Genomic DNA, 69,297 nt, shown 5'->3' with positions numbered 1-69,297 from the left:
CCAGCGAGTGCCCTCTCGGGAAAAGCCTTCACCTATGGTGCCCCCTCGCAAGGATTGGGGCAATAGGGTTGTTACACCGGCTGAACAACGCCAACGAAAAAGGTTGAACCTGAGTTCGACGGCCAATGCCTCTCGTTCTCGGGCACCGAACAGCAGCTCCTGATTTTTTCGCTGCCTGCCAGGGACTGTGCCCTCCGCTAGAGAGCGCTGTTGGACCGCTTTCGCGCATCCAACACTCTCATTGCAGTCCCCACGCTCAAACCCTGACTGTTTCGCCGCAAACAGCGCCTCGAACAGCATTGGAGCGAACTGTAACACCAATCGCTTCCTCAGACACTCTGCACGATCCAGTTTTCAGAGCTCGAGGAGCGCTTCAAAGGGTCGTCATCAAACGGCCCGTAATGACGGCTCGCACAGCCGCCGCTATTTCGCTAGCGGCAGAGCCCGATGCTCAATCTGTTGGCCTAATTCCTGCCGTGGACACGTTTCAGGATTACGTACAACGAGATGCAACGGCTGCTATGCATATACTTCCCCTGTGCACGAACACCGTGAGTCTTTCGTGCCCGGACATCTCTATGTGTGCAACAGCGTTGCAGGAAACTAACATTTTGAAACCGCTAATATTGTTTCGGGCCGCGTGGGAACGCTTGCCCGGCATTTCTCAACGGGTGTTACGCACAATTTGTCACGGATACACCATTCAGTTTTGGAAAGGCCTGCCCCCTTTCCGCGGAATTCTCTCCACGGTGATGAAACCGATGGACATGGCGGTGCTGAGACAGGAAATGTTAGCTCTACTGAGCAAAGGGGCTATAGAAGAAGTACACCCCTCTCAGATGGAGTCAGGGTTTTACAGTCGTTATTTTGTGGTACCAAAAAAGGACGGCGGATTACGACCCATTCTGGATTTATGCCGTCTGAATCTTGCACTCAGGTCGATCAAATTCAAGATGTTGACGGTAAAGTCTATTTTGTCTCAGATTCAACCAAACGACTGGTTTGTCATGATCGATCTGAAGGATACTTATTTTCATATTCAGATCATTGAGAGACACCGGAAGTTCCTCAGATTCGCTTTAGAGGGCAAAGCGTATCAGTACCGCGTTCTTCCCTTTGGCTTAGCGCTAGCTCCCCGTACGTTCTCAAAATGCATGGACGCAGCTCTGGCCCCGTTGCAGCTCCGGGGCATCCGTGTGTTGAACTATCTGGACGATTGGCTGGTGTTAGCGCAATCTCAGACTCAAGCACACTCTCATCGGGATATTGTGCTGAATCATTTACACAGCCTGGGCTTACGCACGAACTTCCAGAAAAGTGTGTTAGTCCCCTCTCAACGGATTACTTTTCTGGGAATAGAATTGGACTCTCGCGCGATGACAGCAAAGCTTTCTCTCCCGCGCGCTCAGTCGATTACGTCATGCGTTCAGCACTTCAGGGCGGGTCACACAGTGACGGTGAGACTGTGCCTCAGACTGTTAGGTCTAATGGCGGCGGCGCTTCCCGTGATTCATCTGGGTTTGCTTTACATGCGCCCGTTTCAGTGGTGGACGAAACGACAGAATATTTCACCCCATTGTCCTCCGCATCGAACGATCTCGGTGACGCGGAGCTGTGTGATGTCGTTAAAACAATGGACGTCAGCCGAATTTCTCCTCACCGGGGTTCGGCTGGGAATTTGTGCTTCCCGAGAGACTGTCACGACAGATGCGTCTTTGACCGGGTGGGGAGCTGTTTGTCATGGGCGCCCAGCCCACGGAGTGTGGACAGCGGCACAACGCAGCTGGCACATAAACAAATTGGAATTACTGGCGGTTTTTCTGGCTCTCCAGTATTTTTCGAGTCTACTGATCAGCCGTCATGTGCTTCTCAGAACGGACAACACTGCGGTCGTGGCTTATCTGAACCATCAGGGAGGATTGCGTTCTCGCCCCCTGTGCAGGCTGGCGAGATGTATTCTTCTTTGGTCTCACGACAGATTTCTGTCGATCCGGGCTGTTCACATCCCCGGACGACTGAACTTCGGAGCGGATTTACTATCCAGACAGGCTCTGGAACAAGGGGAATGGAGATTACACCCCCAAACGGTGTATCACCTATGGCAGATTTTCGGGGAAGCGAAAGTGGATTTATTCGCGTCGAGCACGACTACGCATTGCCCGCTATGCTTCTCCCTATGCCCTCCATCACCCCTGGGTCTGGATACGCTAGCTCACAGCTGGCCCAGGACCAGTTTGTATGCGTTTCCTCCGATTCGTCTGATCCCAGCGGTATTATGCAGAATACGGCGGGACAGAGTGGGACAGCTGCTGCTGGTGGCTACGCGATGACACACACAGCCGTGGTTTGCGGATCTCATCAATCTGTTAGCGGGCTCTCTGTGGGAGATTCCCCTCAGAGAGGATTTATTATCGCAAGCACAGGGACGGATCTGGCATCCGAGGCCAGATCTGTGGAATCTGTGGGCGTGGCCTCTGAGCGGAGTGAGTTGATATGTCCCGGTCTTTCTGCTGAAACTACCGAGACTATACTGAACTCTAGAGCAGTTTCTACGAGACGCTTATATGCTTTCAAGTGGAAACTGTTTATGACATGGTGTGAAACGCATGATGTGGATCCTGTTTACTGCCCTGTGGCTTCAGTACTGGAGTTTCTTCAGGACCGTTTTTCGGATGGATTGACACCAGCCACCCTGAAGGTTTATGTGGCAGCTATCTCAGCTCACCATGCATATCAGCATATAGGTGGTGTTTCAGTGGGTTGTCATCCACTGGTTTCTCGCTTTATACAGGGTAAGCGACGGTTGAGACCTTTCCGCCCTGTGCGAGTTCCTTCATGGGATTTATCCATTGTGTTACTGGGTTTGTCAGGGCATCCGTTTGAGCCCCTGGAAACTGTATCGGATAAGCTCCTGACTCTGAAAACACTTCTTCTCATGGCTTTATCCTCCCTTAAGAGAGTTGGGGATTTACAGGCTCTCTCTGTCTCACCCTCGTGCATGGAGTTTGCACCAGGCTCTGTGAAAGTGTTGTTGCGACCTAGGCCTAATTATGTTCCTAAGGTCGCGTCTAATCCTTTTCATTTTCAGCAGGTGGTCCTGGAGGCTTTTTCTCCTGCTGCGGCAGAGTCTGGAGATCTAAGTCTTTGCCCTGTGAGAGCGTTAAAGACTTATGTGGATTGTACTGCCCCATGGCGTGAGTCTGACCAGCTGTTTGTCTGTTTTGGACATAAGAATAAAGGCCATGCAGTTACGAAACAGCGCATGTCCCATTGGCTGGTGGAGGCTATTTCCTTGGCCTATGAGGCGCGCGGGCTCGCTTCGCCCTTAGGAGTAAAAGGTCATTCCACGAGAGCAGTGGCTTCTTCTCAAGCCTTTCTCAGTGGATCTTCTATGGATGATATCTCTGCTGCGGCAGGCTGGTCCTCACCGAGCACTTTTATCAGGTCTTACAGTCTGGATGTGAGGATGGCTCCTGGCTCCCGGGTTCTCTCCGCTTGAGCAGATGCTTCCTTGGATCCAAGCTATCAGGTACGTCAGGCGTGATGGTATAGCGTTCCCATACGTTGTGACGTCACCGCAGCATCGAAGTGACCTATGAAAGGGAACATCTCGGTTACGTATGTAACCTTGGTTCCCTGAATAGGGAACGAGATGCTGCGGTTCTGGCCGTGCCATACCTTGATAGCTTTCTTCTCTTCTTCGTCATGAAATCTGAGGTAAATGGCGCGCGGCACCAGGTATATATATGCTTACGCATGCTGGGCGGTGCCACGCGCTATTTGGCCAATAGGATTGGCGGGATGGTATAGGGCTTCAGACATTCGTCACACCGAAGGTGTTCCCATACGTGGTGACGTCACCACAGCATCTCGTTCCCTATTCAGGGAACCAAGGTTACATACGTAACCGAGATGTATCTGACCCACACTCCGGAACAGAAGAGGGCGGTATTGCACCAATAAACTGGATGCCAACCGCCGTTAAACTGGAAAGAAGACGAATATGACAGCTTGCTGTGAGAGAAAACGGTGAGAATCTTATTTTTTCTGAAATAATTATTTAAATTGAAGTGTATAAGTCATTTTCATACAGTGGTATTGTTTTTGGAGTTAATAATTTATTAAAACTAAGGCGTAAAGTTAGCAACATATAAGCAAAAGGTCTAAAGACACTATCCCCAGGTATCACAGGCAGTGTTGGGGAGTAACTAGTTACATGTAACGGCGTTACGTAATTTAATTACAAAATTATTGTAACTGTAATTAGTTACAGTTACTAAGAAAAAATGAGTAATTAAATTACAGTTACTTATGAAATTTTTAACGATTACAAAGGGGATTACATTTGAATATTTACACACATCCACATACAGATTTAACTGATTTCTTTCCCATATTGCACTGACTATTCTGAGACATACCGCCCTAATAATTTCCGGGATGCGGAAACACAGTCTGGTTTGTAGAATCCAGTCATAAAAACGGAATGCCTAACGCGGACGGAATATGCCACATTTTGGATGACTAAATCAAAAGTAGGTCAGTACACTTGAATCAAAACATGACATGGACTAGTGTCTGTGAATATTAAGCCCCAAAAATGCACTATATGACTTGCACATTCTGCGTGTCTGTGGAAATCAGGCGCGGACTGGACACCGGGAGAACCGGGACAATTCCCGGTGGCCTGACAGCTGATTTTGCCCCACTATTTAATATCATTGTTGTATACTAAAGCGATCATTTGCGAATCCGCCATTTGATAATTAAATCTCTAAGTCATGAAGTGTTAATCATGACTCGCGCGCTCTCCGCGCCTCCGCCAAACGGTTTGGATCAGACTCAGAGTAATCAATGCGAGAGAGAGAGAGAGAGAGAGAGAGAGAGAGAGAGAGAAAAGAGTGGACTGTGGAAGCGCACAGCTGGAGCAGAGAAGCAGAACTACTGTTCAGGGTTTCAGGTCAGTTTCATCTGTAAAGATGCTTTTTTGTCTTTGTTTTTTTATTTATTTAATCAAGCAGCAGCACGTTGCTCATCAGTCATCACTCAAAATACTATATAAAGGACATAATTATTATCTGTTGTACAGTAGTAATTTAGCTGAAAAAAATTCCGATTTTTTTTTTATAGGTTTAGGGGGAGCCACGACAGACAACAACACAACCCTTACGAAAATTAACATTTTAATATTTAACTATAAATCCAGAGAAAATGGTTACTATTGTTTAACTGTGGTAACCAAAAATTTAAAATTATTTACAAATGTATTTATTTAAAAATAAATACAAATCCATTTGCAAAAAAACAAAAACAAAACAAGGTTACTTTACTTTTAAATAGGCTAATAAAAGCATGGTTAATTTTTGTAAGGGAAAAACATGACTCGTGTACAGTATTAGGATTTTTCTATAAAGATATTGTAGTATTGTAGAGTATTGTATTGTAAAGTATAGTTTTGTTCAATCTTGAGAATTAAAGTCATGAGAGAGATGGATAACAGGGCAAAATAAAGAGACTGAAGAGAAAAATAGAAGTGAAGGTGCAGTTCAGAAGAGAAGTTTAAATTATTTTGCATGTCCCCAAATTAAAGATTTAAACCTTTTTTTTATGTTAGGTCCATACAAAAAAATAGTTTTGTCCATGAATTTGTTTGTATGAGTTTGAATTTTCCCATCTGAATTTTTTTCCCAGTCTGCCCCTCCTGTAAATTAATGGCAAAGACATGGTTTCATTTACTACACATAGGCCTACTGAAGCTCACAGTGTTTTCAACCTCTGCCCCCTCAGTATAGGAGTACACGAGCACATAAACATAATTTCTAGAACTGCTCTGTGTCACTTCATGTGCATTTTACTTATTTTGAGAAAACTATCATCATATACAAAGAGACAGCAGTTTAAAAAAAAACACCAATGTTTAGGAGTTTATTACACAGAATACGTCACATGCTTATTAGATAAATGTATTTAAGTTTAAGTATATGCTTTCATTTATTATTCTTTAATTTTCACAAATTTAGAAAAGTAATCAAAAAGTACTCAAAAGTAATTAGTTACATTACTTTAATAAAGTAATTGAAAAAGTTACACTACCATTACATTTTAAACAGGGTAACTTGTAATCTGTAACCTATTACATTTCCAAAGTAACCTTCCCAACACTGATCACAGGCTCAATCTGTCAATCTGTCTGTGACCTATATAATATAGCATATTTGTGATTTTGCAGTAAACATGTTTTATAATGCATAACTAACAGGGGAGCTCCATTTTCAAGTACACGACTCAATAGTGGATTTACATAAACCATATATACTTCTTGGAGACTATTGCTAAAATGTATATTTATCATCTGACTGGATAATGTTTGATATGAATTGTAGATGAGCACATCTAACAGACATGAAACAGGTGTCTTGAGTGATGTGTGTGTGATATTGTGTAGAATTCACTTTTGTCAACTGTTTTAGATGAGTGTAAGTCATGTAAACAAACAAATCGACGTAAATTAACTAAACATAAGTTATCTATTTTATTTGTCCATTTGCAATATTGATAATTTAAGGAACATTTGTGTTGGATAAAAAGTAAGTTACATCAGTTATTAACTCAACATGTAAATGCAGTATATCACAGATATATGACAGAGGAGACTGACTCTTGTCTGGATGTTACAGGGACAGATGAGACACATGTGTGTGTCTATCTGCTGTAGAGTAACTGATGAAGGCATCCTGCCATCAAAGGATTTGTGTAAGTACACTACTAAAAAAAAAATGAAACATTTGAAATCTTAAGTTGTATTTTATTTTAATTAATGTAATTTTAAACAACTATTACACCTCCTTTCTTATTCTTGATTTCTGTGCATTTGCTGCAGATCTTTTGTGGTGAAGCAGGACCTGCAAGGAAAGGTGAAAAAGAGGGAAAACCTGAAACAAAAGAATAATGTAATGACTTTTTGTATTGTGTATGTGTATTTTTGTAGGACATGAAAATGTCTGTAGACTGGTGTGTGCACTGAGGATGGAGAAGACCACAGCATCATCCTGGAAATGATCGAGAGTCACAGATGAGACGCTCCCTCACTCCACCTGCCCTTTACTGTCTCATCAGGACCAGATGCTGCTGTGGTGTCTTCATCCTCAGTGACCCCAGAGCCAGTCAGAGCATCTAGAGAAAGACCACAAGACACTGAGGATGTGATTTTGGTAAAGTTTGTTCAGCTGGTTACTGATTAAACAATGAAGGCTGACTTTCAGAAGCTTGAAAAGCATCATCATAAAATGTGATGGAGCTTTTATCTAAAGTGATTGACAGTGCTCTTATTACAGGGGCCTACAATCCCCTGATCAACCTAGAGAACAGAGCCTTGCCCAAGGACACACTGGTGTTCCTGTGGCTCAAGTGGTAGAGCATTGCGTTAGCAGTGCAAGGTTGTGGGTTCGAATACCAGGGAACACATGTTAGGTAAAAACTGTTAGTCTCGATGCACTGTAAGTCACTTTGGATAAATGTATAATTTATTTATAAATTTGAACCACTTCAGTGGTTTAGCCCACTACTAAAGTAATAAATCAATGCATGTACTTGTAAACTCTGTGTAAATGTTTTTCAGGTAGTCGTGCTCATGGGGTGCAGGCACACGAAAGTTTGGAGCAGACTGAGCAGTCAGATTGTCCTGCACGTGTTCTTCTGCTCTCGCTTTAAGGTTGTGTGGTTCAGAGAGCCGTCATCAAGGTCTTCCTCATCCTGTTGCTCAACGACATCCCCGTTGAGAAGAGTGAGATTGTGAAGTGCAGCAGCAGAACTGTATCAGCTGTGTTCAGATGGCAGGAGGATGTTGGGTTCACCATCTGTAAATACTTGATTGTTAGAACAATAAGTTTGAATGAAGCTTTGTTTCATGTGTTGTTGACTTGTACATGTATGCATTTATTGTGATGCTAACTTTTATACATTATTTTAATCATTTAGACATGTTTTTTGTTGTCAGTAAATAAAATATAAATATTTTATCCATTCATGTATTAATTGCTTGACTGAAAATGGATGTATTCACATCGACTGCACTTATTTAACTAGTATATATTCATGTATAGCTGTGTCACAAAAGAAAATACATTTGACTTCTTTTACTAAAATGTCATTTTAAGAAAAAAAATATATAATTATTGGTTGGCATTTATTGTTGTTATTATTGCATGTAAGTGTTGGGGTGGGCAAAAGGTGCAATTCATTATGGGGTAATGTTAATTTTCGAGTAGTAATACTTACATTTTTAGAGTGTCAAATCAACAGTCTTCTCCAAAGATGAGATCTTTGAGCAGCTGATCGAAGTAACCTCTGTGCAGATATTGCAGAGTCACTGTGAGGAGTTAGTGCACCTGACCATCTTTTTTATTATTATTGCCTAATTATTTCATAAAAGATCATGGTAAGACGGTTGTATCTAACAATAAACAATCATGCCATAAAACAGTAAATAAAAAATCATGTTTTCATCATAGTATGAGATACTATACAAGAAAAACATTTTTCACGTAAAATAATTGAAAAAATATTCAAGAGATAATGATTTTGGGTTTTCAAATTATAAAAAAAAAATGCTTTAAGGATAACACTTGATCACATTAGTGGAGTAAAAAATATAAAAAAAATAAAATCAACAGTATTGGCTATACTACAATCACAAAATAAAAAGGCAGCCATTTCTGCAACATGTTCTTCATTATCAAGATAATTACAAATACATTAATTAAACCTGTCACTTATGTCTTTTACGTTTTTGTGCTTGTTTTAAATTTGTAGGTCACATGATCAACATAGCGGATGATGATATACAATTTGCATTCATACTTCATACATACGCATTTAGGCTGTAGAGGATATACTCTATTAGCGCTCGTTAAGTTAGTACTTATTGAAGTTAAGTGCCTAATTAAAGGGAATGCGGTTTCGAACACATCCCGACAAAGTCTCGTTTTGACATCTCGCGTGGTTCTGTGTGATTTGAACAACTTCGAGTTACGCCTCCTATTTCAAGTTACGCCCACTTCAAGTTACGCCCCCGTCTTGCAGTCTGCAGACAGACCCTTCTCTGTCAGGCGCAGCAGCACAGTCATTCACTCAGCGATCAAATAAGGCTTTGACAGCCGCCAAAAAAAAAAGCAGAAAAGATCAATGCAGAAAAACCCCTGGATTGGTTATATAACGTTGGACAGAATGTTGATCCGGCCATCACGTATATTCAGCGCACATAAGGTAAACGTTTTGCAAACGTTTTTTAGAGAAATAAAAACAGGTCGACGAATCGATGCGCATATTTTGCGTCGACGTATTTTTTGCGTCGACATCATCGATGACCTCGACGCGTTGTCCCAGCCCTATCTCCCACCCATCCCCCCATCCCCGAACAAAAACAACAACAACAAAACAAATTCAATTAAAATTAAATAACATTTTTAAAGACACCTAAATCAAGTAAAGAGTGTTTCCCAAGTCTAAAAAGAAGATCATGATAATACACTACTCCCTCAGAGCTTGTTGTAGCAGGATAAAGCAATTCTTCTTAAAGAGGCAAACAGACACAGGAAGTGCTCGTAAAACTACGTTTCAGGCATTGTTCAAATAAGTACAAGCAAGAAAGGGAAGTAATAAAGATGTTTGATTTTGTATAGCATATAATTGAATGGTAAGACCCAAAATGAGCAGCCGTGTGGGGAATTTACAACCATATTTAAGTGAAAACCTTGATAGCTTTCACCTGTTTTTCCTTTTCTGACTTTGCCAGGATCGAACCCTGTCCTTCCAAGTCTGATCTTAGGTCCATTAGTTTTGAGCACTTCAAGCATTGGCAACATTCTTCTCCTTCTCAAACGGCTCTTTCATATCCTGGATATCCATTCTTTCATGCTGATTCTCTGCTTGATCAGCTGGTTACAGCACTTCTCAGCATCTGCAACCGTATTTTGTTTCTGAGATTGTAAAAATTCAGTTCATTTTCATTAAGAATGAAAACCACATTCAGACACACAATCATTTAAATACTTGCTGAGGTCAGGGCTGAATCACCCTTTTCTTTGAAAACAGTAATACATTTTTCATCAAGTTCTTTCATCTTCTCTACCATTTTTCTTGATTCCTCCAGAGCAGCTCATGGCTCCTTTATTTTAGGCTTCATCTTGCTCAGTTTGTAAGCCACGTGGAGTGAAAGTTTAACCTGAAAATAAAACACAGCAGGATAGAAAGGAATAGAAAATATATGAATAATTTGTTTGTTTGTTTGTTTTTATTTTTAATAATAGAAATTAAAATAAGTATATTTTCCACTTTATTTGTGCTGCAGGAATTTTCTAACATTTCACTGAATGGCAGTGAAGGCATTTCTGACAAGGGTTTAGTTTAAACCTTTAAGTGTAAGTATATATGCAGTGGATTTTCTTGTAATTTTTGCATGTTTTATATGAAAAAGATCTACTGTTTTACAAGGACAGCTTCCGCTTAAACTACTTAGTCTATAGGAAAGCCTTTCGGCAAATGCACATTCCCTCTAGGATGCCTTTACATACCAGTTGCAGGTGCAGGATTAAGAATATGTCACAAACACCTGGTAAACACAAGAGCGTATATTGAAATAATAACAATCTGCTTGATGGATCTGCATTGATTAACATATTATATCAATTATATCAGTCATTGCCTTATGCTGCCCAAGGAGCTGTTACGACGCCGTCTTAAAGTTGCAGCGACCTTTTTTGGCCTTTCTGACTTGGACGGGGGACATGGTGACGACGTTGCGCTACCGGGGGACTCCCGGGGCGCCGCCTCACTTATTTGGGCTGACCAGCCCAATCCCGCATTCCCCGAAGAGGACATCTTCGCGGGCAACCTCATGCTCTTCGACGAACCGGCCGGTTCCGGCGATGAGGATGATGTGGCCCTACTTGGGACCTCAGAGGACGAGAAGTCCATCCCGCCCTCTGGCGTTCCCCAGGCTAGCGTCCATGCAGCCCTGCCTCAGTCCATCCTCCTGGAGGTTTGTGAGCGAGCGGCCACTCGCCTCAACATTGAGTGGCCCACCCATGGCCCAGAGTGCTGCTGTATGCTTTTCCTCCCCTGTGCCTGATAATTCCCACACTGGCCAGGGTGAGAGAGCAGTGCCTGTCTCTCATTCCCATAGCACCCAGGTGGCCCAAAGCACCATGGCTGGCGGAGATAATCCCTCTGTAATTGTCACAAACCCTTGGTCGTGATCCTGGCTCTGGCTGATTTGAGATTGCTGGTGGGCATGTTCTCCAGTGATCCTGTCTTCTCACCTGCAGTTCATCACGTCAATCAAGCACACATGTTCCATATCAAGCAATATACTCTCTTATAAAAGCCAGACCAACTTTCCAGTCCCCGCCAGATCGTTGAACCATTCAGTACGAGTACACGTCAGCCGACCAATATTTTGAGTTTTCTGTATTTTGTCTTTTGTTGGGGAATTGAGAGCTAACTAAGTTTTTCCTATTTTTTGATTGCAGTGTTCCAGCCTGAACCTTGGTATCAAATCTCTCACCAGAACCTCAGGACACATATCACTGGAACTGGATCACCAACCGTCTGTTCTGCGAGAACATACCCTGCTCAGCATACATCTCTGTTTAAACTTGTGGTTAATAAATTTACCTTTAATTGAACTGACACTCTGGTCTGCATTTGAGTTCTGGTTCCCGGTCCTGACAGTTATATGCCGAGCCGTTGCGCCTCCCCCCCCCGCAGGGACCTTTTGTCTCAAGCGAACGGGGAGATTTATCACCCGCACCTGGACAGGGTGGCTCTTTGGGCCTGGCCCATGAGAGGACAAACCTAAGCGCACTGGGGCTTTCGCCGCGTGTGATTGCTACTATACAGAATGCCAGGGCCGTTTCTACGCGGTCCCTGTATGGCTGTAAGTGGCAAGTGTTTGAAGGGTGGTGCGGTGGGCGTGGTCTCACATCTTATCAGTGCTCAGTTCCTGATATTTTGTGTTTCCTGCAAGACCACAATCAAGGTCTACTTGGCTGTGATTTCAGCCTGTCATGTGGGTTTTGAGGGCTCAACAGTCGGGCAGCATCCTCTAATCCGCAGATTTATGAAGGGTGCCCGCCGCTCCTTGCCAGTCATCAGGAGAACTGTCCCTGAGTGGGACCTCTCCATGGTGCTGGAGGCTCTGTCTCAATACCCTTTTGAGCCTCTGGGATGTATTTCCTTAAAGCTTCTGTCTTTCAAGACAGCTTTGCTCTTGGCCTTGGCATCAGCTAAACGTGTCAGTGAGCTACATGCACTTTCGGTTCATCCCTCGTGCACTAAATTCTCTCTTGGTGGAGATAAGGTTTCCCTTAAGCCTAATCCGGCCTTCATGCCGAAGTGCTTCCCTGCGTTCACTTCGGAAGTGTTGGAGCTGTCCGCTTTTCACCCTCCACCTTTTTCCTCCCCGTAGGATGAGAGGCTAAATGCTCTGTGTCCCGTCCGTGCTTTACAGACTTATATGACCAGGACCAGTGCTTTCCGGAAGAGCAACCAGCTCTTTATTTCATGGGCACACCCTCATGGAGGGAATCCCATATCTAAGCAACAGCTCTCACATTGGCTTGTGAACGCTATAGCTTTGGCTTATGAATCCAAGAGAGTGCAGCCCCCAGGGGACATCAGAGCTCATTCCACGAGGGGCATAGCCGCCTCTTGGGCTTTGTTTAGGGGAGTGTCACTGCAGGACATCTGCTCCGCTGCCAGTTGAGCTTCTCCTCATACTTTTGTGCGTTATTACCGGCTGGATGTCACCAGCATCTCGGTAGCACATTCGGTTTTAGGGGTGGGGTCTTCTTAGCCCTTCCCTGCAACCACGTTGTAAGTAACGAATAGGAGGGAATGGGCCGGCAGGTCACGTACATTCCTGTCACCAAGCATGCATTTCCATTCCTTTCTGGATGTATTTATATGCACTTTGGTGTTGCTAGAGTTACTATCGTGTGTGTACTACATACAAGTTTCATGTGCTGCATGTGCACAGCAGTCATGTGTTTGCATCAGTATTGCAGTTCCATGATTATGGGACGTGTCAGGCACCACCTCCCTGGGGCGACCGTCCTTCTCTGGCTTTCAGAACCTCACTGTGAGTGTATTGGGCAATTGGGGAGCTGTCCATGTCTCTCCAATAGGTGGATCTCGAACACGAGATGATGAAAGAGAACAATAGGTTACTGTGGTAACCCCGGTTCTCTGAAACATCGAGTGGAGAGATCCACCAGCTTTGCCCCTCTTGCCGCACGAGAAGCGAATATACTTACTGGAGAATAGCAGCGTCGTAGCCATTATATGCCCTTAGGTAAAGGGGTGGGGCCTCACCTGGCATTGGCTGCGCGCTTCTGTCTGTCTAGCCAGACTTGGTGCAATTGGATGCTTCTGCAGAGGTCAGGTACGGATGCCCTTCCCATAGGTGGATCTCTCCACTCGATGTTTCAGAGAACCGGGGTTATGACAGTAACCTATTGTTTTTGCATTTCCCTTTATGATAGAGGTAAAATAATTAAATGATTCAGTACAAGAACCTTGGCTTATTGAACAGGGCATGATGTTCCAGAGAGGACATCAAAACCATTTGCTTCCCTTGAAATCTGAAGCTGGCCTTTCTACAGTGGCTCCCACTAAAATACTGAATGACATTTTTGGTGTTCTCAGTCTTGCTGGCACCTGTCTCTCCACTAGGAAAATGTGATATGTTAAAGCTCATTGCTGTTCTCAACAAAGAGCAGTGGTATTATTTATAACACACAATGCATAAATGGCTGTTTTAGAGCTGGTTTCACAATTGGTGTATAATATTAATTAATATGAATCAATTTTTTTATTAATTTGCAAGTCAGAGCTGGATGAAAGAAACACAGCATGACCAACACCTAGAAATCTCATGTGGGTGGTTACAAAAATATGGTACCATCCTTAAAATGTTTACTTAATTTTACATAATTTACTTTAGAAATAAAATTGCATAAGATTAAATTTATTTTTCTGACCCCATTTGCAAACTGTGATTAATTGTTTTGTGTATAAATGGAACAATATTAGATGATGTTTATGCTTAAAAAAACAAAACATTTTATATTAGGTTAATGATTCAATATTGTAAATAATGTGGGTGTTTTTTATTCATTTTAAACATTACAAATAATTAAATCTAGACTCTATCTAACAATCAAAAATGTCCACTTGATTTAAAAAAAACAGACAAGTTGCCCAAAAATTTGTAAAAAAATACATTATATATATAAGTAATTAAAATAGTAAAAAAGTAATTGAATAGTAGAAAATGTTAAATAAACAGTATTTCCTCTCTTTTATAAGTGAATGGATATGTTATGTTAATGAAAACTATATATATACACACACATACATATATATACACACACATACACATACACACACACACACACATATATAATATATATATTAACAGCAAAACCTTTCTTATAGATGTGGTTTTCCCATCTGTAGACAAAACTCTGAGTTTTCATTAACATAACATATCCATTCACATATAAAATATAGGAAATACTGTTTATTTAACATTTTCTACTATTTAATTACTACCCATTTATAGATCACAACAAAGAGAATATGGACAGAAACAGACAATTTGTTTTTATATTGTTCCACACTATCACATTTTCCCTTGATGTTTATGTATACTGATATCCCAAGATATAAATCTTTATCAGCATATTTTAATAGAGCTTAAATGCATTCTTTGTTTCTTTTACAGAATGTTAAAAATGTTATTTTAATACTTTATATATATATTTTAAATTCATAAAATGACTCACAACTAATGGATTTTTAAATGAATGAAATCTAATTAAATTAAATCATTAATTCACACACTATCTTTCAATTCCTTTTCTACTTCATCAATTCAGTCAGTTAACAGATCTTTCTAAGGCTCTGTCTGTTTCAGCTGGCAAACAATCAAATCCTTCACTTATCAGAGACATGACCAAGAGGCGGCAAAAGTGAGCTACATCAACTCGATTGAGTAAATCATGTCAATAAGATGTCTTTCCATATTTTGTTTGCCTTCTTTCATATTTAAGGTATAGTTTACATTAATCACATTCTAAATCATTCTGAAATATATCATTTGTTGTCAAGTTAAACGTCCTCAAAGACTGATTTTGTTCTCGGCTCATGTCTGGCATTTAATTATAAGCCCTAGTGTTGCAATCACTTTCTAAAATCCCAAGCACAAAAATACTGCCAGAGCTAATAACTAAAGCTTGTAATTTAACTAAAATGTTTTTTTCTGTTACTTCATAACATTATTATTGTGAAGCCTCTTTTGTTTCAATATATTAGTTTTAATTGGTCTGCAGTCAAATTGACAACATTTTATTATCAATATCTACATATCCTCTGAGGTGTCAAGACATTGCATAATTACATGATGTTCTCAATAATCAACAAATATATTAGAATGCTATTCATTTTTGAGTTGTACATCATTAAACCCAATTGCATCCCACACAGTGAACTGATTTAATTAAGTGCATTATTAATATGTATTTGTTTCCATTTTAATGAGTCTTCAGATCAAATACATTTCATTGTAATGCCAAAAGCACAATGCCTCTCTGCTCATTAAAGTGGTGACAGACTGAAAAAGGCCATGTGTGGCCTGCCTCCCTCATTAGCCTGCTGTTTATGTGGATTGGCTTTTCTTCTGCACGACTCTATTGAATGGATCTATTGTTTCCAGTTGCTAAAGTCCTCAAATCCAATCCCTTCCCCTATTGTTCATTTGATTCTAGCCTATGACAGTTATCGAGCCACAATTAATGTAATCAGACTATTGTAAATTTTATGTAAATCATCTGCACTCATCATCTGGTAATTTATTACAAATCAAAACAATCTCAACCAAATGCTGATCTATTCATGTAAAATATTACAATAATCTATCTATCTATCTATCTATCTATCTATCTATCTATCTATCTATCTATCTATCTATCTATCTATCTATCTATCTATCTATCTATCTATCTGTCTGTCTGTCTGTCTGTCCGTCTGTCTAATAATATATTAATTAAAATGTAAAATATTAATTAAAATAGTCTTGATGACATCGCTCCAAAACAGCCAACATAGTCAAATTTTTCATGTAATTTTTCAAGTAATTCAGCATCTTAACGTATGATTAATGTCCTTCTAGATCATACATACACAAATGCACTGGCAGAAAAGAATAGATGAGGAAATCAAATTAAAGTTAAATTAAAGTATAATCACAACCTAGATTGGGTATCCAAAATAAGATTTCTTGGAAGATAGTGGACTCACATGGAAAGGGCGTAGAGAGAAGATGGAAGAGAAAAGTAAAAGAGTGTTGAATATAAGGAGATGTGTGTTTGGGCAAGGCTGGGGGGCAGAGGCTGGCATTAAAAACTTTTTACATAACATTATTCAGTTTGGAAGCATAGTATATGGATCAGCAGCAAAAACTCATTGAGATAAATTGGAGTGAATTCAAGCAAAAGCATTACGGATCTGTTGTGGGGCTTATCTGTCATCACCTGTTTCTACATAACAGGTAGAAGTAGGGGACAGGCATCTCAAATTAAGAAGACAAAGGTTAATTGCAGTATATTGGGCACATTTTATGGGACAGGACAAATCACATACCACTTTAAGGGTACTAGAGCAGTGTTGGGAGTATGGAAATAGGGAATGTAATAATTTTGGATGAGTGGTTGGAGATTAGTAAAAAAGTTGGCTATTGAAGATTAAGTATTACTCCAAGAGTGGCTTTACAGCAGTCCTTTTGTGGATTTTGCAACAGCCTTCAGTTGATTTAGGAATGCTGGAACATAGAAAAAAGAAGGCCAGAGTCAACTAAAGGAAATCCAGGTAAGGGAATATGTGGTTAAAGTTTGGACAAAAAATACAAATCATATACGGATGCATCAAAAAAATCCAGATAAGTAGGAGTAGCAGTTGTCATTCCTTATATGCAAATAACCAGAAAGTGGGGGTTCTCAAATGAATTATCAGAATTTTGAGGGGAATTAACAGCAATAATAATAAGCAAGGCAGGATTAAAGGACATGGTAGTATGTTCAGACTCCAGTTCTGCTCTTATGTGCATTGAAGCACAACAGTCAGACACTAGACAGGATTTAGTAGTGTAGATTCTGCAAGAATTATATTACAGGAGAAAAGAGTGAATGTAATATTCATGTGGGTTCCACCTCACATGGGGTGAAAGGGAATAAAGAAGCAGACAAATTGGTGAAACAAGCTCTGAGGGCCACTAGAATGGAAATGGAAATACCATAGATATTAAATTAAAGCTATAATTAAAAAGCAAATAAATCAAATATGGCAACAACTGTGGGAGAAAAGAAATACAGGTAGACATTATGTATGAAATACAGTCAAGTGGGAAAAAGTGGGTACTCAGGTGGAAGTAGATGAGAGGAAAACATTTTATCCAGACTTTGAATAGGTCATACAGGACTTAATAAAACAATGCAATTCATGTCCAAGCATCCGACAGGATGTTGTGAACGGTGTGGAAAAAAACAAACAAGTGTCATCATGTATTTAGATAAGTTGATAGAAAAAAGTTATTAGAAGAGGTTCATAGAAAATATGGCATTGAAATTTATTTGAGATACCTGTTAAACCCAGAACAGAGAAGTAATAACAGAGCAGCTTTAATTAAATATTTGTAGAACACAGGTTTAATCAATAGGATTTGAATTCTGTATATAATTTATACAGAATAATTTATATAATCGGCTTAATTTATAAATATATATATATATATATATATATATATACAGTACAGACCAAAAGTTTGGAAACATTACTATTTTTAATGTTTTTGAAAGATGTTTCTTCTGCTCATCAAGCCTGCATTTATTTGATCAAAAATACAGAAAAAACAGTAATATTGTGAAATGTTATTACAACTTAAAAAAATAGTTTTCTATTTGAATATACTTTTAAAAAAAAAATTATTCCTGTGATGCAAAGCTGAATTTTCAGCGTCATTACTCCAGCCTTCAGTGTCACATCATATGTAACATCCCATGATCATTTAGAAATCATTCTAATATTCTTATTTTTTATTATGAGTGTTGGAAACAGTTCTGTTGTCTAATATATTTGATGAATAAAAGGTTAACAAGAACTGCATTTATTCAAAATAAAAAATAAAATTCTGGCCCCAAATTACTGACCAGTAGTGTATATTGTTATTACAAAATATTTATATATATATATAGTTTAGGGGGGGCGCTAGGTACTAGTCCCTATCAATATTTTGAGATGACAAATTTGTCCCCACCAATATTTAGCAAGCTCCTTTGAACTGCTATTTGGATCTTTGCACTGCTATTTGGATCGATTCTAATGGCCAGGACGACGACAGTACAAGAAACGCCGCAATTTGATTGGCGGCGGGGTATCTGACAGGCTACACGCGCGGGCCGGGACTACTTTTGTGCTTGCACTAGCAGCGCGCGCATGTTGACGACGCCGACGGTAATTTACAAGGGCTGTCTCTCTGCTACATACAAAGGCCAGAGTAAAAACATGTTAATATTCCGTTTTTTTTTTTTGCCCCTTTTTGTACTATGTAGATGCCACCCAAGAAGAAGAAAGGGGACATAAGAAGCTTTTTCATAAAGCAGAGTCAGAGTGTAAGTAGGCAAAATAACTAGCTAGCCACAAAAATAAACGAGCAGTAGTGACCGACCAGGCTTTCAAATGCATATTCTGTGGAAAATAGTATTAACTGGTGATAGTATTACCCAGGATGATAGAATGCTACGTTAGCAAGTAACTGAATGTCAATTAGCCTGTAAGTTACCTTAACTTAGAATCTTGCAGTCAACATAAACGTGAGTGTACTGGAGGGTAAATAGTGTTTATAATAGAAAAAGGTTATTATATTTATTTATTTTGATTTGATTCCTTGTGGCAGAGTATTTTTTGTTAGTGTAAATACTAATGTACATAATAATTTATCTTGATAAAACGTTTGGTTGTTCAGCATTACACAGTCTCAGATTTTTATTTTTTGAGAGTGCATTTTTGAGATTATACAGTTATACTAAATCACCATTAAATCACTGGTATCTTACAACAAAATAATTCCGGGGGGGGGGGGGGGGGGATTTATGGGGGTGTCCCCACTAAAGCTGAGACCAAACCTACGCCCATTTTATATATATATATATATGTATCCCTGCCTCTGCTTAATTATTTTGAAAAATTATCCCCCCCTCAAAGTGATCAGTGCTACTACACTAGTGGCGAGACGGATCACAAAACTTATCACGGATCCGTGGTTTGATTAAAGTCAATTTTATTTTAAAATGCGCTACTTTGGCTGCCGCGCAGCATGTCTGTATTCACCACTCTGCAGACTTGCTCAATGTCACGCCCACGGCGCTATCTGATTGGTTACACCTCACGAGTAATAGCCTATCAACACTTGCGAGACGGTTGAAGCCGGGTCCGCTGGGCAGTGGAGTTGCCAACTTGAACTTGGCCACTTTGTCGCTAGATTTAACGACTTTTTTTTAAGCGACTAGCGACAAATCTAGCGGCTATTTGGACAATCATTTTTTAGTCTCTGAGACTCTCTGGTGCTGCCGCACGAGTGCAAGGTCTCTCTTTCCCAGCACGAGCCTCCCTCTCTGCATCTGCCGTGTTCAGCGAGCGCAGAGAGGAGAACCACTTTCAGGGGAAAAAATATATATATTCTGTTGTTTCTAACTCTATTTTACAAGCAAGTTTAGCCGACATCAGTCACAGCACAACCACTGACTTTATCGTATGTGTATTTGATTTCATTAGTGCAGATTAAATGTTTGAGAGCTGGTGTAGTCTGGACCGTGTTTCAGTCATTATAATATTCATTCCGTTGTCTGAAAACAGAAACATTAAAATATAGTAATAAGAACAGTTTTATTGAGAATTAAATTAAATGGCTAAATTAAATTGCAGCATGTGAGCATAGGGAGGCAATACAATACAATGCAACGCACTTACGTCATAAATATGCTAATCAGCGCATGACGTCATCTAGTTCATGGTCTCATTATTTATTTTTATGAATTAAAATGTTTCAAAACATCCCCCCCTCTGTTTTTTTTCCACAAATCGCACCCTGTATATATATATATATATATATATATATATATATATATATATATATATATATATATATATATATATATATATATATATATATATATATATTAACACAGCATTAAACCAGAGGAGCTGAACACGCAGCGCTGGCGGTAGCATACATAGATTGTCATGTAGGTGGCGGTAATGCGCGAAATTGGTGCGATCCGCCAAAAAAGGGAAGAATAAGCGCTAGGCGAAAGAGCGCGCTCGTGCCCGGCCGCGAGTACGTGCACGTACAGCTGTACGAACGTGATGTCAGAACGCTTTTGAGCTAAAAAAAAAAATGTTAGCCTGTGTTGTTAAGTCTGAAAGCTACAGGGGATTTGCCAGACGGAAATAATACCGTTCTATCGCCTAGAAACACATGCACATCCCACATATTAGCATAGCGCGTTTTTATACGTTTTTCTCTCCGCTTGAAGCGAGCGTCTTGGGTTTATCCTGGAGAAAGTTCGTTGGTTATTTTGTGGGAGTGATGTCGAATCCTGGGACTCGAAGGAACGGGTCAAGCATTAAAATCCGACTGACAGGTAAAACACCAACAAATATCTCCCGTATCGTTTTAACTCTATAATTACTGGGTTAATTGACATTTTCTACTTTTAGTCCGTTACCATCGATGTGTATTTGTCGGTAATGTGTATATGGAAGGCTAAGCGACTCTGCTAGCTTCTGCCGCTGGGGCGAATTGCAGCAGCCTGGCTCTTCATGCTAAACACATGCTAACATGAAAAGCAGTCTTTCATTTCATCAGCATCTACATAAACAGTACAGTAGTCAGTGGACTTGCTTTATTTTCACTCATGTGAACGTTATCAGCCGAAAGCAGCTCCCTCTGTATGGTTTATGTTGGATTAGTCATAAATCAGCTGAGCATTAACTGGATGAAGCAAAGGCAGCTGTTTTCTCGGTTCCTCTCATCTGGATGGCTGTGTCTCTGTTGTATAACTTATTAAGATATCAAGACTACCGTGTGTGGCAGACTATTCATTAAAAGCTTTGTGTTGTGCACTTATTAGATTTGATCACTGAAGCAAGTCAACAAAGGGTTACAATGCCTGGTCTTTATATGCTAATATACTCTTTCACAATCCGCTGTTGGGGTTTTCTTGAGGAGGATATGTTTCCCTACTCTTTGGAAATTACTTCTCGGAAATGTACAGGATATGATTGATGCATACTGATCTCATTGATATCATCAGAGAGATAGTGACAGTGCCCTGAAGGACTGGTCTCTTTAAACCATATCTGCTGTTGACACATCAGTGTTTATGGAATTGCTTCTACTTTGTGAGTCGCTTTGGATAAAAGTGTCTGTTAAATGACTAAATGAAATAGAAAGATTAGTAAATGCAAAATTATAAGGTTATATGCTTTGGACAGTAATAAAGACTCAGCAGGGGAAAGGTTAAAAGCATTTTTTATAACAACATGGCCCCTTTAGTTAATGCATTAATTAACATTATCTAACATGGAGTAATACATTTGTTACAGTATTTATTAATCTTTGTTAACGTTTGCCAGTTAAAAATACTGTTCAGTGTTCATGTTAGCTCAGGTCAATTAAATCATATTCGCAAGATAGAAGTTTTGATTTTTAATAAATTAGTAAATGTTGAAATTAATATTAACTCGGGTTAATGAATGCATTAGAAGTATTTTACTTGGTTAGCTGATTTTAACACTGGTTCATGTTAACCATATTGCAGTGTAACTGCTTTTCCTCTTTTTTTCCTGTTTGTAGTTGATGTATGTAGTGGATTACATGGGGATTTTGTCATTTTAATGTGAGAAAGTTTGACGTTTAGTTGGATTTAATGGTGTTTTTTAACATCTCCCATGGCCCCATTTTTGTCTGGCAGAATTATTTTGATGTCAGACTCAACACTGTACTATGAACCGCTTTGATGAAGGCAGTGCTGACACCATATAAAGACTTTTTGTTCCCGCACAAATAAGAGAGCTCTGAATGTGCCGGCCTTTATTTTACACAGATGCATTTGTGTCTCACAACATCTCCTCTGTGGCCACTTGAGTTTGTTTGTGGAAGAGATGTCCACAGCAGAGGTGGAGATCTGTTGGGCCACAGACAAACCCAGCGCCTCCAGCTGTGCTGCTTTACCCCCTGGGCCCATGAAAAGAATTCTAATTGGACAAGGAATGTCTGTCTCATGAAACAATGAGCGATGAATCTCTTCAATGGCTGCTTCACTGTTTAGACTCACAGGTCATTTAAGTCCAGAGGATTTGGGTTACCAAAGCATGCAAGATTTTTATCTGTGTGATAGCCATCAGTGGATGCAGCGTTTTTCAGTGTTATTCTCAGCGTCTTGTTTGCTAGTATGTTTTGAGTTGTTTCACATAATCGCTTTCCAATTAATGAATAACGGCAGTTTTTGGCAACCACTGCATCGAATCTTGTTTATGGACATTAGCTTCCTTAACATATCAGCGGATGTGGGAATCATAAGGATGGAACGATTCCTCTTAATGATTCTGGTTCCTTAACGATTCTGCTGGATAGTTCATTTGGTCCCCCTCATGTTGTTCCAACCCTTTATTTCTTTTGTGAAACATAAAAGAAGCTATTTTGAGATATGTCAATGGTCTCCTATGTTGTTTGGTTCCCAAAGTTCTTAATAATAAATAAAATATCTTAATTTGTCTTTCACGGTCATCATATACTCTGCTTCATTTTGGGTGGACTGTCCTTCTAATGATTGTTTTAGTACTTTTTTAGAGATAATTCATTTTGGATAATTATAACATGGAGTTCATATTGCATCTAGCCTACTCCCTTCCGTAGTGTGTTGGCAAATTAGATAATTTCAGCACAACAGATATATGTTGATGAATAGGCTACATGTAATGCTATTCTTGCAAAAGCTGTTTACATAATTTTTTTTTAATGATATTTACTTACTGTATTTTCCGGACTATAAGTCGCATTTTTTTTCATAGTTTGGCTGGTCCTGCGACTTATAGTCAGGTGCAACTTATTTATCAAAATTAATTTGACATGAACCAAGAGAAATGAACTAAGAGACCTGAACCAAGAGAAAACATTACCATCTACAGCCGCGAGAGGGCGCTCTATGCTGCTCACTGCTCCTGTAGTCTACACTGAGCAGCATAGAGCGCCCTCAAAAATCTTTAAGATAGAGTTTTCATTTGTACATGTATGAGCCAACCATGATGTAAAAAAAAGAATGACACCTCGACTGTCCACCACGGTTGCCTCTATCAGCCTGTAGGCTCAATTGTGTGTGGAGGAGTCGGGCCCGAATTGGCGCGAAAATTCACAAAATGTGACGTCATGCGCGTTCTCGTCTACTTCGGCTTACAACCGTACGGCACACAAGCCATTATAGTAAGCAGCGGCAATAGTGTTTTCAAATGGACTCTGCGGATGGAAAGAAGCGACCAGCCTTCAGCACAATTCAGACACCCACGGACACTCCTTGTAAGTTAAAAAAAAAAAAAAGAGCGTGCGCACTGAGAACGAGCATGAGACTGGCTGCAGTTCCTCTAACGGCCACTGGTGTCAGTAACGGTTAGAAATTTCAGAACCTACGCAATGCTCCTTTAACTTCACAACAGCACATGCACAACAAGTTAATAACTCCACAGAGTTAAGTCTCACGAGCCTTTAGTGCTATGTAACAGTAACTATTATTGGTTCATGAGGTTCAGTACAGTATGGTGTGTGAGTCAGATAATTTCAGTATCAGCAAAAAAACTGGTTCTTGTACCCAATTCCAAGTGGTAGCCTAAAAACGTCATCTTTTGACAATAATGATCAAAACAATTGTTTGTAGTCAATTTGCATGACCTTTTTAGACAGATTCCTGGTAGTCTTGTGTTATGGCTTCATGCTGATAAGTGTTGACAATCATCACCTTCACATTGTAGTGTCGAGGAGGCTTTGATGGCAGTATGCTCTTTGTGACCTTTTCAGCGGGGGGGGGTTGTAGACAATAAACTAATGTGCCCAAGGAGGACAATAGAGTGACTCAGTCAAGTTCCTCAAAAATGTATTTTTTTAATTTTGTATGGTCAGTTTTTCTAAATTCCTCATTGAAACAAGTACATTAAGTAAATTTTTGAGTAAACTATTATGTTTGATATTATTTTTTATTATTATTATATTTATATATTTTAACCAAATCTGGATTATTTTCCCAAATATATTTGGCTTTGCTGAAGTTGTTGTTTGTGTCTGTTAATGGTGTCATTTGCAGTGCTTTTCCCTGATTCATGCTTCTTCTTTCAGTCTTTTAGTATGTCCTTCTTTTCATGTTTCACACAACAGGAAGTATGATGATGCTTCTGTGACCATTTTATTTTTATGATTGAGGGATATTATGGGTTTTATGTGCTTTTTGCACAGTAATAATACAGTTTATTTTGTATTACTGTTGTTCAGTAATTTATATTTAGAGCCAAATTTTTATTTTTCTGTTTTTGACACAATAATTGCTAAACAATTGTTAGACCACAACAATAAAAACTTATTCAAATGTTTGTTTGTTTTTCAACCTAAATGATTTATATTTCTACTTTCTTCATGTCCAACTGAATTGTAGAACCTGATGTCATATTATTGAGATTAATGACATTTGTGACCTGATTATATCCTTTCAGTAATTTCATTAGAGGGGTCAAAAGAGGGGCAGAATTCTGTTAATTTCATCACTGAAGCATGCACTTCCTTGCGGGTTTTTTAAAAATATATTTTTTAAATATATATATATATATATATATATATATATATATATTTTTATAAGCTTGCTCAGAAGTTTTCATGATTACATAGTAATCAGGAGAAAATGCAAGTTTCTTATTTATCTCATTGTTGTTTCCTCATTACTTGGAAAGGTCTTTACTGATAGTGCCCTGAGAAAGCAGTTGACTTTACATGTTTTCAGCTGTTCTTCACCCTGAAGGTATTTTTTTGTGGATTAGTTGGGCTGTATGGTTTTTATTGTTGTTAATGAATAAGGGAGTCTGGATGCAACCGTATAAGAATGCAAAACATTACAGAGTCCTTGATTTGTATTGTGCTTCTGTTATAAGTTCTTCTTTCACTGTTGCTGTTACAAACATGCTCACACACGGGGATAATAAACTTTAAGGCCATTCAGGCTTCGAAACATTTGCTTGTTACTGAAAAACAGCTGTGTTTAACCTCTGGTATTAGTGGGACTCTGTTGTATACCTCAGAAACCTGTAAAGCTACCAGTTGATTTGGCAAAGCTAATTCTTAAAGCCTCTGTAGACTAAATGATGTGTTGATGCTTTCACAATTAGCATTTCTTTAACTAAACTCCAGGTGTGCTATTCAATCCAATCAAAATAAATAGGGTGAATAAATTGCTCATAATTAAATGCTATGACTGTTTTAAACAGATTATACAATGCATGCAATGCATGTCATTGTGCTTGATGTTTTCTGGCAAAGATATAGATTGCATTTTCTGACATTATTATACAGTGGTAGCCCAGGATGTCCAGTTAAACTCTGTTATCATGTTTGAATATATTTGCTTTGTTCTCAAAATATTCGTTGTCTAACAATTTAGTTTTGCATGATGGATTGAAGCTCACTGTTTTTGTATTCTAACTTGATGCGTCATAAATAGCATTGCACCAATTAGGAAATTTGAGGCATACTCAAATACTTGTTTAACCACTTATGGCTAAATAATGCAAATCCGTTAATAATTAAACATTTGCAAGAACAATGTGTATTTTCAGAAATGCACTGCAATGCAAATGTGCATTAAATAGTGGGTGCCGAACAGTGCGTGGCTTTTTTTTTTTTTTGCCACACCAAAATACACACTTCAAAGACCATTTTTTCATGTGGTTCCAAATCTGATAGGTATCTGAACACTCTGGTTCCAGAGATTCTGATTTCACAATTTTTCATCTATTATAAAAATGTTCTTTTTTATATAACTGTAACAGCTTTGTTCTTTAAAATCTGTAGCTCCAGAAGCACTTTGTTTGTACAAGAATGAAGCAATAATGTCATGTCAGACACGCTTTTTTACAGTAAAGTAAAATTAAAAGAAAAAGAGCATAATTATAAACCGAAACACCAGAAGTACTCTCACTGACTCATGTTGTCTAAGTTTGTGTGCACGATGTAAATAACGTGAGTGAGAATAAATAGTTTTATTTTTTGACTATGCAAAATCACTCATTTGCAGCATAGTAACTGGTATGAGTGAGTATCTTCAGTGTGAATTGCGAAGTCTTTTTTCTTTTATAATGGTAATTGTTTAATCGCATTATTGTGATGTTTGTCAATTCCTTAACATATTTCTAACAAGGACATGTTGTTTTAACAATGCCTCTTGGTGATCACTCATGTAAACAGTCTTAGGTGACTGAAAACAGGTGGCACAAAAAAGAGATCTGTGCATTAAGCCCTGCAGTGCAAATGTAGTCATGTTTGCCTGTTATGTTGACTTGATGTGCTGACTTTAGAGTAGATGCTGTGAATGATTTATTGAACATCCCATGTCTTCTCCATAATCACTTGCCCAGTAGCATATTTTTTGTGTAATGTGCAGCAGCCTAGTTCAAGCCTGGATTATGCTTTATGTACAAAGCTGTTGTATGGCATGCAAGCTACTGGACTTGCATCAGGTAAAAGAAGCAGCATGAAAAGTGGCTTATAGCCTGTGAGCCTGTGCTAGAAGCAGAGGGCTGCACACTGGGGAATCCTGCTTCTTCATTAAGGAGCACTAGCAGCGCTCTGCTGTTATTGTTTCTTTGTCACATGCAGCCTGATTGTCTGTTTCCTCCGTTTCTTCTTCCTCTATTCTTTATCTTTTTTTCATCCATCCTTTTGCGTGTGATCATTTAATGTTCATGGTTGTGTAGGTATCTGGAGCATGTGGCCTCTCAGACGTTCCTGTGTGTGATATTGATGTGAAGTCCAGCTGTGGGTTTGTTGGAGGATATACTGTTTGTTCGGGCTGTCTGCAGCACTGTAAACTGACACTATTGATCAGTGCCAGGCCGTCACCCGCCCTGTGTAAATAAATGCCTCGAATGAAAGCACAGGGAACGAAAGCAACAGATAGTTGTTATACACGTACTTGAGTTTGTGTGTTTGTTTGCCTTTAGAGCTTAGATGCTAGTATTCCTCTCCCTACATCAGATGCTAAACATTCTTATAAATTCTATAGACAAAATCTTGCTGACCCCCCTTTTTGTTTTACGGGTATAGTGTAACCTTTCTATTTATTGCATTTTATATTTTAAAACTAAATTACATTTATCATACTCTTAAATGCATATTTGTAACATGTTATATTATGCAAGTTTAAGCCATGTTGCTTTGTTAAAGGTCTGTTTTATGGACGTTCTGTCCTCACCACGTATGACTCAGACCACTATAGCATTTGCATTGTTTTGTGTTAAACTAATCTTGTTTCTATTTTGAACCACTTTTTTGAACTCAAGGTTTTTAAGTTATGATGTTTATGCACCTGAAGTCACACCATTTAACCTTGTGTGTTATGATAGACTCAGACCTTATGGAAGAGACTATATCTTGCACTGAAGTCGTAGATGAGAATGATTAGTATGAGACTTTGTATTCTGGTCACTCAGTGTCAATGGCAACCAAATAGTTTGACCGCTGTTATGTGATTTTTATTGCTGGGTTAATTGTTAACTGAAGCAGTGACTTCAGTATTTCAGAATGTAGGACATTTAGTTTATATGTGGCTCACCACTTACAAAACCTTCAAGTGGGAGATCAAGCTAGTGAACTAGTCAGTGCAAAACCACATGTTCATAATGGACTAGTCAGTGGGTTGTTTAGGGTAATATCCATGAGAAGATGTTTATTAGATTTAAATCCCTGCCCCCAAAGGAATGAATTACATTGAAATAGAAAATAATTATATTAAAATTGCAATATTTCACAATACAACTTTTCTGTGTTCTGTGACAGGTTCAAACACCTAAATTTACAGATTATTTTATTTACTTCTGTTTTGTATCCTAACAAATTCACCTTATCCCTACAAATATTTGGAAAATGCAGATTCGTGCAGCCTGTTGCCCTGATAAAAATGTGTGACGTGGTAGGCCTTTGTGTCCGTGTGTTTGGGACTGTATTGTGGTCAGCTGCAGACAGTGCTGTGTTGTACAGTGCCATAAGTCTGTGGGGCCTCTAGAGAGGATGAAGAGCTCATATGGTGATTTTAGCCTCCGTCAGCAGCCTGGCTGGCTCCCACGCGCCTTGTCTGGATTTAGGTTACTGTACAGCACCCAGGGTCACGCAGCCACCTCCCCCAGGTCACTGCTGGACACACATACTGCTGCAGGATGCATTCTTTTAGCTATTGGAAACCAGAATTGCTAAACGCAGGGATTTTTTTTCAGCCCATCAGTCTTTAAGATGTTACTTTTCAGTATAAAGCCTGGAACACACCAAGCCGACGGTCGGCCGTCGGGCAGTTTTTGTGCGTCGGCTGACTAAGTTTCCTCAGTGTGTTCCACACCGTCGGCTGAAATTGGTCCTCGTCGGCTTTTCTTCTGCCGATTCGACATGTTGAATCGGCGTCGGGCCGTCGGTGAAAGAGGGAACTCTGATTGGCTGTTCAGCTTAGTGAACGAGTCAGTGGACGAGAATAATAGCAAAACGGCGAGCACAGTCAAAACGGTACAGATAGAGGCTGTTCTAATGATATGTCTTACCTGATTGTTCCTTGGTGAATATTTCAATAACACGAGAGGAGTGGAATAAAAAAAGTGTTTAGCAGGATTAATATTCAAAACAGTAAGCACGCACTGCTTTGTTTACGGTTTGCATAACGTCAGCCGGCAGTGTCAGTTTCCCTTTTTGAATGACGAATATAGACGAATATATCTGGAGAAATAGACAGTTGTCTCATTTACACACAGGCGCAGAACGCGCATTCTACCTAACAGTCGGCAGTAGTTCTCTCGTGTGTTCAAGTGCAGCTTTTTACCCCGATGCGAGGCGACAACACAGTTGGCTTTCATCAGCGCTAGTTCGTCGGCGTCGGCTTGGTGTGTTCCAGGCTTAATGTTTCTCACTCTGAAATGGCACATTGTAGGCCATTGTTTCTTCAGTGGAAGCAGTCCTCTCAGCTCATTTGTGTTGTTGTAAGCATCGCTCATATCTGTACAGTGATGACAATTGACCGTAGGCCATTCTCTAAACTGACCGACATAACCTGTTTCATTTCAAGCTTGTTTTTGGCTAATTCCTGCAAGTGATCTCTGTGTGAATTGAGTGCACCCTGGAAACCAATTAGCTTTCTCAAACGCAAAACAAGACCCAGTTGAAGTTTGCTTGATAGCACAATAATCATCATCGCGTGTTGTATCTGAGTACTTCTGATGGTGTCAGACAAGCTGTCAAGTGTGCAAACAGGCGGACATCTGTTGGCATTGTTGCCATAAGGTTGCAGTCTCTTCGGTGTCAGCTCAGAGTTGTGATTAATGCGCTACACTTCAGATTCAGGATGTCCTCCTCTTCCAGTCACTGCCGACTGAATGCATTTCTCTCATTCCTATGTATTGTACTTTTAATCACTGATTCCCCCAAGGTATGGATCCGGTTTCCCTTCTTTTTCACGCCTGGTGACTCAGTGAGGGGGAAGTCTGCCTGCCTGTCCCCATCATTGGGCTTCTTCCTAGGGGAGCTTGGCGGATCCACCGTGGAAGTCGGAGTGGCTGACCTGCTTTATATTTGCCCGAAGAAATGTCTTGTCTGTTCATGCACATGAGGAGGTTTAGCATTCCAGTTTACCCTCTTGGCTGACAACTAATTTGTTCAAAGTTGGGTGGGGATCTATTTTTAAAGGCCTCTGACATTCTGGTCAACCCTTACAAAATGGCTTCCCACAGTTTAATCTTCAGTGCAGAGCTAGGATTTGGCCGTGGAAAGTGAAAGAAAGAGAAACAAAGAGCCCGGAAGGAGGGTGGAAGATATCTCCGGAAAAGCTCATGGATAATTCATTCGTGCTGGGGTCCCGAAGTCTTGTGTTTCAGCACTGCGAATGGCAGGGCTTTACATGAGCATGTGCAGTACGGTCTTTCTCATATCCCTCCAGTCTTCACGCCGCTGTAACTCAAACCGAAGCTGTGAATGGGAGGAGTGCTGTGTGTCATCGCTGAATCTGGCAGGAAATGAGTCGAGTAGGCCACATTCTTCATCCCCTAATCAGTCTAGTTCATCACTCAATTAGAGTGATGGCTTGCTTATGCGAAGCCTGAATGGTCTGTATTGTAGTAATTAAATGTAATAAAATCAAAAAAGCAATAAACAAATTGCAAGAGCTGCAAATTATTTAAATGAATGCGTCCACTTTGCATTACAAAGTGAAGCCTGACATTGTCTTCATTTATAGACGTGCAACTCATAACAATGTTTTTAACAATTACATATACTGGAGTCGGCCGATATTTATGGTGTTTACATTTTCACTCATTAATTCTGAGAGAAACAATAATGCCACTCTGTTGCCTGACTACCAGTTTCTCCATAGCTGGCTAAGCAGAAGTGCGCTATTTGATCAGACAGCCAAGTTAAACAGCTACGCAACGTTCAATATAAAAAAAGAAAAAAATGTCTGAGACCTTTTGGTATGTGGAGGAATATTGATATTATACCCGTAGTCACCTTTTTTAATTTTATTTTTCACACCGAGTTGCCTTTTTTTTCTGTAGAAGTAAATATCAGATAAAAAAAAAAAAGGAGTCCCAAAAACAGAAGTTATAAGCGCCAGTGGAAAATGAAACCATATCCGTGCTGACTGGCCCGGATCAGAACGGAATGGAATGGTTAAGCAAAGAGAACCGTTCGGCCGATAGTGGAAAAGCGGCTTATAAATCGCCCATGAGTGAACGTCATGAATGTCCTGATTCAGTTCATCTGGAAGAGACGACAAAAATGCAGAAGACCTAAGCTGTGTGGGAGCACTTTAAATTGTGTGAGGACAAAGCATGTGTGTCCTATCACAACATCACATCAAGTTTGAAAGAAAAAAAAAAAAGTTCTGTAAGTAGTATGCCTATAGTATATTGTTGGTGTAAAAAAACGAGCTTCTTTTATCCTCCATGTTAATCAGTAATTTTACAAATGGTAAAAATGTGCATTTAATTTACTTGCAAATAAGGCAGCTATATAAAAAAAACATACAGTAGCACAGCCTACTAATAATTTGTCTATATTAAAAGTATTGCTCTAAACAGACCTGTGTGTTTTGTATCACGACTGCAGTTTCCACTTCCGGCTTGCGCTGTTCTGTAGTTTATTAAAAGCTTATTAATTCTGAATGTGTCGCATGTCCATATTGCACCAAATTGCAACACTTCACTCTCTTGGGTCCGCAGCAACACACCCACCACACGTGAAGTCGATTGGATGAACGGTTCTCGACATAATAAAAATGCAAACAGACAGACCGACATGCAAAGATGTTCAGCCCTTCCATCCGAAGCTTTGAATATTCTGAGTTGATTACTACCAAAACTTAGGTAGTAAGTAAGTTTAGTAGTAAGCCCTATAAGGCCATCCTTAAAAATATTTTGGTTTGCAGTAACAGTAATTTTTGTTTTAAAAAGGGTCAGTAGGTCGGTCTATATTTTTTTTTTTTCAAGTTTCAATGTAAAAAAAAAAAAGTAAATTTTTGTGATGATGACGTCGGTATGAATTTATGAGTTGATTACTACCAAAACTTAGGTAGTAAGTAAGTTTAGTAGTAAGCCCTATAAGGCCATCCTTAAAAATATTTTGGTTTGCAGTAACAGTAATTTTTGTTTTAAAAAGGGTCAGTAGGTCGGTCTATATTTTTTTTTTTTCAAGTTTCAATGTAAAAAAAAAAAAGTAAATTTTTGTGATGATGACGTCGGTATGAATTTAAACAAATTAGCATATCGTGACGTCACTGACTGGGTCTTCAACTCGTGCCTTCGGAGGCATCATTGCAAACCTCATTTTGATGCAGGCTATATAGACCACAAACAAATTTAAATCTTTGTCAAAAACATGTTTATTGCATGAATTTCAGGTGAGAAAAAAAATGAGGTACTGTTTTACTTGCATCCACCGCTACGTATCAATGCAACCTACAAATGAGAGAATGTTTACTCAGCTTTCTTGGGTTGTCACTTTTGTGAAAAAAATCCTGTTTGATTTGAGTGACTAGTGTTCATTGAATCGATTGTAAAATCGATTTTGCATGTCTAAAGTTTTATACGGAAAATAACACCAAATATAGGTGAATCCACGGACAACAGGCAGGAGGAATGTAAAGATTCAATATATTGGTAAAGACCAATATTTCTGATGATTTATTGGCGTGAAGTTACGTGCAAAATGACAAACAGGAGTGCGAAAAACAATAAGCAGAGTGGACTGCCATAATGCAAAACATTTACTGCAGGTTTCAACATGGCTGTGTTTACGATTAAATTTCAACAACAACAAAGAAAATCGCATAGGCGATTTTCTTAGGCTATCAAAATTTTTTTTTTTTCGAATATTCGTCGAATTTAAAATAAAAATCCACATTCGAATGCGCATATGAATTTTAGGTGTGCATTAAGGAAGCTGCCTTATGAGCCCCGGTACGTGTTCCATTCCATCTGGCCGAACGCACAGCTGTTTACACAACTTTCAAAGGCGGACGAGCTCGACGCGCAGTATCTGCTTTCTCTCATCTTTCACCTCGTGTACGCATCACGAGATGCGATGACAATATATGTGTCATTGCATTATAAGGTTATGTTAGCCTATCCAGTTGAAGCCATTTAAAAAAAAAATCAATGTGGAGAAGATCTTGTTTACATCAAAACTGAAACCAAGCCGTTCACACAGAACGCATATTTCGCGCATCTCATGTTTTTAAATGAAAAAATGTATCCTGTGTGACTGGTTTTCCGCCCTTTTTATTTATTTAACAATGCATGCATACATGATGCTGTTTTGTTTATAGTTCTTTAAGCAACTTAATTAATAATAATTGGTTCATAAACATTATTTTAAATATTATGTCATGTAGTCATGTATTCTGATGCTTTGAATAAACGTGCAGTAATATTTTGCTCGATGCGCTATCTTGAGCCTCAGAAGAGAAGCAAAAAGCTTTTCTTCACCCTAACTGAAATTATGCATTTAAAATTCGAATACAATTCGAATTTTGATCATATTTAAGTAAAAAATTCGAATTTCGTTTTTTCAGCTATTTTGACAGCCCTAGGCGATTCAAGCCCGAAACTGTATGAGACTGAATACCGGCTGAATTCACATTTCTGTTGTAAAAAGAGAAACATTGTGCAGAAGTATTATTTGCTGTTATGCGTGTTTGTCCGAAGCTGCAGTTGCTGTGTGACGCCTGTTCAAAAAAAAAAAAAAAAAAAACCTGGACGCGCTCCGAGAAAAGGTCGTTAAAATCATTTTCTTATTTTCGTTTTTGAAACTTGTGTTGGTTGATTCGTGCTTGATTCGTGCAATAGATTTTCGAACATTAAGTGACAGTCGACACAGTCACAGTTTTAGACTAGAGAGGAGAAGGGATGGGAAAAGATCTGGGCACAGTTTTTCCAGAACTTTGTGCCAAGTTAAAGTGGTGTCGAGCTGTTTTAATGAATTTTTTTAGATGTATTATGGTGCCCGAACCCGTATGACAATGAACAGTGACCGCGAACATTTAGTTTACTGCAGCCACAGCCATCATTATCAAGCGCGAACCGTTGACTCTGACAGTGAGTGAGAATATGAGACGAAGTGAACGCACAGGCCACAGTGTGACATCCGTGTAAACACAGATGACGTCAAGGGTTTCTTTTTTGAAGATAGCAAATTTAAGAATATAGCCTTCATTTGTATGTAGGCCAAGGCAATTTATATATTTACAATACTTACTTAAATATAATTAATAGTATTTTATTGCGTTTGTATTAGTTGTTTGAAGAGTAAAAAAATAATTGGTCAGTCTTAACGCAAATTTACAATCGGCAAGTCGGTCGGACTAAAAGCAAAAAAAAAAAAAAAATTGAGTCGGTGCTAAATTGACAGGGTCGGTCGGGTTACAGCAAACAAGAATATTTTTAAGGATGGCCTAATCAAGTATTATTTAATGATAGACCTTTAGTCATTAGAATTAAAACTTGAAATCCATGTTTGAAGGCATATTAGTCATTTTAACTGAACATGTTAACTGGACTGATGGTGGTGCTTTTTTGGTCATTCAGTTTTTCTGTAAAAAAGAAAAAAACAAATGGGGAAAAAATAACAAACATACCGATAAGATAATACGAATGATACAAATTCTACTAATAAGAACAATATAAAATGCACTAAGGATTAATGAGCTACTGGATTCATAAATATGAATCATGTTGTGTGCATTCGCTCGAACTGATTTGCTGAAATCAGTACAGGGATGATTATTTGTGAGCGCCAGCCAATTTTGATTGCCGTTTGCACATTAGTTCCGCTAATCTTCTTAAAAGCTGAAGAATTCCAAAGGAACGCCATTATTTTGTCAGAAAAATATAACAAAGAATATAGTTTACATGTAGCATGTCAATTCTCTCTCTCTCTCTCCCTCTCTCCCTCCCTCTGTCTCTTTTCTGCATGTGTGTGAGACTAAGCAACGGTGACTCGTGCGCCTTCACACTATAGAGTTTATGGTACATCAAATACAGGTGCGCCAAACTTCGCGAGGCAGATGACGACATTCTGTGATTAAATACTATCAACTTGTTAACACACTCCACAGCGCCACCCAGTGCATTTAGTTATAACTGCTTGGGATTTATTATGGATTCCCTTCATTTACGACCTATATATATATATATATATATATATATATATATATATATATATATATATATATATATATATATAAAACAAAAATGCCAAGATATATACCGTATATCGCAAATCGGCCAAAAAATACAGAGATCTAAATTTTTGCCCATATCGCCCAGCCCTATTGAGAACTGCTGGGTTCTCTGGTAGTGGGTAGAACTAATGTGCAATTGGCAGTCTCATTGGCTGGTGCTCACCTATCATCATCCCAGTTTGATTTCAGCCAATCAGTTTGAGCAAACGCACACAACCTGATTAATATTCCTGAATTCAGCATTTCATTGAAGGGGTCATATGATGCTTTTTTAAAGATCATTATTTTGTGCATTTGGTGTAAAAGTCATGTTGGCATGCATTAATATTCCAAAAACACAATATTTGTCAAATACTGCACATTAATTTAGGTACTCTTTGCCCTGCCTCTCTCAAACACGTTGTTTTCTACAAAAACCCTTCCTCCGACTAGAGCAGTCTGCTCTGATTGGCCAACTGACCCAGTGCATTGTGATTGACCGAGCACTGCAAACAATCATCGGAAATGTAACTCCCCTTTCCATAATCGCGTGGAACAGAGTGGTGTGACAGACACAGTGATGAAGCACGTATGTGTTTGCAGTAGAGAGATGCAATGATTATAGATTTTGTTGGTGCGATTATGGTCTGAGAAATAATCACAGTTTTTCAATTATGACTATTATTATGCATTTAATCATTTTACAAAGTTATTAATGTATAAAGTCACATGAAAACTCTTATGGCTGCCTTTTGAAACCGAAATAACACGGTAACCAATAATACAGAACAAAATAATAATGATAAAGACAAACAAAAGTCCATCTCTCCAATTGAAATTAAAAAGGTGTCCTCTGCTCTGTAAACATCCAGTGTCAGTATTTCCCTTTTGAAAATAACTAATGAAAATAGACCACAAAAGTATTTAGTGTTTTCAGTTTGTACATTTCTTTACATTCTTTTTTGGACCTGAGGCAGAGAACTGGAAACATGGTGAAAAAAAAAACTTGTTGGTTTTTGATTCATGAATAATATTGTAAAAGGGATGATGAATATGAATGTTAATGAAGTATTATTAATATAAGACTATTAGCTTTATTTACCCCACAGGGGAAACTCTTAAAGGTCCCGTGACGTGGATTATTTTCTTTTTTAAAATGCTTTTTTTAATGTTTCCTAAGGTGCACTTATATTGTTAGTATGATTTTTACATTTAAAATTTAGAAATAGAAGGCATTTTTATATCCTGATTTTATCCCCCTGGCTTGAATGCTCTGTTTGAAGGGGCGTGTCTCCTGTGAGACTCAGAGTAAACGACAACTGTTGTGATTGGCTGACATCTTTGCATTCGAAATGTGTGTTACATGTGGAACCCCTCTCAAATTACTTTTACTATGTTTTTTTTTTGCTATTACAGTGATCTCATCATTGCAACGCGTTTTGTTTCACAAAATGCTTTCACCACAACTAACAGCAAACACAATATCGTCGTTATAATAGCTTCGTTGTGCAGCATAACAGCGTCATTCATTGTAACGGCAGTTTGGGCAAGTGTGCAGATATACTGGCGATGTGTGATTGACAGCTCCAAAAAATATAAAGGGAGCTTCTTTAATCGCTCTCTGTAGTTAAATCACAATTTAAATAACAGATTTGTTTCATGCTAGTAGGAGAAACAACGTGAAGTTGATCGTTTGGTGACTGGCTTGATTCACTGATGCATAAACAGTATTAAACGATTTAGAAAGAAAGTCTGTGTGAACTTGAATAATTAGCTGCACATCAGAAATCACTGATCACAGATCAGGCATTAATGAACACTTTTACTCACTGTTTGTGGTGGTGCTGTCGAATCCATATCGTAAAAATCAGTTTGTAAAGTTTGTAAAATAAATGTAAATGTTTGGGCAGGCAAAGCAGAAAAAGGGGAGGTAACCTTTCCCCTTATGACGACATAAGGGGAAGATTCCAGATCGGCCCGCCTGAGCTTTCATTTTCTCAAAGGCAGAGCAGGACACCCAGGGCTTGGTTTACACCTTTTGAAATTTCTAGCCACTTGGGGACCATAGACAGGCTAGGGAAACATATTAATAAAAAAAAAACCTCATAAAGTGACATTTTCATGTCATGTGACCTTTAATATTGAGGGGAATAAGCTGAACTATTATTGTAATCAACTGTCATCCTTACGTATTAATTTTAATAATTTGTATAATAATTCATCTGATTTTACATGTGGCCTGACAAAATCATGTCTATTATTTTGCTTTGTGAGATCGGAGATCGTGCTGCACAAACATACAAACATCCAGGAGATATATATATATATATATATATTAGTATAGTATTTCAGTCTGGCGAGTAAACTAAGAAATTTACTATCCAATGGTGCCGGTCTGCACAGCACCGCTTCAAGCCGAACCCCTCTTATAATGTTAGGGGAGTGGCTCCATTGGGTCAACGAGATTTCAGGCCTGGCCAATAAATATTGCACACAAAAATGGTGAAAAACTATTTAACGGTCAACCTCCAAAATTAATTACTACATCGTTCACAGTCTTTGTAATGTGTTTTCAGCAATAGATTTTTTATATTTGTTTTTAGAAGTTATTCTCGGAATTGCCATTACACTGACTTAATTACATAATTAAATACATAATTACTCATTTGTGCAGGCCTACAAACAAACACAGCAAACCTGGAGCCTTTAAAAAACACATTTTAGATTGTTGCAATTAAAAAAAAATCCTCACAATTGTGTAGCTCTTGACAGTACAAACAACATGCAAAATAAGAAATTAAAACAGTTGCATATTTTTGTGCAAACACAAAAGCCTAACCTAACCCTCCTCGAGTAACTCGATTACAAAAAATGATCGAGGCAAATTCCTCTGCCTCGAAGCCTCTTTTAATTTATTTTAAATCTCACGTCAGGTTCTTTCGCAATTATTTTTTTTAATGTGACACAACGCGTTTAGGTCACCCACAAAGCGGAAGGAGACACAAGCGCTGAGTCTGAAATCGCATACTGCAAGGAGTCAGCAGTGTTTTGATTTGAGGGCGCGGGCAAACGTCAATAGAACGTTGTGCCATGTGTCCATTGCAAGACAGAGTTGGCATACCACAACTAGGGCCCTATGATTTCCGCGATGCAGAAAACGCGGAGGGAATCTGGAATCTGGCATGGAATTTGCCAAATTTCGAATTAATCAAAAATAGGTCATTGCACTTACATCAAATCACGATATGGACTAATATCTGTAAATATTAAGCCAGAACAGTCTATTTAAATATGAATCCTGCATGTTCTGCGTGTCTCTGTAAATGAATGGAGCAGAAGCGCAACTCCTTTATCACACACTGAAGCGCGCGTGTCGCTCCGGTGATTTCAGCTTCTGTCGTCTCACTAAATAAGGACATGAACACATGAACAACATCTCCAGAACTGCTCTGACAGTCACTTCATGAGCATTTGACCGTTTGATTTGAGTAAAACTAGCGTCACATCACATATACAGAACTGTATATTTTGACATATACAACCCGTCAAAATAAAAGTCCGGTTTAAAGACAAGTAGTTGCCAGATATTTATTACTATTGTTCAGCAGAATGTACATAGCCTATTACAAAAAAAAAAACATTATTTTTTTTAAGGTTTAATCACACAACATTTCTTCCATGTTTTATTTTTAATAGTAAATCCCCTTTGTTTACCAAAAAGTTAAGTTTGCTTAATTTTCAATAATTAAAAGATAAATAAATGTTTTGTTTAATGTGCATATCAGAAAATGCTTTATTTAAAACCCCAACTGAATGCACTTAATTCATCTCTCAACTGTATTGTCAAATTTATATTTTTGCTGTATGCATTGCATTCTATGCATTTAAAAAATACAAATATTTTTTTTCTAAAAAAGGAAACTTAGTTGTTCACTTTAAGAGACCCAGGAGTCTTATTTTCTCTTGCATAATTAATATTGCATTTTAATTAAGCAAAAACACATTTTATCCGATTAATCGATGGAATTTTTGGTAGAATACTCGATTACTAAAATATTTGATAGCTACAGCCCTACTTTACTTCAACTCCATAGTATCATGCTTCAATAATCTTTGTCATTTGTTTTATTTACAGTCTAGTATGAGTTTTTATTTTTGTTCAGAGACTGAGCTGTACCTTCATTTATCCAAACCATTTTCAGAGAAAATGCTGAAAATTTGTCATCAGACTCGAATGTGTCAATAGCAAGTAAGCTTCAGCACAGAAATCCTCATGAATTAGGCAGAGATAACATTTTACTGTGCCCCTGCCTTACATCCTCCACCTCTGCTCATTGGATGCTCTGCTCTTATTGAAGAAGTGCAAAGATAAATAACCATTGGCTCATATTCTGGTGAGTTACACCATAGTGTGTCAGCTTTACTGTGCCCCCCCCACCCAACTTCATATATCAGCAAACTACTTGCCTTGCAAACAGCTGCAGAACCTGTCAGAGACTCATTCCCATCTACTGAGTAATGTTCCTTTGGTTATAAACGTGTTCTTTTGCTGATTAACTATCTTAACAGTCTTGTGAACTAGCTCTCCGCCATTATGTCAAGTGAAGAAGTTCTTTTTATTAAAGTCAGGGAATAAGTGGGTGGGAGACTAAAAATAGAGCCTCGTCTGTCTCCCTTGCACTCAACCTCATCAGTCACTACACAAGCGACACTCGGACATGCTGACTAGCATATATGATACTGTCTAGTTTTGCTTCAGGATTTTGGCAATTGGAATTGGCAACTGAGTACCAGATTTGTTTATCATACATAATTGAGTTTTGATAGTTTCATACTCTCGCTAGGCAATAATTCATTTCAAAAACTTGTTGGTCAGCTCAAACCACATTCTTATTGCAAGCAAACTGTCTTATTGTAATCTGATTATTTTTCCGGTGTAGTTTTGTTTATGGTTTTTGAGGATGCATGACACAGCCTGCCCCTGCCTATTATGTAGGCTATAGCTAGTTTATTTCTACCATCTTACAGATTTGTGTCAAATTTTAAAGCTTGATTGGGCACAGTGGCAAGTGGTTAGTATTCTCCTCTTCTATTCTGTGCTATGTTATGATGTTGGCACAGTGGTAGTCACTATCCAATTATGATATTATAATAAGTTGTGATTTATCACAGCCTTTGGATATTCACTTGGATACCCTTCTGCAGAAGCAAAACCAAATAAAACTAGATGAAAATCAGTTGGACTTAATAATAATATCGCATTGGCCTATAAAAGTTTACGTCCACCAGAAATAGTCCTGGTTTCCAGCTTTTGGAGAATGTTTCGAACTGCTAATTCTCTGTAATGAAATGGTTAAGATGATGGATGATCTCCCATGTCGATAACACCATACCAGACTGTTTGGCTTCCTATAAAAAGGGCTTAATGAAAGTGCATGGGCAATACTGTTTGTACAGCCCCGGGCAGTTGTCCACGTACAGCACTGGGCAAATAACACCCGTTGAACTCACCGCATTTTTATGTGTGCGCCAGGGTTGTTTGTCAGTTTGGGCAGCTGGGCAGCAGAAACTCTGAAGTGTTGTGCATGTTTGTTCTGCCAGTCACGACTATGATTAGGCAGTGGTTAAAGCAACAGGAAAAACCCTCTTTAAAGGCCCTACACTGATGTGTACCGCTCTTGAACTTCATTCAGAGTAGCTCGGCCAGTGTTTGAGAATGGCACTCATGTGTTTTCCTGTTAGTAATTGTCATGTGGTCTGTCATAAAGCTTCATTTCGAGGTTTTTGGCAACAAGTATTGCCTGGTTTTCTTCTCTGTTTTCTGAATTTAAAATCATTGCTGTGTTACCGATTATCTCAAATTTTAACTGACAAACAGATATAAACAAATCAGTCTAAACCTCTATAAGACTATGTATTTACAAAACAACTAGCTGGTTTCACCGGTTTGCTTGGTGAGAAAGATCTTTTGGTCAGATAGGATGTATTAAATTCTTCAAACGTGAGAGTAAAGACATTTATAATATATTAAAGATTTCAATTTAAAATACATTATTTTGAACTTCCAATTTATTAATATGTGTATATGGTGCATCTCATTCTCAATAAATTAGAATTTCATGGAAAAGTTCATTTATTTCAGTAATTTAACTCAAATTGTGAAACTATTGTATTAAATAAATTCAATGCACACAGACTGAAGTAGTTTAAGTCTTTGGTTCTTTTAATTGTGATGATTTTGGCTCACATTCAACAAAAACCCACCAATTCACCATCTCAACTAATTAGAATATGCTGACATCAGCTAATCTCAAAACTCAAACACCTGCAAAGATTTCCTGAGCCTTCAAAATGGTCTCTCAGTTTGGTTCACTAGACCACACAATCATGGGGAAGACTCCTGATGTGACAGTTGTCCAGAAGACAATCACTGACACTCTTCATAAGGAGGGTAAGATACAAATATTCATTGCCAAAGAAGCTGGCTGTTCACAGAGTGCTGTATCCAAGGATGTTAACAGAAAATTGAGTGGAAGAAAAAGATGCACAACCAACTGAGAGAAACCTCAGCCTTATGAGGATTGTCAAGCAAAATTGATTCAGAATTTGAGTGAACTTCACAAGGAATGGACTTAGGCTGGGGTCAAGGCATACAGACATGTCAAGGAATTTGGCTACATTTGTCGTATTCCTATTAAGCCACTCCTGAACCACAGACAATGTCAGAGGCATCTTACCTGGGCTAAGGAGAAGAAGAACTGGACTGTTGCCATTGGTCCAAAGTCCTCTTTTCAGATGAGAGCAAGTTCTGTTTTTAATTTGGAAACCAAGGTCTTAGAGTCTGGAGGAAGGGTGGATAAGCTCATAGCCCAAGTTGCTTGAAGTCCAGTGTTAGGTTTCCACAGTCTGTGATGATTTGGGGTGCAATGTCATCTGCTGGTGTTGGTCCATTGTGTTTTTTGAAAACCAAAGTCACTGCACCCGTTTACCAATACATTTTATTGCTTCCTTCTGCTGACCAGCTTTTTGAAGATGCTGATTTCATTTTCCAGCAGGATTTGGCACCTGCCCACACACTGCCAAAAGTGCCAAAAGTTGGTAAAATGACCATGGTGTTGGTGTGCTTGACTGGCCAGCAAACTTACCAGACCTGATTTTCGGATCGAATAAATGCAGCCTTGGTAAGGATGAGAGACTTCTTTCAAAAAATCTTACTGAAATTTTGAACAGTCTTCTAAATAGGAAACCCGTTGATTTTGACTTAGACTTTCTTGTCTAGGTTTTGGCAAAAATCCATTTGTTACATTTTGACATTTTTGCACTCAGTAATTAACAGAACAAAACATCCATCTGCTGGTCTGAGGCAATAAAATCCTTTCATGCGTAAATGGAGGGGATGTTACAGCCCTGGCTGCCTGTGATGAAAGTTGTGTCTGACAGCAAAGTTTCTGCCTCCATTCCTCATTTGTTTCCATGGCTTCATATGTGGAAAGCTCCTAAAGGGAAGCTAGGGTGGTTAAGCTTTGAAATATCTGCTGCATGTATATTTGATTACTCTGTGACTGCTGTAGCTACGCCTCTGTCGCTCCTGAGGGATCTGCCTCGGCTCAGTCATACCTGCCAACTTTGATCTGGGCCTGTTATGCATCACGGCACCGCCACTTGGGTTATTGGTTGCCACAGTAACAAGTTATTGGGAGGTGATGGACAGCCTGGAGGCTGAAAGACATGATGGACTATGGAGCCACCCACCCCCGCTCCTTTCTCTCCCTGTGAATGCTGAGATGAATTTCACAGCTAATGAGGCACTGCCCTACCCAAATCATGGAGCTGTGTGTGGGTGAAAACAGAGGTATGCCGCTTTGCTCTTCTGTCCACAGCAATGAATTTCCAGCTCTCTGACCTTTTGAAGATCCTGTCGTCTCGGCTCATTATTAAGGCATAAACTATACCATGCATTAGGGGAGCATGAAACCTCAGCATAAACCAATTAGTGGCTGAGCTTCCATGATTCCTGTTCTGTAGAAATTGGCTGCCTTTTCTCAATTTCAGCCAGTTTCTTCTTCAATTTCTTCTTCGCTGTATTGTCAGGTGGATTTTAATAAATACATTGCCTTCTGCAGGGACAACGAGAATACATAAAAGAAAATGTTACAAGTGCTTTTTGCTGTCTTTGCAGCTTTTTGTCTTGGATTCTGATTTAACTGCAGAAACACTAGCATGAAATCTTTGATGTACACGCTGGGATCGAGGGAAGATGCTTCTGTTGTCATCAACAGGAACCAGTCAAAAAGATCTCTTTTAATCTCCTCATGTCATTTCAAAACTGTATAATGTTCCTCCTCCAGAAGTCATGAGATTTTTTTTTAAAGAATATTTTAGCTGCTTCAGCCATATAACAAAAGTTATTGGGGTCCAAAACAACAATGAACTCCACTGACCTTCATTGTGTTGCCATGGGAATGTTTCAGTATTTTTTTTTTTTGTGTTCTGCATAAAAATGTTCTGCATATTTGGAATTACGAAAGGATAATTAATTTTCATTTTTTGCCAAACTGACCCTTTAGCAGTTTTCCAGTGTAATAATTACCATGACCCTATTAAACAAGGTCATATGAGTGATCAGGCATAAAATAATTTTCTGCATCATTACTCAGCTATCAGATAAATGTTTTTGGGTAACCATGTAAAGTGGTGAAAGGGACCTATTGCAACCATTTAAAAGTTTAATAGTATGTTCATAAATTGGATGGTTGACAGACAAAGTTGTGTTTACCATGTCATGTGTTGGTTCTGATAGCACGCATGAATTAACCATGTGACCTCATGGAAGAAATGAAAAACTCTTTAGAGGTAGAACACAGGTCATCTCTGTTTGTCCAGTAACGCGCACACACTCAAACCAGACAATTCAGAATCACGTCACTGCATATGATGCCCAACAGTTTCCTGTTGTGCTGTGACTGCAAGACAGTATAGGTGTTTGCACTTTGGTAATACCACTTCTCCACTTTTATGTACATTTTACTTGTCCAAAATGATGCAGGTCATTGGTTTGCTATTACCCTGTCCTCCTTGTAAACAGCACATTTTTGAGAAGATGAATATTGCTGACCACACCTGCTCTGTCTCACACCACAGCGTGTCAAACATGAACTGATACCAACCTTATTCCCAAATGCTGCTTCTCTTAAGTGCAACGAATCCCATTGAAAAGCGTGAAATCACATTGCAGCCTAACACAGATTGACCTTTGATATTTTTACATTAGGTGAAGGCTAGCCAAGAAAAAAAAACTTCTTCAGGCAGGTGGTTTTAGTTTTACGTATCCAGGGAAAAGATGTGGATTTGGGGTGCTGACTAACAGCGTTAACAGGAAGTCTGTCTGATTTATTCTGTTCAGGCTGTGCTGGGACGGCCCCAGCGGCCCCTCTTGAGGGTCTAGGGGAATGGTCATGTCAGTTATTTAGTGGAACGAGGCCCAGCTCTCTCTTTAAAGCTGTCTCTGCAGATAAATGCTGTTTTCAGTCACTCTTGCATCAGCAGCAAAGCTTTTAATTACATCAGGCTTTCAATTATTTATTTCCCATGCACATAAATTCCCAAGTAAGTGGTGCATCTGTTGATGTATTGAATGATTTGGACTATAATGATTTTTTTCTTTTTCTTTCAGTATTATGTGCCAAGAATCTGGCAAAGAAAGACTTCTTCCGTAAGTATACCTCATTTCACAGTTATAACTCATTTTCACAATTCTTTGTGTATTTTTATTTTTTTTGTTGCTATTTTGCCCTTGTGTCACTCCAAACCTGCATGGCTTTTTGAATAATTTTCTGGTTGCTCTTTTCCATATAATAACAATAAATCGGGCATTCAAGCTTCAAAAATGGACAAAAAAAAGCACCAGAAAAGTATCGTAGCAGTATTCCATGATAATTGTGCACAATTTTCAAAGTCTTCAGAAGTCAGTCTGATAACTTTATCAAAGTAAAAGACTAAAATTTAAGTTATTATTTCCTGATACAGCAGTGTGCTAACTGCTTTAAGATCATTCATACCAATTTTGCGAATTGGATCAACTGTTTAATTGAAAAGAACAATTCTTTCCACAAATTGGATGTCACTACTTCTCTCAAACTTTATAAACGCGCCAAGGTAAATTTGGGTGGAATAATGACACAGAGCTATCAAATGATTACAGAAACCATGAAATTTAGAGCATATTTCAGTGATACTTTCGGTTTCTTTTATTTTAGAGTTTGACAACAACAGTCCTCATTCAGTTTGTGTAAATTCACATCTTTGTTGAAAAGAGTAGCAATATTTTTCAAGTTCACCTTTTGTTTTTCACATAAAGAGTTTGAAATGTTACTTTTGGATGAACTATTATTCAACCTTAAATGTCCCTCAGAGATTACTGTATGAACCATTTGTGATTCTGGAACATTAGTGTGTCTCTCCTCTGCGTTGTTCAGAGCCGCCCACTGGCTGCTTGTATCACTGGGGGAATTCACATCCTCATTCAGTGGCTCCTCATCAGATTCCACCCACTACAGCATGAGCACACTTCACTGTTCTGCACTCTGGGCTCTCCATCGCAGCTGTTCTGACTGACAGGCTTGTTTGCCCCACTGGCCTCATCACTGTGTGTCCCAAACATTATTCAATGACTCGCGTGCGTCATTCATAGATCCTGTTTCTGTGCCATGTCAATTATGCTTTTCTTATAGCAAAAGACCACATGAGAATGTATGAGGAAGACAGGGAAAACAAGACCAGTTGTCTCTGATAATAATGCATTAAATTATTAGTCTTAATGTTCCACAACAGATGCAGCATGCATTTCTCAAATTCGACTCTAAATTTGGAATATGCTACACACCTTTTGCCAAGATTTTTGCCCTGATTTGCAGTCAGGAGGATTCGATGCTAGTTGGCAAAAGTCAGAGCTGGTCTACAGATATTGGCCATTTGGAGATGACCGATAAATAATGGGCACATAATGTATAAAGGGCACCTTTTTTAAGCTTTGGACTATGATTTCATCCTGTCAGATGATTTCAAACAAGTTTAATATTTTGCAACAATTTTAGAATGCATTGTTTTTGTTTTGTTTTTGTCTATGCAAGAATGTTTTGGTCAGTTTTGTAACCATTTACTAAGTCAACAAGTGTATGATGTCTAGTGTTTTAAAAATCTGTTCAGATGTAGTGTAGTCCAGCCTTCACAGAACATTGATATTTATATGGCACAAAAACATGACCAGGATCACTAGATTGACAGCATTAAGGTGGAACACAAAATTATTCCCCCCCAAAAAACACACATCCTAGTTTATATAACTTTCTTTATACAGCAACTTATAACTTACAACAGCTTATAACTTTCTTTTATATAGCACTTTTAAAAAATTTCATATTTAATTGCCTGCAAAGAAAAAAAGAAGGGTGCTTGTAAAATGTCTTTCAGAGACTTTATGCGTAAGCGATTCTGTAACTTGCCATTTTAAGTCAGTAGCTCCATGGTCATACTTTTTGGTCTGGGGATCTGTAAAGCCATCCAAATATTTGCAGTCTATCTTAATTTTGTCATTGTGGAAGCTGCTAAGCTGTCCAGATTGTAACGGGCAGTGAGAGGAGGACGGTCTGTGACAGCCGAGTTTGTCCTCTGCTGTTTATTTGTCTTCTTGCCACACTATCGTTCTGCTGCAGGTTTGCCTGATCCTTTCGCCAAAGTGGTGGTGGATGGCTCAGGTCAGTGTCACTCTACAGACACGGTCAAAAGCACATTGGACCCCAAGTGGAATCAGCATTACGACCTGTAAGCAAATTCCTATAAAGTTACTAATGCTTAATTTTTATGTTCTCAGTGGTATTTGTGATGTTGTACAGTTTCAGCCATTTAGTTAATCTTTAAAATAAAGGAAACTATATTAGCTAGCGATTTTAAAAAGAGGAAATTGCTAAAGAGAGTCTTTCTGCAGGTATATTGGGAAGACCGATTCCATCACCATTAGCGTATGGAACCATAAGAAGATCCATAAGAAGCAGGGTGCGGGTTTCTTAGGCTGTGTGCGACTCCTGTCCAATGCCATCAGCAGACTAAAAGACACAGGCTGTGAGTGTGATACTTTTATAGCCTGCTGTAATCTCTTAATTGAGCCACATCACAGTCATTACATGTCTGTGTATCTGCAGTCCATTAAAGTTTAATTACATCTTGTCAATTATCCGTCTCACCATCAGACCAGCGTTTAGACTTATGCAAGTTGAACCCATCTGACAGTGATGCTGTCCGTGGACAAATTGTTGGTAAGTACTAAGCAATGCAGGTAGAACTTGTACAGAATTTTTCATATACCGTGGCCCCAAAATGTATTTAGCCACTTCAGCGACACTTTTAAGTATATGTATTTGCACTAGATAACAAAATATCTTGTGCATCAGTTCATAGTGTTTATTTTTAAAAAAGAAAACACAACTGCAGTTTTTCAGTCAAAACATTTAAGATGAAATTTGCCTCATTAAAGTTAGTTCTGAGAAAAGCATTATTTGTAGATATTTGCAGTCAAGATCATATTTTTATTTTATAATTTGTGTCTGTGTGTGTGTGTGTGTGTGTCATTGAAGTGTCAAAATACTTTGTGTAAATTCAAATGTTAACTAACAAACTAATGAAAATGAATACTGCTGAATCATTATTTCAGTAGATGAAGAGTCTTGTAACAAAATGCCTTAAATATGAAGACTTTTCTTTAACCGTTTTGTTTGTTTTTGTAGTGAGTCTGCAGACCAGAGACAGAATCGGCAGTGGAGGGCCTGTGGTCGACTGTAGAGGACTGGTGGAGAATGAAGGGTGAGACAACTTTTGTCTTGAGGATGCCAACCCCCCCCCCACTCCCTTTTTTTTATTTTATTTTATTTTTTAAGCACTGACTGGCTGCCTGCCCAGATAAAGCACTTTATTTGAGCTTCCTAAAGACCAGTTAGTTTCACAGTTCATCACTGACTTGAACATCAGTACCAAGACTGTAGATTTGACCCAGTGTAATGTTTGTGTGGCTGTATGTATTTTAACACCTGCTCTGTATACGTGTATGTTTCAGGCCAGTCTTTGAAGACTCGGGGCCCGGACGGCCTCTCAGCTGCTTCATGGAGGAGCCCATGCCATACACAGATCCAACAGGAGCCGCTGGCGGGGGCAACTGCCATGCACTTGAGTCACCAAATCAGGAGCAACGGCTCCAAGCACAACGCATCAGAAACCAAGATTCCCGAGGACACGCACACACACCCCAAAATAGACCACACGGACACCAGTCCCCCGACCTCCCTGAGGGCTACGGTAAGTGTTAGCGAGTTATGAATGGGTGAAGATGAAATTTACCTGGAGGGTTTTTTTTTTTTTCATTTTATTTGTATTTTTTTTTTATTTACTCTGATTGTTTTAGCTTTTCTTTTTCTTTTATCCTCAGTGCTTGAAAACCCTTCTGGTACTGCAATCAGAGTACGGCTTTTGTAACAAAAACACTTTTTTCAGTACACTTCAAACTGCCTGGTGTGAGCAATTTTCCAGTCATTATGTATAGTCTGCAGGTCAATGTTCATTTTTGAGGGCTGTCAGTTTTGTGCAATAGGATATATAAATATTTGACTATAAAAATATAGAGTTGTTTTTGCACATCCCTAGTGCGTATACCTGATCTCCTACCTACAGTACTGCTAGAGTCCACTGGGACTAATACAGCTTAGTGATCAGGGTAGAGGCTACTGAAGTGCAGTGAACTGGGGAGACTGAGCTCTGAAAGGAGTCTATTCACTCCGGCACTGATGCTTTAGCTGAGCCGTGTGGCCACTGCGGACCACATTACACAGGTGGATTGGCTGTGGTAAAGTCCTCTGCCGTGACCAGTGGACAGGTCCAGTGTAATTAAATCTCAGACTAGACATGCCACACTAGCTGTGTGCCATCTGAGAACTGGAAGCTCAGCGTCCTGTTGCAATTGTTTAGGTTACTTGTAAACTGTCATCTGAGTTAGCTGTGGCTCATTCACTCTTAACGTGTCTTTTCTCTTTTCTAATGCAGAGCAAAGGACCACCGTGCAGGGCCAAGTCTATTTTCTGCACACACAGACTGGCGTGAGCACCTGGCATGATCCCAGAATACCCCGGTAGGTTTAATCACCACCCGCCTTGGCTGAAATAATGATTGCCCTTGTTTGATTGCTCCTCGCTGGTGTTGTGAAATCACTCTAATCGTAGCACTTTAATGTCCACAATCAGCTAACTTGATCATCAGCAATCTCAGTTAATAGCTGCAACTGTTGAAATTGTTAAGCTTAATAATTTGCTCAACATCATAATAATGATCTCAGAAGCATGAGGAAAGGCACACGAGAAGAAGCCTGTTAGTGAGGAAAACGGGGTGGGAAATTAACACATGCCACCAGCTAAATGCAGATGCTTTTTGTACAGTGGCAGGTTATTTTGCCTTAACAGACCCTGTTGCGTGTGACCTCTTAACTTGGTCAAATAACATGCATGTAAATTCAACACACACATGTGAGTTTATTTTGAAGAAGTTCTTATATGCTGTCGACTGTTTGTTTTCATCTTCAGGTGTACCAACATCTCTTTAAGGCAAGTCAGTCCACTTGGTGTCTTTCTACGTTATGGCCCGGGTTATAAACTCTACATGCATGGAGAAAGTTTACTTTAAAAACAAAACAAAAAAAATATTCCTTTATTCAGTAAGGATGCATTAAATTGATCAAAAGTTATAGTAATTTACGAAAGAAAAAAAAAATCAGTTTAAAATGCTGAGAAAATGCTGTTCTTAAGAGCATTCAAAAAAATCCTGAAAAAAGTATCATGGTTTCCACAAGAATATTAGTCGGCACAACTCTTTTCGACCTAATAATAGTAAAAACAGTTTCTTCTTGATTTCTGAAGGATCATGTGACACTGGAAACTGAAGTAATGGTTACTGAAAATTCAGCTCTGCCATCACTGGATTAAATTACATTTGAAAATATATTGATATAGAAACCTTCATTTTAAATTGTAGTAATATTTCATAATAGTACTAAGCATAAGAGTTTTCTTTTCAAACATTACAAAAATCTTTCCCACTCTTTTGAATTTAACAAAAATATAAATGGTTGGTAAAATCTTAAGTGTCTGGTAAAATAGGGCATTCGCTTGCCATTGTGGCTGGTGGATGGAAAAAAGTTAATTTCCCACCCTGAGATGAGGTAAAAAAGACACCATTATATGTGTTGAGCACCAAGTGTGATGGGTGCGCTTGCTCCTTCAGGGATTTGAACAGCGTGAGTTGTGAGGAGCTGGGCCCTCTGCCACCAGGCTGGGAGATCAGGAGCACTGTGTCAGGACGAATTTATTTTGTCGACCATAATAATAGAACCACGCAATTCACTGACCCCAGGTTACACCACATCATGAGGTAAAACATCTTTCACATCGGCTTTGCTTTTAACATCTGATTACTCATTCCAGCTCTTAAATTATCCTATTAATTATTCACCACAACGAATAAATCATCCTTGTGTAATTAAAGATGCTAGTAATGATAATTGTTTTATTAAATTAATTCTCAACATTTATTTAATTCCTAATCGTCCCTAGTGGGAGTGTAACCCAAATGATGCATGAAAATTTGATGGTCGAGTTTCTGGATAAACTTCTATCAATGTGTGGATGTTTTGGTACACGTGTGACATTTATGTGTTCTGCATCTGATGAGCAGCCAGCAGTCTCAGGGGAAGGAGTCGAGCCAGCCTCTGCCTGTACAGATGGAGGTTGGTATGGAGGAGGGTGACGGGGAGCTACCAGTGCGCTACGAGAGAGATCTGGTCCAGAAACTTAAAGTTCTCCGCCATGAGCTCTCCCTGCAGCAGCCTCAAGCTGGCCACTGCCGCATAGAAGTGTCCCGTGAGGAGATCTTTGAGGTACTGGCATATGGAACTGTTTTTGTCATTTAAAGTGACTAAAGATGCATCACGGTTAGGTTTGCACACTGATGCTTGCTTTTTGGTTTCCAACAGTAGGATGCCAAAATCAGTATCTTAAGTAATGCTGCAGTTTTTGGCCAGATCAATATGGCACTGATAATTTTAGGAGAGTATGTCTATTATTTAGTATTTTCTACTTTATTTAGTTTAATACACATCACTGGTTTTACTGTGCATGTCTCATCAATGCACATTATTCCAAAGAAAAAAATATTTTATCCCAGTGCAGAGTTAATATGTTTGTGGTCAGTAAGATTTAAAGTGTTAGTTCACCCAAAAATGAAAATTAGCCCATAACTTACTACGCCTTAAGTCATCCTAGGTGTACATGACTTTCTTCTTTCAGACGAATCCAGTCAGAGTTATATTAAAACTTGTCTTTGATCTTTTCAAGCTGTTTAATGCCACTCAGCTGGTGTTGCATGCATCCGTCCAAGAAGTTAAATAAAAGCGCCCATCCATAAAAACAAAATTGTATTACACCGCTCCGGGGGACTTCTCACACTGGATGAGAAGCGACATTATAAATTTACCAAATCCTTGTTGTACTACATAAAGTCTGTAAAATTGTACATGTTACATCCTAGTCTACATTTTAATAGACTATTAGTAACAGTAATAGTAGGCTATTAGTTAGATGCCAGATATTATTTATAAAGCTATGACTCTGACTAATTGATTTTTAGAATAGAGATTAGACAAAAACGATATAATATATAGGCTAATTCACTTATGTTTCTTACAAAATGTTTTATTTATTGTTATAAATGAGTCTAAAATGTTGTAAATGAGCCTATAAATATATTATATATATTGGATATAAATGTATGTACTTGATTAGATCGTTTTTGAATTAATCTCTTGATTGAATGAATGAGACATTAAATGCATTTTAACAGTCACTGGTCACTACCTACTGCCATAATGTAACATATAGGCCTTCAATCTTTATTTGAAGCGGAATGCGTTCCAAAGGTCAGTTTCTCATTTTTAATGCGGCTGCTGCAACATCAGCTAATGTTATAGCTGGACTATAAACTTTTGTCCAAAGTACTTCCGTTATAAGTATTTAATGTTTGCAACACAGAATGTAACCTATGTGTAGACTGTTTGTGAAGCGGTTTCAAATGTAAGTTTACATGATGAGCGCTGCTCTCTCTGGATCAGCGGCTGCGCTAAAGCATGTTTAAATATTCCGATGTGATTTCAAATGTTTAATATACCTAGTGGAATCAGCGTCATAGCAATAAGATTGTGTGTGTTTGAAAATGTGATCGCGATCTTTTAATGATTAATCCATATGAGCCTATAGCCTATGTATTTTTGGATGTAATAATTTGTACCAGACCTCAAAAGTTGCCGAGGTCCGGGTGGGCCCCCCGCTTCCGTGATCCATGCCTCTTGGCTTATTTAGAAATCCTCAGACATTATTCTTTAAATATGTTTATTTTTATAACTAAACACATCGATACAGGAGGACTTTATTCACCTCCCGGAACTGTGTGAGACAAATTATTTTGTTGTTGTTTGTTTTTCTTTTCTCTTTTATGGATGGGAAATTTCCTTTTTTTTTTTTTTTTTTGGACTGAAGCACTGCAACACCTGCTGAGTGGCATTAAACAGCTTGAAAGATCAAAGACCGTTTTTAAAACAACTCTGACTGGATTTGTCTGAAAGAAGAAAGTCATATACACCTAGCATGACTTGAGGCTGAGTAATTTAGGAACTGACCGTTTAAGTCTTTTGCTCACCAAGGCTATATATATTTGATCACAAACACAGTAAAACTTATAATATTGTGTAATATTACTAGAAATAAAACTGTTTTATATTTTAAAATGCAGTTTATTCCTGATGACTTCAATGACACATGATTCTTATTTTTATTATTCTGAAAAGCTGATTTATTTATACATTTCTTAGTAATGTGGTACATTTTTATCATTCTTTAATGACTAGATACATCAGAACAACATGAATTTGAAAAGGATACTTTTCAGAACATTGTAAACTTCTATACTGTCACTTTAGATTTCAATTTGATTTTTACAAACCCTTTATGAATAAAAGTATTATTTTCTTTAATAACCTCATGTTGACCCCAAACTTTGGAATGGTAGTGCAATAACTTGCTATTTGAAGCAATCTTTTGAAACTTCTTTGATATAATAGCCCAAATGTAAATATTATTTTAAGCTAGTTTACAATTCGTTTCATTTATAAATCAAGTTTAATATGTAATTTATGTAAATTAATGTTTCATTCAGAAATGTATCACATTTCTGCTCTGTCTGTACAACAGGAGTCTTATAGACAGATCATGAAGATGAGACCCAAAGACCTGAAGAAGCGGCTGATGGTGAAGTTCAGAGGAGAGGAGGGGCTAGATTACGGTGGAGTTGCTAGGTAGCATATGAATCTGTTCCATGCAAAAGGTTCTCATTAATTAATTTCCCCTGTGCCTCATTATTCCCCCATCTCTTTTCGAACGCCAGACTTGAGTTTATAATTTCAACAGTTTAGCTGAATCTCAGCCAGGCTTATCAGCATGCAGGGTATCATGTTCACGATATTGCAGAAGTTTAGACTGAACTGCAGCCAGCAAGACTCAGTTTTGAGCATCTTAAAAAAAAAATCTGACTTCTATCTGAATTCCTGTCTTGTTCCAGGGAATGGTTATATCTCCTCTGCCATGAGATGCTGAATCCATACTACGGTCTGTTTCAGTACTCCACTGATAACATCTACACACTACAGATCAACCCAGACTCGTCCATCAACCCTGTAAGTCATGCAGCGAGACCTAGGTTGAATTTTCTCACCTAAACAAGATCCAGTGAATCTGTATGTTATGAGGAAATTCAGCAAAGGCTGTGTTTCTTGGATCACACTATATGTGGTTGTCATGTGTTTGCTTTAAAAGGTTCACCAAGCATTACTCTTCTGCTGCAGGGTCTCATTAAATTTCCTCTCACGCCCTCTGCTGTTTTCTCAGGACCACTTGTCTTACTTCCACTTTGTTGGGCGGATTATGGGTCTGGCTGTTTTCCACGGGCACTACATCAATGGAGGCTTCACTTTGCCCTTCTACAAGCAGCTCCTGGGAAAGCCCATCCAGCTTTGTGACCTTGAGACTGTGGACCCAGAGCTGCACAAGAGCCTCGTCTGGATACTGTGAGTGAATTTTATAAGAAATGCTCAGATAAATTTCAATATAATGTAGGGTTGCACGATATATATTGGCTGATGATTAATGCGCATCGCGTCAGTAAAGCCGGTTATCGAATCAGTGGTAAATTCCATCAGTTGTGTAATTTCACATAGAGCAGCTGTTACTTCACGGAGCCGTTGTTAACTGACTAGCTGCGCAAATCCAAGCTGATAATCAAAGTGATAATCAATTTACCACTGATTCGATAACCAGCTTTACTGACGCGATGCGCATTAATCATCAGCCAATATATATCGTGCACCCCTAATATAGTGAAATAGTTTATATTGCTTTTTAGACCAAGAGAGAGCACTTATTTTTCCCAAAGACTTTTGTATACCACTATTGTGCTTGTCCCGCTTTTCAGATACAGATTTTGAAATGACACAAGCTAGAATGTGACAAATCTGTCAACTAAAGCCCCTTTCACTCTGTGATTCCGGAAAATACATGGGTAATGTGTCCCGATAATTGTTCCCGGGTCACTAGATTTTTCACACTGCCAGTGATTACCTGGAATATGTGCGAGCGTTCACACACAACCCGTAAAGGTCCTGTAAAGACACGTGACATCAGGGCGTGACGTGTTAATGTATGAGTCGAAAACGCTAGGCACGTTAACTTTCACTTAAGCTGGCGAACGATCACAGTTTCAGCGCGGAGTGAGGAACTACCGTATTTTTCGGACTATGTCGCACCTAAGTATAAGTCGCATCGGTGCAAAAATATGTCATGACAAGGAAAAAAACATATATAAGTCGCACTGGACTATAAGTCGCATTTATTTAGAACAAAGAACCAAGAGAAAACATTACCGTCTACAGCCGCAAGAGGGCGCTCTATGCTGCTCAGTGTAGACTACAGGAGCAATGAGCAGTATAGAGCGCCCTCTCGCGGCTGTAGATGGTAATGTTTTCTCTTGATTCATTTCTCTTGGCGCTAAACAAAAAATTTTGATAAACAAGTCGCACCTGACTATAAGTCGCAGGACCAGCCAAACTATGAAAAAAAATGCGATTTATAGTCCGGAAAATACGGTAACTTATCTCTGCTTCATTACAGTTTGCACATTTTTTTGTTGTTGTTGCGAACGTTGATCTGCCTTCAAAACACCCGCTAAAAGAGTCGCATGATAACATGCGTCATCACTACGACACACCCTTTATGGCATTGGCTCTGGCTTTTGTTCACACAGCGCTCGATCCCGGGACGTGTTTGTGTTCACGCAGAAGGCGACCCGGCAGTGTTCCAGGTCCAACGTACAGTGTAAAAGAGGCTTAGTAGAAATAGGATTTAAAAAAATATAGCAACCACTCTCCAATTTTTTTTTTTTTAGCATTAAAATGCTACAGTAATTAAAATATCTGCAACACCAGTTAAAAGACACACCAGCATGTTGTTGTTAGGATTTTTCAGATTTTAGAATAAAATAATAATAGAATAATGAAACCATCCAAATTATGTAATGACACAAGTAGAGAAAGTATAGGCTTCATGCTTGAGTACAGTGTTAGTATTTGGTTGTGGCAGTATTTGTTGTGCTGCTTTTTATTGTATGCTAATTTAAATGTAAAAAATAAATAAATAAATGAGAATAAAATCAGAATCACTATTGCAAATGTTGGGAATTACAACAAAAACAATATTTATGTGTTGTAAATGGGTAGCCTGTTGAATGTAAGCAACATTATAATTAACTTGGCTATATTTGTCTTCTGTTTTTCAGAGAGAATGACATCACATCTGTTTTGGACCACACCTTTTGCGTAGAACATAATGCTTTTGGCAAATTCCTCCAACATGAGCTGAAACCAAACGGCAAGAACATCCCAGTCACAGAGGAGAATAAGAAAGAATATGTGAGGTATGAAGAGGTGCACGCATGTGGACTGACCAGACGCTCTCTGAGACAGTCAGCCAGCAGGGGGCAGCAGTCACATGGCTAGTTGGGCTGGGCAGAGGTTTTAGGATCCTCACTGCTTTTTCCACTGTTAATTTGATTGAGTGAACCCTGGATATATGTTACCGCTCAAGAATGTTAAAGAAATATCTTTTTATGGGAGTCGTTATTGTGTGTGAGTCATTGCCAAACAGAAATGAATCAGAGGTTGTCAATGATGGACTGAGGGTTTCAGATGCTTCTTGGTGTTCTCCATGTTCCACTGTAAGTCTCTAATGATTGATTGTGTCTGTGTTAGGCTGTATGTCAACTGGAGATTCATGCGAGGCATTGAGGCGCAGTTCCTCGCTCTGCAGAAGGGCTTCAACGAACTCGTACCACAGCATCTGCTCAAGCCTTTTGACAACAAGGAACTTGAGGTAATTCAGACACGTGCTGAATGGATAGGCTGATGAAGAGACTACTCGGACTAGTGTCAGACATTAAAAGGGGAGGAGACGGACCCTTTGTATTATATAATGAATAGGAGAATCATAACTCTAAATATGACATCTTAACCCATTTTTATTTTATTTTATTTAATTCAGACACTTAAACATACTCTTATTTCTTGCATAGAAGATATTAGGAATGATTAAATCTAATTACATATAATTTGTGAGACTTAATTGCCAATAAGAAATGTTTAAAGTATTGATATAATGTCATACAAGCTTTTTTAAATCTTGAATGTTATCATTTGAGGTCTGTAGGCTCAAGGCTGCATTTGTTTGATCAGAAATACAGTAAAACAGTAGCATTGTGAAATATTATAACCATTTTAAATAAGTTTTCTATTTTAGTATATTTTAAAATGTAATTAATTCCTGTGATGCAAAGCTGAATTTCAGTCTTCAGTGTCACATGATCCTTCAGAAATCATTCTGCTATGCCGATTTGCTGCTCAAGAAACATTTCTTTTTATCAGCTGAAAACATGCTGCTTATTATTTTTGTAGAAATCCTCATAATTTAAGGATTTTTCTGATGAATGGAAAGAACAGCATTCATTTGAAACAGAAATATTTCGTGACATAAATGTCTTGCTGACCCTAAACAAGAAGAGCAGTGTATCTCCATCAAATGTCATTCCCTGCCCCCTCAACATCATTTTCTATTCTCCTTACTATCAGTAAATGTAGTGTATAGGTCAAAAATATTTTTTGTTTCTCTCTGCATTGTAGCTGATCATTGGTGGTTTGGGCAAGATCGATCTGAGCGACTGGAAGGCCAACACACGGCTGAAGCACTGTGTGGCTGACAGTAACATAGTGAAGTGGTTCTGGCAGGCGGTTGAATCGTTTGACGAGGAGAGGAGAGGCAGACTGCTACAGTTCGTCACAGGCTCCACACGCGTCCCTCTACAAGGATTCAAAGCACTGCAAGGTGGATAATGGATAAGCCATGTGCACTTTCAATGCACCTGATGTGCTTGTAATCATAAGCTTCCTAGTCTGCCACTTTTTAGTTAGTATTGGGTTTAATCCTAATTAAAAAATTCCCTGACTTAAGGCAACATGAAACCAGAATTTATTTATAGTCCCTGACCTTACTGTGCACAATTCATCAGTGCATGTAATTCTGACTATAAAAAAAAACATTGACATGCCCATCATAATATGATCTGTTCATCATTTGAACGATTTTTCTTCAGCCATTTTAACTGATAAATCTGTAGCCTAACATGTTTCAAACATTTCCTGTACAAACGAAAATTTCAACTCTACATTACATCCTGGTGAATATTCTGATTTACTATTAACTACATGAAAGCTAAATGAGTTGTGAATTTCTTTGCCTTTTTAAAATAGGGAGCTCATGCTCACTTCTGTTGAGTGTGATGATTTGGAGAACAGTGATAACTAGAATGTATCTTTGTAAGGTTCTACAGGTTCTGCAGGACCAAGACTCTTCACTATTCATTTAATTGATGCCAACACAGACAACCTGCCCAAAGCCCACACATGGTAAGATTTATAACATCTTTCATAGCATTATGAACTTCACACAGATAATGGATGTAAAAAAAAAAACACTGTCTATTTATTTCTACGGTCCAAAGATGGATTGTCATATGACACTATTTGGTGCTGTACTGAAATTAAAGATACAAATGTGTGTTGGAATGAAGTCTGAAATACTGACTTCTCTCTTATTCCTTCAGCTTCAACCGGATCGACATCCCGCCTTACGAGTCATACGAGAAGCTCTACGAGAAGCTCCTGACCGCCGTGGAGGAGACGTGTGGCTTTGCAGTGGAGTGAGCAAGTGCCCTGTCCAGCCAGCCAGCAATGGCAGCAAACCCACCAAACAGCCCCAGCCATCCCTTTCACCCCCCTCCCCTTCTCCAGGACAGACGGACTGGTGTCTCCTGACAGACTTAAGCATCAACCGCCAGCCTGAAACTGCAGCGGAGGGGAGCGACCACCCAAGGGCAAAACTCTCAAAGACTAATGATTCCTCACAACGTGATTCGGGAATTGTTTCACATTACCACAATAAGTTACAGAGAAATCTGGTCAACGTTTGTTTTGTTTCTCAAAAGTCCAGTTCATATCGTCTTTGTCACTGAAGCGGCGGGTTGATAGCGTCTGACTGTAACGCGAGTATGTTTGTGCTGAGCCTGCGGTCTACATGAAGTAGAGCTCACGTTTTATTCTAGGTGGAGTATTTTAACATACACAGAGCCTGTGACCATTAAACCAGTTTACCTACAGCAAATGCATCTTGGGACATGGTTGGTCTGCGTTGTAATGTTTGCTATCGTCTCCTCTTATTTCCTTTTTTACTTTATTTCCTTGCGTCCTGTTCAGTGCTGTAGAATGTCATTTCAGTGGTATTCGATCAGCATTCTCGTTGTAGAAATTAACGTGATAATTTTGTCTTTTTTTTTGTCTGAGATCAAGAACATGCGTACCGGCGAGTCTTAGTCCTGTTGTGGAAACAGTGAATGTCACAGCGCCCATGTGTTAATGTTCTTCAGCTGAAGCACAACGATCATGTGCAGTCTAGAGAAGGACCCAAAGCCCTGGCAAAGTCAGCAGTTTCCAGAGCAAGCCAGTATTTTCATCACATGAAACCTTGTTTTTATGCAGTGAGCATTCCTCTGTTGTCAACAGAAGGCATATTTTTAAAGGTAATGTTTAATGAATGATGTTTTAATAGGCAGATTTTGAAGCAAAACGTTCTGATCCATTGTGTCTGTTAACACACCTGAAATGGATACCTAAGTGTAGCTTTGCAAAGAAAGTGGATGTTGAATGTTTTGAAGAAGCTCTTGTTGTCATTTGTTTTTGATGGACCCCATTAATCTCTAATGAATCCAGCCATTATCATATGGTAACTTGGCATTAACCATTTTAACTTGATGTACCATGAAATTCAACTCTAGACTGTTATTTGTGTGTCTTTTTCATTTAAACCACTGCTTCAAGTAACATTCAGCACTTTCGCTGGCGTCATGGAGCGTTTATTCCCCTGTAGGTGAATGTTGATGCCCTTCGGCTTCGGAGTGGGGTTTGGTCCAGGTTTTGGTGTGGTGAAAGATCAGGGGAGTGTCTCAGATTTCATTATGTTGCATGGCACCAAATTATTCTTTGTAAATGTAAAGGATGAGCCAACCTCATAGTGTTCATTCAACCACTTTTGTCTTTTTTTTTTTTTAACCAATTATTTATTACCATGTAATGTCCTTTTAAGTATTGCTGCTATTACCATTATTCCATAGTTTTCAGAGAAGGCTGAGTTCTTGTGAAAGCTGTACACTAATCTCTTTTATTTTATGTATGAATCAAAGTATTTAAACCTGCTGCTGATTCTTCAGGACGTTAAGAGGACGGGTTCACCCCAACTTTGACCTGGATGGAGTTAGCAAAAGTAGGCAGGGCCCGGTGGTCATGTTCATATTTGTGATATATGCAATAAAATCCATCACCCTTATATTCTTGGTTCTGTCTTAAAATGTCTCTTTTCTCACTTGATGTGTATTGGATCGGTCAGAATTTGTGTCTTTGACAAGTGTTCTGTTTTTCCATAAGACTGGGAATGCCTAGAGCAGTGAACCATTTTTAAACTTGCATAAAAGACAAAAGAGGAGATGTTTAATGTTGTGTAATTGTGGGAATGGCTAGTGAGCTTGAAGATGAGTATGGACTTTGCCTGAAGTTACAGTTGTTTTCATATTTCTCAGTAATGTGACCAGTATCATCACATTGTACAATTATTAGGTCCTGAGTGTCATTGTTTATTCGATGCAAGAGTAATGTATCTTACTATGTACTAAACATTTCTGAAACATTCAGTGTAAATAAGATTATATTAAAGAAACTAAATTGCAGTCCATTTCTTCTTGCGTTTTTTTTTTTTTTTGTGGTTGTCTTTTTTTGCATATATATTGTGAATTTTATTCAGTAATATATGTTAAAGGCATAGTTCCCCCCCAAATTTTATTTAATTCAAGTTTTTTTGTATAGTGATTTACAAATTGTTTCTACATTTATATTTAATAATAGCTTATCAGTGGTGACTATTCTCAAGTTGATGTCCATATGGCAGAAATGTACGGTAAAAATCGAGCAGTTCGTTAATGTCATGCAATCAAACAGACGGTGAACACTATTAACCGCAATGATTATATGTTATAATATGTTTTATATAAGTTTACTCACTTTCAGGCCATCCAAGATGCATTTGAGTTAGTTTTTTTCTTCATCTGAACAGATTTGGAGAAATTGAACATTGCATCATATTCTCACCAATAAATCCTCTGCAGTGAATGGGTGCCATCAAACAATAATCATCACATCACAATAATCCAGTCCATCAGTTAATGTCTTGAAGTGAAAAGCTGTGCGTTTGTAAGAAGTGAATCCGCCGAGATGTTTTAACCGCCCTGTTGTCCTCACATCAAAGCACTTTCACTGGAGAAAGCAATGTTATGGATAGAAGACTCATATTTTAGACTGAGACAATGGTTTGAGTTTTTTTGCAAACACACAGCTTTTTGGCTGATTTGAGTCGTTTGGATTACTTGTGGATCATTGTGTCGTTTTTATCAGCTGTTTGAACTCTCAATCTGACGGCACCCATTCACTGCAGAGGCCAGAGGGTGAGTACATTTTCAACAAATGTTCATTTTTGGGGTAACTAGTAAAATAAGCTGACTGACCCTCACAATTATGCACAGTTTTGTTTTATTTGCCTACAAAAATAATGAAGGAACAGGTGACTGAGAACATAATGTCCTTTGGTAACTGAGCACAAACAGTGGGTCCAAGTTGTTTCCAGGACTGGCTTAGAATTACATTCAGACAGTTGACTTTATAAATGGGGTCAACTGGCCCCATGTAGGCATTTTCAATTTATGGCCTTTTATATAGATTGACTGTCTTCCAGCAGTGTCAAAAGAGTAAAGTGTAGACTTTACATTAAAAATTGAGCAATATTTTGTCAGGAAGTAAAACAAAATTTATATTGGGAAACTCTTGTCATTATGTCATGGAAAATATAATTGCCTTGTAGTAATCATAATAATGACTGCTTACAATTACCTTCAGATATGTTTTCTTAATTGCCCAACACTCTAACAATATGTGCACATGAGCAAACACTTTCAAAAGTTCATTGGAAAGCGACACTGTCTCAGGTAACGTTTGCTATGTCTTTTCCGCCATTAACATTGTCTGGAAAATTGTTGATGAAAAAAATTTGACGACTTATGCTGTGAATCCAAAATAAAATATATACAAATAAAATCCTGAAATTTCCTTGGATGTCTTCCCTGCCTGGTTTCCTGAAAGCATTTTTATTTAATAAAATGATATCCATAGAGAAATGTTACCAGACAGGAGAGCAGTGCCAAGCTGACAGTGGTGGCAGATGGGAGTTTGAGTAAGTAAAACTCCCATCTGCACAGTGGTGCCACAATCCTGCATCAGTAATAAGACTTTATGAAGAGGCATTATAAAGTCCCATGATCAAATTTAAGACAGCTGCTTTGCAATGATTTGTATGGTGAAAAGCCCTATACAAATAAACCTGAATTGAATTAAATACTTTCCTGTAAATCATTCCTTGTGGTTCACAAAAGAGCTTCCTGAATGTTAGTAGCAGACATCTTGAGGGATTTTGGGAGGAATTTTTTAAAATTTTACTCACCATAATGTCATTCCAAACAGGTATGGCTTCCTTTCTTCTTTATAACCCAAAAGAACATATTTAACCAAGCAGCTCTTCTCCATACAATGAACTTGAATGGTGACCTGAGATGTCAAGCAAGAGCTCTCTCACACAAAGCTTTTGTATGGTTTTAAACGTCTTGGATACAAGTGAACTATTTTTATTGATTTATATATATATTTTATTTATTTATTATTATTAATACTATTATTATTATTATTATTTATTTATTTTATTTTTTTTTGCATGTACTGTATGTGTTTCCTTTTTGGGGCTTGAGAGCCCCTATGCTACTAAACTTTGTTAGTTTTGATTTTTGTTTTGGTCCTTAAATGGTTAATTAATGATTTACACAACCATTAAAACATCTTAAACCTACATTGCTACATGCCCAACACTGGTTCGTTGTGCTCCATTCAGTGTTAAAACTTTGAATAAAATGAGAACATGTTGGAAAGGTGGAATTTTTTTCTTTCTTTTTTTTTTGGTGACTTTGTTTTGTTTTGTATTGATTAGTACACTAGTGCACTTGTATGGGTTAAATGCAGATCACAAATTCTGAGTATGGGACACCATACTTGGCCACATGTCACACGTCATGCCACTTCTCATCAAGTAATCAGTCTTACTTTTAAGATACAAATTACCAATCTTCCTTTTTGTAAATGCCTTAAAAAAATTAATGACCAGGGGAAAATAATAGATGACTACATTTTTAAGACTAATGCAAGCAGTTTATTTGCAAGTATTTGCAAGTTATTTGCAGTTTATAATGCAAGCAGTGCTGGCAACCAGCACTGAGTAAATATTGGACAGAACACATGCTGGGTTATTTGGACCCAGCTTGTTGGGTTTTATACATTAACCCATTTCCTGGAATGTTTTTTGTCACAGTCTTGAGTCAGTCAACCTGATATTGAAGGTTTTTCATTTTGAATAATAAAAATGCACTCTAAAATCTTTCAACTGTGAATTTGTGGGAAGAAAATTGGTATCACTAAGCTGTTCCGGTTCATTAAATGACACTCTTATATATTCATGATTGAAAAGTTACATCAAAATTCTGTCAGGACAGAACACAAAATTACCATTGATGAATGTATCCAGTTTGAAAGAGAATGGCACAGATAACCCAACACTAGGTTACACTGACCCAGCACTGGGTAGCTGTGTGAGGAGTCGAACTGACAGTAAAAACTACCCAGCACCAGGGTGAAAATATTATATTAAATGCTGAACCCAGCATTTGGACAAAAAAAAAAATAAAACAATTGCAGAACTTGCTACATAAATGGTTTTCCCTTTGACTTCATGCTACCTTCATGCTATCTCTTTTATTTATTTTTTTATCTCATACGTGCTCTTAACATATAATTGCTTATGCAATGTAAAATAAATAAGGAGTAACAAGGCAATCTTTATGGAGTCTTTATCTGCTGTCATATTTACAGTAAGATCTGTTATAAACCACTGCTCTTTCAAACAGTTTCTCTCAATGAAAAGGTTGCAGTAAATTTGCCCCATGCAGTATTTTGGCTGAGGGCATCACAGGGTGCATAGTATCCAGTCTCAAATTCCTTTCAGCAGAAAAAGATCAAAAGCTGTCATAGTAATAGAAATTCTCCTGGCTTTTGTTATCAAACCTAAACTCCCTCTCTTAGATCATGCAGAACTTTCTACATATTTATGTATCTGGTTTATATCCTTTTAAATGTATTTATCTCATACTTACTGTTATTTTGTTATCCAGGCTTTTGTTATCAAACCCGAACCATTTTTTTTATTCTATGACCACCAAGCCAGCATTTATTTGATCTAAAGTACAACAAAAGCAGTAACTTTGTGAAATATTTTTACTATTTAATATAACTGTTTTCTATTTGAATATATTTTAAAATGTAATTTATTCATGTGATCATAGCTGAATTTTCAGCATCATTACTCCAGTCTTCAGTGTCACATCCTTCAGAAATCATTCTAATATGCTGATTTGCTGATTATCGTACATTTATTCTAATATTTAGTACATTTTTTTCAGGATTCTTTGATGAATATAAAGATCCAAAGATCAGCATTTATGTGAAATAAAAAGCTTTTGCAACATTATACCATTCAAAAGCTTAGAGTCAGTATAATTTTAATTATTTTGGAAAATAAATTAGAAATTAATTATTTTATTTAGCAAGGATTCTTTCAATTGATAAAAAAAGTGATGATAAAGACATGATTTTACAAATGATTTCTATTTCAGATAAAAGCTGTTCTTCTGAACTTTCTATTCATCAATGAAACCTGAAAAAATTCTACTCAACTGTTTTCAACTTTATCGTAATAAGAATTGTTTTCTCATATTTCTCTCATTTTAAAAAAAGGCAAGGACCCAGAAAATTGTGGCTCCTATAGGCCAATTGCTTTACTTAATTCAGATTTAAAATTGTTATCTAAAATTTTAGCGTTAAGATTGGAAAAGGTTCTGCCATATATCATTCATGAAGACCAGACAGGGTTTATTAAAGGCAGAAGCTCCACCCATAATGTCAGGAGGCTTTTAAACATTATTGAGCTTTCCCATAACCTCAGCTCTAGCTCTTGTATTTTATCCCTAGATGCGGAAAAAGCTTTCGATTCTGTGGAGTGGCCGTATCTGTTTTACACACTGGAAAAATTTGGCATTGGTGAATATTTCATTAAGTGGGTGAGAATACTCTATAAAGATCCCCTTTCCGCCCTTATTACCAATGGTCATAGATCTGTTAATTTTTCCTTATCCCGGGGTACAAGACAGGGCTGTCCCCTCTCTCCATTGCTCTTTGCGATGGCAATGGAGCCGTTTGCTCAGAGGATAGGAGAGAGTGCAGCTGTGTCGGGGGTGTCTCTGGGGGGTAGGCGGCACAAAATCTCCTTATATGCAGATGACGTGTTACTCTTTCTTTCGGACCCCAAGACCTCTGTACCAGCGGTTGTTGACCTCATTCAGGAATTTGGACAATTTTCCGGGTACAAGATAAATTTTTCTAAATCAGTTGCCCTATTTATAGGGAATAAGAAATCCCAAAATCAACCTTCCTCTTTTCCTTTTAAATATTCCGAGGAAGGTTTTATTTATTTAGGTATTAATATAACCCCTACTTTTAGGAAATTATACAAAGCTAATTTTACACCAGTGCTCGAAAAAATCAGAGATGATTTGACCAGGTGGATGACTCTCCCTCTGTCTTGGCTGGGACGGGTTGCCATGATAAAGATGAATGTCCTACCTCGGCTACTATACCCTATGCAGATGATTCCTATTTTACTGTCTAATAAGGTTATAAAAGAGCTTAATGGGTGGTTAAGTTCATTTATCTGGAGCAAAAGAAAACCCAGGTTGAAATTATCAAAGCTTCAGCTCCCTGGTGCAAAGGGTGGTTTGGATCTCCCAAATTTTAAACTGTATCAGTTGGCTTGCCAGCTTCGATTCATTGTTGAGTGGCTTAATGAAGATCCTAAATCAGTTTGGCTTGATCTTGAATCTTCACAGTCTAAATGCCCTTTGCAAAACTTACTATTTATCCGTGATTCTAAGCTGAGGAGAGCTATGTGTGATAACCCTTTAGTATGTAATACTCTTAAGGCATGGCGTGCTATTCAAAGATTAGAAGACAAGATCGACACAACCTCTCCTCTGTTGCCAATCCTGAACAATCCAGAGTTTCTGCCAAGTACTATGGACCTTGGTTTTAACCTTTGGCTGGCTAATGGTATACGTAGGATTTGTGATTTATTTGAGGAGGGATCACTATTGTCTTTCGATATTTTAGCCTCAAAATATAATTTACCTAGGCAACATTTTTTTAGATTCTTGCAAATTAGAGATTACATATTCAAAAATACTACACTCACTTCCAAATATTCACTTTCAGTAATTGAGAGGATGCTTTTAAACCCTCCTACAAAAAAGTTGATCTCCTTCTTCTATAAAGCCCTATGCTCCTATTCTACAGTTAATACCTCGCACCTCAGATTAACATGGGAAAGAGATCTTGGGGTGGTTATCTCGGAGAATGATTGGGAGATGGTTTGGTCTCTAGCCAATAGGCTTTCAGTTTGCAATAGAGTAAGAGCCATTCAGCTTAGGATTCTCCACAGAATACACATTACGCCTCTTCTAAGACACAAGTTCAACTCCGCTCACTCACCACTCTGCCCCAAATGTAAATCTAACATAGGAGATTATATTCACTGTGTATGGGATTGTCATGTTATCCAGACCTACTGGTCCAGAATCATAGCTCAATTGAATAATATCTTAGGTTTGGCCTTGGATCCTGACCCTTTGTCTCTTCTCCTGGGTTTCCCATGTAAGCTTATTTCTAATAAGCATAAAAGACGTCTTTTTGACCTGTTAACTTTTGCTGCCAGGAAGAATTTACTTTTGTCGTGGATCAGCGATAAACCCCCCTCTATAAAGGGATGGCATTCAGTTATTAGAGAGACTATTCCTCTGGAACTCCTAACATCTTTTATTCACTCTACGACTGATACTTTTACTCGCACTTGGACACCTTATTTGGACAGCATAAATGCCTCTATTTCTGATATTCTGAGGTTTGGTATGGTATAGTGCCTTCAGATGATCTATTACTCTTCTGGTCCTGTTGCACATTTCTGTTCACTGTAGAATGCCTTGTTATGTTATGTATACTTTTGTGTTTATATTTGTTGTATGTCGGGCGATTTGTTACTTTGTTTTGTGTTTGTTTAATAAAAAAAAAAAAAAAAAAAAAAAAAAAGAATTGTTTTCTCTTTTTTTTTTGAGCGGCAAATGTTTGGAGGAATGATGCTAAAAATTCAGCTTTGAAATCTCAATAAATTACATTTTGAAATATATTCAAATAGAAAACAGTCATTTTAGATAGGCTAGTAAAAATATTTAAAAATGTTACTGTTTTGCTGTACTTTGGATCAAATAAATGCAGGCTTGGTGAACAGAAGAGACTTCTTTAAAAAAAAAGATTAAAGGTGCTCTAAGCGATGCCGGGAGTCGTAACTTCTTGTTGACGTTCAAATTGTTGTCAAACAAAACGGAGGCTAGCTAGACCCTCCCTCCTCCTCATCAGTGCACTAACCCCCCAAACCCCACCCCCAAATCCTTCTTGTCGGTTATTGGCTGGTACAGTTTGTTATGTTTTGTGGTGCGGGTGAGCCCAGTTTGTTTTTCTTGTTGTTTGTGGAGCCTGTGGTGTCTAGAGAGACCCCGTTTTTTTACAGTGTGTTCAGGGGTAAAGCAGCTAGCGGATAGTGAGGAGATGTTTGCTGGATGTGACAAAAAATGTTTTGGCCTAAAAAATGTGTGACATCACTTAGAGCACCTTTAACAAGCTTTATGTTCTAAAACTTTTGACTTTAATTTTTCTCTAATTCCTAGTTTATTAAATTATGTTTAAATTACATTAAATTATGCTTTTATTTAATAATTTTTTGGTGGTGGGTTCATTTTTTTTATTTTTCCAAATCAGGTTTTGCAGTCCCATTTACTATATCTGTATCTATATTTTCAACAAATGTATGTATGGTAATTAACTTTTACAATTTCAGTAACGTACTTAATATCACTTTGTTGCAAACACATTTTTTGCAATTAAAAGTTGTATGTATTATTTTGAGTAGGCTAATCTTTATGAAGCTTTTTAGATGTGTGATTTTTCAAGATACTACTTAAGTGAAATGAATCTCAAAGACTAACAGGTGGATTAGGATGTTAAAGACGTGATTCTTGACTGAGGCCATATTGAATTTTCGGTTCAGCGGGTGACAGGACTGCATTTTTCTGCATCGCTATCAACCCAAAGGCAATGAAAGAGCAGATTAATTGTTGAATGCTTTAAATGTCGCCAAATATGCATTGATAAAGCAAAATGTTTGCTTTATTAATCCTATAATATAGCTAAATAAATAAATAAAGTATATGTAGTCACATGCAGTGTGTCTTTAAAAAGAGATCTGTTACCTTTATATATATATATATATATATATATATATATATATACCTTTATTTATTTTTTTACACCAACCATGTCTTGTGGATTAGGATACAGCTTAACATTACATGGGTTTTTACATATAGGCTTCTGTACAACAATGTCGAATCTGGAAACACAGAAAAGTGGTACATGGCACCATAGAAACAGCGTCTAACCTTTGAAATATTATATCCATATATCATGTAGCACAAATGATTTAACGTAATTGGTGTTAATGGATCTTATTTTCCTGAAATTTTCATTAGGCCTATTTGGGGAAGTCGTGGCCTAATGGTTAGAGTCTGACTCGCAATCGAAGGGTTGTGAGTTTGAGTCTCGGGCCGGCAGGAATTGTGGGTGGGGGGAGTGCATGTACAGTGCTACAGTGCTCTCTCCACCCTCAATACCATGACTTAGGTGCCCTTGAGCAAAGCATCGAACCCCCATCTGCTCCTCGGGCGCCACAGCATAAATGGCTGCCCACTGCTCCGGGGTGTGTGCTCACAGTGTGTGTGTGTTCACTGCTCTGTGTGTGTGCACTTTGGATGGGTTAAATGCAAAGCACGAATTCTGAGTATGGGTCACCATACTTGGCTGAATGTCACGTCACTTTCTCTTTCTCTCTCTCTCTTTCTTTTTTAAACATGGAATATTGTCTGTCAGTTTCCATAAAACAATGAATTAAGAATAATCCAACAGTCAGACGACTTGCCCTTTTGATCAGTTATTTCATATGATTTAATTAAATTTAGATTTAATTAATTTAATTAAATGATTAGACAGTCACATCAGATGTAATTTGTCAATTGCATTTTGAAATGGTAA

The 69,297-nt window shown here is 38.3% G+C and overlaps 1 protein-coding gene and 1 long non-coding RNA gene across 7 annotated transcripts; both read left to right on the top strand.

Annotated features, from left to right (window-relative positions):
- Positions 1-3,930: 3,930 nt before the first annotated feature.
- LOC132148626 (uncharacterized) lies at positions 3,931-8,023 on the top strand. 2 transcript variants are annotated; one of them, XR_009434950.1, is made up of 5 exons: positions 3,931-4,029; positions 6,678-6,753; positions 6,881-7,211; positions 7,335-7,470; positions 7,619-8,023. It is a non-coding gene; the product is annotated as an uncharacterized LOC132148626 (long non-coding RNA). The 2 variants fall into 2 exon arrangements; XR_009434951.1 differs by lacking the exon at positions 7,335-7,470 and having other exon boundaries at positions 3,940-4,029.
- Positions 8,024-20,427: 12,404 nt separating this feature from the next.
- LOC132149360 (E3 ubiquitin-protein ligase SMURF1) lies at positions 20,428-59,322 on the top strand. 5 transcript variants are annotated; one of them, XM_059558529.1, is made up of 19 exons: positions 20,428-20,756; positions 44,788-44,826; positions 46,826-46,934; positions 47,098-47,231; positions 47,360-47,425; positions 47,894-47,969; positions 48,220-48,458; positions 49,200-49,284; positions 49,733-49,753; positions 50,430-50,576; positions 50,880-51,081; positions 53,447-53,550; positions 53,814-53,928; positions 54,140-54,318; positions 56,082-56,219; positions 56,554-56,674; positions 57,478-57,679; positions 58,185-58,260; positions 58,458-59,322. In XM_059558529.1, the coding sequence occupies exons 1-19, from the start codon at positions 20,591-20,593 to the stop codon at positions 58,555-58,557; spliced, it is 2,319 nt and encodes a 772-aa protein (XP_059414512.1). In that variant the 5' UTR covers positions 20,428-20,590; the 3' UTR covers positions 58,558-59,322. The 5 variants fall into 5 exon arrangements, with proteins under 5 accessions (XP_059414512.1, XP_059414514.1, XP_059414511.1 ...); XM_059558528.1 differs by having other exon boundaries at positions 20,429-20,756; positions 58,176-58,260; XM_059558531.1 differs by lacking the exon at positions 49,733-49,753.
- The last annotated feature ends 9,975 nt before the right edge of the window (positions 59,323-69,297 follow it).

This window comes from Carassius carassius, chromosome 9, assembly GCF_963082965.1.
Source record: "Carassius carassius chromosome 9, fCarCar2.1, whole genome shotgun sequence".
In the NCBI taxonomy this organism is placed as follows: Eukaryota; Metazoa; Chordata; class Actinopteri; order Cypriniformes; family Cyprinidae; genus Carassius; species Carassius carassius.
This window is presented reverse-complemented; position numbering and strand designations above follow the sequence as displayed.

Excerpts from the sequence above, each read along its gene's own strand:
- LOC132149360 (XM_059558528.1), top strand. The coding sequence starts at position 20,591 with ATGCACATCCCACATATTAGCATAGCGCGTTTTTATACGTTTTTCTCT. Across the intron at positions 49,754-50,429 it reads TGTACCAACATCTCTTTAAG|GGATTTGAACAGCGTGAGTT; the intron begins GCAAGTCAGTCC and ends TTGCTCCTTCAG. Across the intron at positions 57,680-58,175 it reads AGGATTCAAAGCACTGCAAG|GTTCTACAGGTTCTGCAGGA; the intron begins GTGGATAATGGA and ends TATCTTTGTAAG.